The 70431-nt window shown below is 45.3% G+C and overlaps 2 protein-coding genes and 1 long non-coding RNA gene across 13 annotated transcripts in view; 2 read left to right on the plus strand and 1 right to left on the minus strand.

Annotated features, from left to right (window-relative positions):
- The window catches only part of LOC118023319, a 12312-nt gene extending 5556 nt beyond the window's left edge, over window positions 1-6756 (plus strand). The window contains exon 3 of the long non-coding RNA XR_004682769.1: window positions 6176-6756. This is a non-coding gene — a long non-coding RNA (uncharacterized LOC118023319). The remainder of the gene's footprint in view (window positions 1-6175) is intronic.
- Window positions 6757-11075: 4319 nt separating this feature from the next.
- On the plus strand, window positions 11076-30616 carry HNRNPF (heterogeneous nuclear ribonucleoprotein F). Of its 11 annotated transcripts, XM_035024420.1 has the most exons (6): window positions 11088-11159; window positions 11483-11547; window positions 22051-22207; window positions 23068-23205; window positions 25038-25103; window positions 28541-30616. In XM_035024420.1, the coding sequence occupies exon 6, from the start codon at window positions 28592-28594 to the stop codon at window positions 29834-29836; it is 1245 nt and encodes a 414-aa protein (XP_034880311.1). In that variant the 5' UTR covers window positions 11088-11159; window positions 11483-11547; window positions 22051-22207; window positions 23068-23205; window positions 25038-25103; window positions 28541-28591; the 3' UTR covers window positions 29837-30616. The 11 variants fall into 11 exon arrangements, with proteins under 11 accessions (XP_034880381.1, XP_034880373.1, XP_034880311.1 ...); XM_035024435.1 differs by lacking the exon at window positions 22051-22207; XM_035024430.1 differs by lacking the exons at window positions 11088-11159; window positions 11483-11547 and adding an exon at window positions 12154-12231.
- Window positions 30617-42354: 11738 nt separating this feature from the next.
- Window positions 42355-46586, minus strand: FXYD4 (FXYD domain containing ion transport regulator 4). The gene is made up of 8 exons (XM_035024494.1): window positions 46438-46586; window positions 44678-44737; window positions 44067-44099; window positions 43911-43934; window positions 43181-43255; window positions 43048-43084; window positions 42727-42764; window positions 42355-42542 (listed from the first exon to the last, which is right to left on the minus strand). Exons 2-8 carry the CDS (start codon window positions 44715-44717, stop codon window positions 42523-42525), a joined length of 267 nt encoding a protein of 88 aa, XP_034880385.1. The 5' UTR covers window positions 44718-44737; window positions 46438-46586; the 3' UTR covers window positions 42355-42522.
- Between the last annotated feature and the right edge of the window lie 23845 nt (window positions 46587-70431).

Genomic DNA, 70431 nt, shown 5'->3' on the forward strand with positions numbered 1-70431 from the left:
ATATCCCCCCCACCCCCAGTAAGTAAATAAATTATTATTTTTTTTAAGTCAGGGGCACCTGGCTGCCTCAGTCGGTAGAGCATGTGACTTTTGATCTTGGGGTCATAAGTTTGAGCCTCACATTGGGTGTAGAGATTGCTTTAAAAAATAAAAAAAATTATTAAAAAGTCAGGTCCTCTGTCCCACTAGCCACATTTCAAGTGCTCAACAGCCCTGTGTGGCCAAATGGACCCCTTATCACACAGTGCAGCTTTAGACTAAGAAAGGAGGAACTGAAATGCCACTATCTTCAACTGTCACTTTGAAAGGCCTTCTCTGGCTTTGTCTCTGCTCTAAGCCACCAGCTTTCTTCACTCTACCAGGAGGGCTAGAACATGTTACCTAAGTCTTGCCCCTTGGAAATACTCATACTAATGACTTCAGAATAAGGTTTGGCTTCCCTTTTTTTTTTTTTTTTAAAGATTTTATTTATTTGACAGAGGCACAGTGAGAGAGGGAACACAAGCAGGGGGAGTGGGAGAGGGAGAAGCAGGCTTCCCGCTGAGCAGGGAGCCCGATGCGGGGCTCGATCCCAGGACCCTGGGATCATGACCTGAGCAGAAGGCAGATGCTTAACGACTGAGCCACCCAGGCGCCCCAAGCTTCGGCTTCCTTTAGGGAGTTTCACTTGAATACAGAGGGCTGGGCAGCCTTCAAATTGTTAGCCATCTACTTTGACTCTGTGTAATATTCTCAAAGGGAGGCACAAGAGACTTCCTCTAACTCCAGTTGTCACCCCGTGAAAGTTTATTCCAAAATGGATTGTTTAACATTGAAATCACTGTGATCCAATGAATAATATTTGAAAGCAATTTTTATACAGTCTTACTTGTGAATAGCACAGAGATTTGACAGGGACAGAAAGAAGAGTGAAGGAGCTGTATGAGGCATCATCAAGGTTTGCTCTTGACTTTCCCTCTAGGGCTTAACTGCGATTTACTTTTATTTATAGTTCTTAGTACACTTTAGATTTCCTATCAGGTGCTCAATATATATTTTAGACAAAGATTAGAATTTTTTTATTTTTAAGTTTGTTTTTTGAGAGAGAGCGTGAGCGGAGCTGGGGTAGGGGGGGAGATGCAGAGAGAGAAAAGGGAGAGAATCTTAAGCAGGCTCTGTGCCCAGCATGGAGCTGGATGCAGGGCTCAATCTCATGACACTGAGATCATGACCTGAGCTGAATGGACACTTAACTGACTGAGCCACCCAAGCGCCCCTAGAGTTGTTTTTATAGTAATCATTGTATTTTATTAGTGTGATTTAATTTTTTCTATTCTCAAAGTCTTTTTAGTTAACTTTTGGCTCCTGAGAATTTGTATTCTTTTCTGAGAAGGCATAATATATAATAAGCCTGATAAGACACACATTATGCCTTCTCAGAAAAGAATGAAAATCCCTTGGCTTGGTGGTAAGCTCGCTAAATGCAAAGACGTAACAATTTAATTCTCTTTGTCTTCCATACCATTAAGCACAGGGCTCAAATAAGTTCTCAGTAAGTATTTGCTGATGGCCAGAAATGCTTTTTCTATAGGTGTTAATTTGTTTTTAAGTGGCATTATCCAGTTTTATTTAATAAGGGTTAAATGTCTTTGTTGCTCACCAGTAATCAAGGGCAGGCACCAAGTTTAGCTTAGTCACTGAGTATCCAGGACAGCTGGAATGGTCTCCTGCCTGAAGGAAGGACTCAAGTAGTAGTGAATAGATAAGTAAATGAAAGCTAGCTACTTTTTAAAGTGAACTGCTTTAAAATGAGTAGACGTGGCGCCTGGCTGGCTCAAGTCAGTAGAGCATGCGACTCTTGATCTTGGGGTTGGGAGTTCAAACCCCACATTGGGCAGAGAGATTATTAAAAAAAAAAAAACCACCAAAAAGACATCCACACAAACAAAAAAAGAAAACAAAAAATAAAGTTGTACCTTATGGGGCGCCTGGTTGACTCAGTCGGTATAGCATGTGACTCTTGATCTCTGGGTTGTAAATTTAAGCCCCACATTGGGTGTAGAGATTACTTAAAAATAAAATCTTTAAAAAAAAAAAAATAGAATGAGTAGGTAATTGTATTTCTTAATCCTTAAGAAGAACTCTCACATATTTTAAGCGTTAAAAAATACAGCAAAAGTTAGGTTTTTGACATCCTCTCAGATTTTATAAACATAAAGCCACATTTAAAGGGCACAGTTGCCTGAATACATTCAGCACCAGGAAGAGTCATGCTCACAGGAGCTCAGCCATAGAAATGGAGGTCTCCGTCAGTTGTGGTGAAGACGAATGAAAACCAACTTTTTGACTCTTAAGTCAGCCAACATCCTAATAGGAAATGAAGAGTTTATAGTTCACATTTTCAGGAAATGCCAAAATGCTTTTCATTACATTTATAGATTTCAGTAGATGTATTTATAGATTCAATATTCATGTCTGCATTGTAGATGGAGTCAGGTTACCCTCTCACTTAGGAGATAATAGGAAGGTCTTTACCAATATTAACTTGTTGGTTGTCAATTAGCAGGACTCAGACTGGCCAGGACAGAAGAGAGTCACTGTTAAGACCCCTTATTTCACTGTTAAGGAGATTCAGCCCAGGGAAGTTAAATGACTTTTCCAAAGTCACCCAAATAGTAAATCGTTGCACAGAAACCCAGAATGTTTGGGACCCATTCTAGTGATCTTGCTCTTATGCCAGACTGATTTTTGCTGTGTGTATATGTGTGCTTGTGTCCCTCACTTTGTACAGTAGGGTGGGACCATCAAAGTGACCATGCAAGCTGAAACAGTGCAAAGCAATCTTATTGTTCAATGGGGAAAAATTATTATAAATATTATTTCTGTGATCTTTAAAATTTTTGCCAAAACATTAAAAACCCTCTGACCATTATAAGTGTATTGGGAAATGAAAACAATACTAAAACTAATATTTATTTTGTATTCTGTAAGGAGAATTAAAGTGTTTTATTTGTAAAACCTTACCAAGAATAGTCTGAACAATGCTTACCTCTTATTTTCATTGTATAGCTTATGACAGAAAGAGCATCTTTTCAATTCTTCAGCCAATTGTCATACTCCTTTATAAATTTGGATCACCTTCCAACATTTTATCATTTGCACTTTCAATGTCAAGAAATACCTCCAAGAATCCCCAGCACAGTTATTTTGCCAGCATCACCTCTTCTAGGACATCTTTAACCTTTTCATCATAAAAACTTTTTTTTTTATTTTTTATTTATTTATTTGAGAGAGAGAATGAGATAGAGAGCATGAGAGGAGGGAGGTTCAGAGAGAGAAGCAGACTCCCCGCCGAGCAGGGAGCCCGATGCGGGACCCGATCCCGGGACTCCAGGATCATGACCTGAGCCGAAGGCAGTCGCTTAACCAACTGAGCCACCCAGGCACCCTCATCATAAACACTTTTATGTTAAATTCTCCTTCAACAAGTTCCTCTGGCTGCAGATCTGGAATCTCTTGAACAACAGCAATGTCAACATTCCCCCTGTCAGCTCTTTTGGCTATAATTCCACTTACACTCAGTTCCGATTTCACTCCCAGCATTATCACTTTTCATTTATTTGCTGCACTTTTGTCTTTGTTGGTCAATTCCCTCTTTTGATCATCCTTTTTTTTAAATGTCACATAGGTTTATTTTGGGAGACAAGAAGTGACCCAATCACATGCTTTTCTGTCCATATGTGAGCTAAGCAACAGACTCACAATGATCACTGACAGACTTTCAGAGAGCTTACATGCCTTGTCACTTACTGTGATACACATCTGTTATTTAGTGATTTGTGGCCTGAAGAGCTAGCAGTGAAGTTTATATTTTATGCATTTACAGTTGATTCACTGTTGTAACTAAAATTGGAACCATGTTGTTAGGGGACTGACATGTAACTAAACCATGGTGAGTGTAATTTGTGTATAAGGGAACCCTTCAAAGTGAGGTCTGGCTATGTCCAGGTACAATCTAGTAGAGAGTTTAGGAGGAACATAGACTTGAGGTTTTGATAGACTGGTTTAAATTCAGGATAACCACTGTCAACCTTTTAAAAGAAAAAGGTAAGCAATTCGGCCGGTAAAATCAAGTTTATTTGGGAATGGCAGAAGAATGGCAATTTGGGACAAGCACACTATGGCAAACCATAGGCAAGTACAGAGAACAATGGAGGAGAGCATCCTTTTATAGTGGAAAGAAGGAAGTTGGGAGGGGGTATATTGAACAAAAGTCCATTGGAGGAAAATGAGAGTTCATTGGCTGCAGGCAAAGCGGTGGTGGCCTTTCATTGGTTGTTGAGTTGAAAGGAAATCTTCCTTCCTGCTGGGTTTTGCAAGCTGTGTGAGCCCTCCCTTCATGGCTTCCTGAATAATTCTGAGTTAGGTTTCCTTAACATGTTTTCACATCTTAGACAAGTCCCTCACCTGTAAAACTAGGGTAAAACTATCCCATGTCTCAGGTTACTGTGAGAAGTAGTGATCCCATCAAGATCTTGTTTCACACAGCACTGGGCAGATGCCTGCCAGGCTTGGGAGCAGTAGTAGTAGCAGCAGAAATAGAACCGAAATTTTCCATCGACAATTCCAAAATTACTTTTACATTCTTATTGTATTTAAACAGGGAGATAAAATACTTTATGGAAGCATATCTATTCACCTTCTTGCAGTCTGAAACCTCTTAAGACTACTTAAGGTGTCCAGTTTTGAGGGGGTGGGGAAGGAAGTTACAATGTCTAGAGGAAGGTACCAGGGAGAAGGTGGAATTGGGGTGTTAGGTGAGGAAAGGGATGGGGTTTTGTGCAATGATTTGTGTTTCTCTGAGTCACATGTACATGGTATCTTTATTATTTGGTTTGCAAGAATCTCCAGAACATTAGCCAGTTTGTTAACAAGTACAAGAATAGGGGCGCCTGGGTGGCTTAGTCGGTTGAGCATCCGACTCTTGATTTTACCTCAGGTCATGATCTCAGGGTCCTGGGATCAAGCCCCTCGTTGGTGGGGTGGGGGGGAGCCTGCACTCAGTGGGGAGTCGGCTTGAGAATTTTCTCCCTCTCCCTCTGCCCCGCCTCCTGCTTGCACTCTCTAAAATAAATAAATCTTAAAAAACAAAAACAAGTGCAAGAATAAATACATTCCAGGGTCCCCTGGCTGGCTCAGTCAGTAGAGCATGGGACCCTTAATCTCAGAGTCATGAGTTCTAGCCCCATGTTGGGTGTAAGGATTACTTTAAAAAAAAGAGAAAGAGAATAAATACATTCCAGTAACAAATAACATATTATCTTTTTGATATCTGTAATTTTTTCTATACCACTGTTTTTTTTTTTAAAGATTATTTATTTATTTATATTTGACAGAGAGAGAGAACACAAGCAGGGGGAGTGGGAGAGGGAGGAGCAGGCCCCCTGCTGAGCAGGGAGCCCGATGCGGGGCTTGATCCCAGGACCCCAAGATCACGACCCGAGCCGAAGGCAGCCGCTTAACCAACTGAGCTACCCAGGCGCCCCTGTCACTGTTCTTTTCTAAGAGTGTATATATGGAAGTATATATATATAATGGTTGGTGAGTCATAGGCATTAAGGATAACAAGGTAAATGACTCATAGTCTTTATTAATATTTTATTCCTAGTGCCTATAAAATGGTCATTGAGGAAGCATAAGAACTTTCTCTCTGATGAGAGGATTGTTCCTCAGATTCTGGTGGTAGTCAATGAAATTAACATTGATATTAGGCAGTTAAGACCTGTAAAAGCAAAGAGAGACAACTTGTTTCAGGAGGGCACCCAGATGACCTACAAGTGAAATTGCTACAACGAAGCCCCTATGTTTGGAGTGTGATGCTTGCTCAGCACTTTGAGATGATCTCTGATGCTTACAACCTTGACAAAATATAGACTTTGGTTAAGAAAGGCCTGAGAGTTCTCCCTACTACCTTTTTTTTTTGTAACTGAAATGTGGCCTCAAGTGTTTTTGGGTCCATGCATTTTCCCATTGACATAGGAAAAAATACACAATGGCACCAAGGAACAAAGCCCACTGAATTTGGGAAACGTACCTCTTGATCAGTGATGCTTTTATTTTATTTATTTATTTATTTATTTATTTATTTATTTATTTATTTATTTATTTATTTATTTATTTATTTATTTTTGATCAGTGATGCTTTTAGAGACAGATCTTGACCAAAAGGGAGAAATGTGAAAATTAATAAAGGAAACCTGAACTAAAATTGGAATTGGGAAGACTTCTAGAGGAAGCTCTCATCCCCTACCACTAGTCATTTATCCCAAACAGAAAGGTGCCTTGCATATCCAACTGGACGGTGTCACTACTTTACTACCCTCCAAGGAGGAAGGAAAATGTTCTTCTGCCCAGCAACAAGCCCAACCAATGGAAAACGCTGCAGCTCAGCCAATGAAAAGCCATTGTCACCCTGAACTCTTACTTTCCTCCAATGAACTTTCATTCTTCCTTTGCCAATGACTTCCTTGCCCAACCCTCCTTTCTATAACAGCCTTCCATTTTGTAGAACTCCTTGGAGTATGTCTCTGCTTGATGAGATACTGCTTGATTCATGAATGACTTAATAAAGCCAATTTAATCTTCAGATTTACTTTTTGTTTTTTTAACAGGAGAAACCTTGAAGAAAGGACAAAGGGCAGGAATAATTGCAGTATGTGGTTATCCCAATATTCAGAAGAGGGGGAGCATGAAGGAAGCCTTGTTAACACTTTTAGGTACATCCTTGTAGAAATTTTTAATGTATGTAGATATATATTGCACATTTGATGTAAATACCAAAATACATCATTTTAGGAAAATGTACACAAGACCACTCTTTTCAAAAAAAAAAAAGATTTCTGCTAGGAGCGCCTGGGTGGCTCAGTTGGTTAAGCGTCTAACTCTTGATTTCGGCTCAGGTCATTATCTCAGGGTCGTGAGATTGAGCCCTGTGTCAGTGGCTCTGTACTGGGCATGCCACATGTCAGGAAAGCAGCAGAGTTAACTGCTTGTCAGATCAGGTGATTTATCTTTCCCAGTATATTAAGCAGGAGGGCACTAAGAACTCAGCCATGTCATTAAGTACCCATCTATTGTACTATAGCACAAGTAAAAATTTTGAGTGGCCTTCCATATCTATCAAGGTTCACAAAGAGAGGAACAGTACCAACAGGTAATGTGTATATATAATTTGTTACAGGGATTTGATACAATACTCCCCACTGAATTTCCAGGGATTAAATATTTCATCATTCAAAAACTGTATTACAGTACTTGCTTTTTAAAGAGTTGAAAAACACCTCATGGGGTGCCTGGGTGGCTCAGTCAGTTAAGTGTCTGCCTTTGGTTCAGGTCGTGATCCCAGGGTCCCTCAGTGGGGAGTCTGCTTCTCCCTCTGCCCCTGCCCCTGCTCATGCTCTCTCTCACACACTCTCTCTCAAATTTAAAAAAAAAAAAAAAATCTTTTTTTTTTTTAAAGATTTTATTTATTTGACAGAGAGAGAGAGAGAGCAAGAGCAGGAACACAAGCAAGGGGAGTGGGAGAGGGAGAAGCAGGCTTCCCGCGGAGCAGGGAGCCCGATGCGGGGCTTGATCCCAGGACCCTGGGATCATGACCTGAGCCGAAGGCAGACGCTTAACGACTGAGCAACCCAGACGCCCCCTCAAATTAAAAAAAATCTTAAAGAAAGAAAAAGAAAGAGTTGAAAAGCACCTCAGAGCACTGGTTTATCTGTAATATTTTGTCCCCAAACAATGAAATAGTCAATATATCAAAATGTCAACATTTCTTACATTTATAGTATCTGTAATTTTCTGCACATTTTAAATATTCCGGTTTTTTTTTAATGGAAGTTACTGAGAAAAAGAGGCAGAGAAGAGCTGCAAGCTGCCCTGCCTCTGGCACATCTTTTTTTCTTTCCACTCTTTATTGAGATATAATTGACATCTTATGGTCAATCTTGATGTACATCCTGATCCAAATGAAGTTTTCTGACTCTCCTGAGCCCCACAGAAATGAAGGTATCTAACTGTACATAGTTTTGTTTATAAGCATCTTTCATACATAGTTTATAATCAAGCTAAAAGCTCAGAGTGAAAACAGAGAGACCTTAGCTCACTAATGTCCAAGCCAAGGCTTTTTTCTTGCTTGCCCTGATGAGGAAATGGTCAAGGGATTGCCCAGTATCACCCAGTCCACCTGCAGTCTTCTGCTAGGCAAAAAAACCATTTAAGCAAGTAACTATTAAGCTCAGAGAGGTGCCATAATTCCTCTTTGACTTTTTAATACAAAGTGCGGTTTGAAATAACTGCAAAGTAATCCCTGAAGGAACTGAATCCAAGGGTCCAGCCTCCTGGAGTGATGACTTACTTCTTGAAGCATTCATGCTGCTTCAAAGGTGCATTTTTCTTTTATTGGGGCGCCTGGGTGGCTCAGATGGTTAAGCATCTGCCTTCGGCTCAGGTCATGATCCCAGGGTCCTGGGATTGAGCCCCGCGTCAGGCTCCCTGCTTAGCAGGGAGCCTGCTCCCCCTGCTCATGTTCTCTCTCTCTGTATCTCTGTGTCTTGAATGAATAAACAAAAAAACTTAAAAAAAAATGCATTTTTCTTTTATTGACATAAAATTGTCATATAACATATTCATGTCAGGTGTATCACATAATTCAATATTTGCATATACTACAAAGTGATCACAAGTCTAGTTACCATCTGATACCATACAACTGACCTCCTTCACAAAGGTGTATTTTTCTATATTGGTCAAGAAAATTCTCCAGATGAGGTTGTGACTGCTGAACCAGCCTTCATCCAATCTGGGTTATCTCATCCCTCATCTCTGCCTACTAGAACACCTGGCCTCAAGGAGAAACATTACATTTGGACAGGCTCTATGCTGCTGTTGGACAGTTCAGTTTGCTGTTTTACTTCATTCTTTACTTCTCTCAATGGGAAAGAAAGCCAGAAAAGGGGCTTGTTAGCCAACCTGGAAGATCTCTCTCTTTTGGGTTCAAGAGTGCAGCACTTAAGAATGAGTGCATACGATAGAACCAGAGTGTTTCAGTGTGCCAACATTTATACCTGCCATCTACAGGTGTTCGTGACTCTGTACCTCAGTTCCCTTCCACTAAGTGGTGATGGTAGTAACATCTACTGCTGGATCACTATGATGTTAAATGAAATTGAGTATTCAGAACCAGTACAAACCACAGTGAAGGTACAATACATGTAAACTATTGTTATCCTCATTGCTATCTGACAGATACTATGGCTTTGAATAAAAAAGCCTTCTCTGAGCCTTGGGGATCCTGCCTACCCATTGGCACTCTCCTGGGGAAGGGGGGAGCAAAGCTTAATGGGCAAAGTGTTCTTTCAAGGGATATTAACTGGAAAATTTTAATAGACTCCAGACAATAACAAACTTCTGTACCATTTGTTACGGATGAGTGGCTTCCACAGAAGAGCTCATGTTTGAAACTTAAAAATAGTCGTTGAAAGGTATTAAATTTGTGATAATCTATTTACATAAACAACGGGGAATAAAAAGGCAGGTCAGTCTCTGAGAGGATACATCTTGGGATGATCTTCACTTGTGAATTGTTTTTATTTTTTTAAGATTTTAAAAATTTATTTATTTGACAAAGAGAGACACAGCGAGAGAGGGAACACAAGCAGGGGGAGTGGGAGAGGGAGAAGCAGGCTTCCCGCTGAGCAGGGAACCCAAAGAGGGGCTCCATCCCAGGACTCCTGGATCATGACCTGAGCTAAAGGCAGCCGCTTAACAACTGAGCCACCCAGGTGCCCTGGCTAAGTCTCTCTTAATGGACTACATGAACGTATCTTCTTGGACCTGGCTTCGCAGTCCCTTAATTCTGAAGCACTATTTTTGGGGTATAATTTTAGTATTTGCCTCAGATTGGATGCTTGCATTTTATCTCCAGATCCAGACTTTTCTACAGTGTGACCTGTGATGGAGTCATTGTGGGCTTTCTTAAGAACACCTACCTGATTTTTATAGGACTCATTTTCTGTAATTTTGCTTAATTTTCTCCTTGTACATTTTCACCTCCCTTGAAAGCTCTTGCTTTTACTTTTCCCATTTTTCTTTTCTGGAATCAGCTTCTTCTGACAAGCTGCTCTTTCCTCTACTATTGTCATCCACTCATTCTCTGCCACTATTCCAAGCATTTCCTTAATATAACCAGTGATTTTGAAATAATATGCTCTGCTAAACCTGTGATGAATGCCTTCATCTCTTCCTCTGAAGAGAGTCTCCAAAAATTAAAATGGTAATAATTACTAACCCCATAACACATCAAGAAAATCTCCACTGGGTAGCCATTTCCACCCACCCTGTAGTCTCAGGTGTTCTGACTGAAAACCTTGCATTCTCCCTGGGTCTTTGGGTCACCTTCAGAGACTGGGGTCTTAGCCCAAGTGATAATCATGGTAGCCACCTCAGTAAACCTGTTAATCCTTCCCTAAATCCTGCAATCGGAGCCGCCTTTATCTGTCTCTTGTTTTCGGTTCCTATTTCTTCCTCGACAGGAAATAACTCTCATTTTCTTCTCACGCTGGTCTTCAATCCGGGAGTCCTTTGCGCTCACTGTTTTGGGAGGGCCTCTCCTAGTCAGGACATTCAGGAGCTCAATACTGCTGCTTATCATGGGCGCCTGGGTGGCTCAGTCGGTTAAGCGGCTGCCTTAGGCTTAGGTCATGATCCCAGAGTCCTGGAATCGAGCCCCGCATCGGGCTCCCTGCTCAGTGGGGAGCCTGCTTCTCCCTCTCCTCCCCGCTCAGTGTTCTCACTCGCTATCTCTGTCTCTCGCTCTCAAATAAATAAAATCTTAAAAAAAAAAAAAAAAAAAATACTGATCAGACACGCCCCTCCCTTCCTCCCGCCCAAGAAGGGCTCGCCCTGGTCCCGCCGCTCCAGTCTCAACACCGCCCGCTTCCACAGGCCCCAGCCCTGCCCCGCGCCCTGCCGGCCAATCCTTGGCTCCGCTCCATGCGCGTCACAACGGCGCCCTCGCGGCCCCGCCCCCGGACGCCCGCCGCGGAGGCCCCGCCCCGCCACGCTCTTTGCGTCCTTCCGGCTCCGTGGTGGAGGTAGCCCTTCGCCGCGTCTTCCTGGAGAAGAAGGTGGGGTTCCGCGGGTAGACCGGCGGGCGCTCACGCCGGCAGCCGGAAGTGGGGCGGGGGCGCGGGCTCCCGGGGCTGTTGCTCCTGGGTGCTGGGGTGCAGGGCCGAGCGGGAATCGGGCAAACCCAGAGCAGCGGGGCTGAGGTAAACGGCGCGTACGCCCGACGGGCGGGAGTTGTGCACTCGGGCCTGCCGCGCGCCAGACCCCGCCCCCCGGAGGCCCCGCCCAGGGCGTGCTGCCAGGGGTTTCCATGGTGATGGTAAACAAGCCTCAACTGCCTCAGCTACAACTGCCAAGTTCCCCGCGTTCCACCCTCCTCTAGGTGCTCAGAGGGACGATCGAGGTGCCGGATGTGAAGAGCGGGAGAGTGGAGGCTCGGAGCCCGAGGTGAGGGGCGGGACGGGCGGCGGGTCCGAGGCCGAGGGCCGCACAACTGGAACCGACCGAGAGCTGGGCCCTTGGGTGTGGGGACAGCGGGACTGAAATTTGGAGTCGGGGGAGGCTAGGTCTGAAATCAGGGGCCTCACACACGGGAACCGAATGGGGACTGGGCACGTAGGGGCTGCGGACGGCGGGGCTGAGAGTTGGGGTCGGGAGAGGTAGGATCTGAGGTCAAAGGCCGCTTACTGGGGTACAAACCGGGGACTGAGTTCACTGGGGTCGAGGGTGGCGGGGCTGAGATTTGGGGTCGGGGGAGGTGGGGTCAGAGGTCAACGGCCTTACACTCAGGGACTGGACCACGGGCTGAGATTTAGGGCTGGGGGAGGTGGGGCCCGCGGCGAGGAAGGGAGGAAAGGCCTGATGGGGACTCCAGGGGTAGCAGAGCTTGAGCGCCCCTGCCAGGAATAGCGTGAGGGCACCTGGCGACCGTGGGAGAGGGGCTTCATTTAAAAATGAAAGCAGTACTTTCACGTGGTTGAGTTGCACCAGACTGGTTGGGAACTGACTCCTCCCCCCTCCCACGTTCCCGCTCGCTGAGCCTCCACTCTCGGTCTTTGCGGCCTTTTCTTCCTCTCCGTGCGGCGTGCGGGTCCTGAGCGCCAGTCTGCGTTTTGTCTCCTGCTTTTAGAGGTATAGTGTCTGCATTTTGGGTAGAAACTGGTTCTGGTGATCTTTGCCTGGTGACTATACTTCTGCCGAGCGAGCTTAATCGGCCGTTTCTTTTTCCTTGTCTTTTATTTCTTTGTATCCTTGAACGTATTTTTTGCTGATTTTTGACTGCGCCTAAGAAACTTCTGGAGACTGCCGGCGCTCGCGCTGCGCCCTCTACCTTCAGCGTTCCCGCGTGGTTCACTGAAAGTGGCGCCGGGCGGCCTGGTGACGCCGAGCGAGTCTCGGGGACTCGACCGACCCTGGTCTTTTATAGACCTGGTTGGGAGGCCACAGGCCCCTCCCCGTTGGTTTGTACCTTTAAGGAGCTCTCAGGTTCTTGCCAGACAAATCCCCAGACCCGGGAGACCCCCCTCCCCAGCTCCTGCGGGACCTCCCCCCACACCCACCCCCGCCCCCGCCCGGCGTCCCTTGGGCCCCGGCCCGCCTGTCCGCTGGAAGCTCTTCGCAGTAGTTTATTTCCCCGAGGCCCTAGGACGAAGGAACGTGCTTCCTTCTCTAGTTCTCACAACTATCGGGGGGGGCCTCCGGGCTTCTATCTGCCACTGCCGGCCGCGTGCGTGGCGGGAGAGGAGTCCGCGAGCGGCTGCGCGCTAAGGGGGGGAACCGCCCGGTGGGGCCCCGGGGAGGGGGGCAGCGCCTCAGGTATCGGGAACCTGGTGGAGCTGGAAGAGTTTTGAAGACTTCAAATACCCTTTCAGTTCAAAACATTGTCGGAATTACCTATCTTAATGTAGTTCTATTACTTTTAGTCACGTTTTTAAAGGTTAACTATTTGTTTCTGAATTCCTAGTAAGAATGAAAATACCTCGGGTTCTCCGGTTAGACAAAAAATATGTCAGTGAAAAGTGATGTTTTCACTATTAATTTCTAGACACGATTCTGCATTTTAAAATAAGTGAGTAAATTTTTACTTTTAATGAATTTGGGGAACGATTGCTGATGTTACTAGTTACTAATGTTTAAGCAAGCCCATCTTCAGTCATCTCTTGTGCCCGTATGCATTTTGTAAATTGATTAGGCTTATTCTATATTACGGTCTCCTTTTTATTTTTTCTGTTTTAACATTCTTTTTGTGGTATTTGCTTTTTTGGGATTTTTTTTTTAATTGGCAAGTGACTGGTTTTCATTTAAGTTTATTGGTACAAAGGTCTCAGTAAACATAATTCAAGTAAAAATGTGAATTGATTTAAGCGAAAAGACTGATTTAGGTTAGTCCTCAGATACGGCCAAAACTGTGAAGGAAGAGTGTGGAGACATATGGTGCCCATCCAGGATAAGTGCCTCCAGGGGCTGCAAAAATGGTAACGGGTCTCCTGAATCTGAGCTTTGGCTCTCAGACTTTTTGTAGAAGCACATTACTGGGTCCAGGCACAGAGCTAAGAGTTTGATAGTATTTTTAAGTCACATGCTCATGACCAGTCTGTAAGGGGGTGGGGGGGTATTGGCATTATCCTTGTTGTACAGATGAGAAAATGGAGGCCCAGGGGGAAAATGAAGTCACTTGCCCAGGGAGGGAACAGGACTCAGGTCTGTCTGACAGGGACAGCCCTCCTCTGCCAGGGACCCTGCTCCCATCTTACTGGCCGGAATTGGAGTTCTTGTGGAAAACAAGAGGCAGGTAAGAGGGGGAGAATCCGGCTCATCTAAAGCCAAGTCTGGCTTATTTGACAGCAAATCCCAGACATAATAAGGTTTTTATCCATAAATATTTTAGCTTATATTCTACAGATTTTTTTGAAAAAATATAACTACAGTACCATTATCACACCTGAAGAAATAATTCCTTGAGATCATCAAATACCCTGTGTTCAAATGCACCTGCCCGTATAATCCAATAATATTTTTTTTTATAGCTGGCTTGAATTGGAATCCAAACAAGGTCCCACCTTATATTTGGTAGATAATCTCTCTCATATTCTGTTAATCAGAGCAGCGCTGTCCAGTGGAAATATAATGCAAGCCACATATGTAATTTCATATTTTTTAATAAAAAACATGTTCATTCTAATAATTTAGTTTAACATATTCAAAATATATCATGTAATTTTTAAATTACTTTTTTTTTTCAAATTAAGTTTTCAAAATCCAGTGTGTATATTTACAGCACATCTCGATTTGTACCAGCCACCTTTTAAGTGTGAACAAATAACTACCTTATTAGTGCAATCTAGAGGTTCTCTTTTCTTTATTGAATAAATCAGGTTGAGTGTCACATACTGAGTTCCTTCCTCAGGCTTTGGGTTTTACTGATTACATTCAGTGGTGGTGTCTCAATCTCTGACCTCTGCATTTCCTGTAAAATGGTAGTTACCTCTAAAGGCTGTTCTGGTTCTGCTGAGATTATCTTTTTGGAAAGAATACTTCATTGGAGGTGCTGTCTACTACTGCCGAAGCACTTGTGTTCCCCCTTTGTGATGTTAGCAGCCATTGATGGTCTTTCCCTAAATTCATTGTTTTGTTAATATTTCCAAATTAGTGACACTTTAAATATTCCTTCTCATTTATTAGTAGGAATACTACTAGAGAGAGGAAACTTTCTTTGTTAATCATTTGATTATTCTGTTGTACTTTATAAATGGTAGGTTAAGTTTTTGATTCATTCCTGATGTTTATCAATATCCAACATAATTTAGTGATCTCTAGCATGTGCCCAAGATGCTTTTTCTGGTATCATTATGAAGTCATGAGTTCTAACATACAGGATGTGTTTTAATCCACTGTGGCTTTTATTCTCTTTGGTGCACAAATTATCCAGTTTGTGGCCAGTGGGAGCCCTTCAGATTGGTGCCTGACTTTCTTGACACAACCACAGTGGTCTTTGACTCCTTCCTTAGTTTAAGGTCTAATACTTCATTAAGTGGGTCCACCAAAGTTTATTCAGCTGGACTTCTAGTGGTGGGCAATTGGGTTGTTTCTAGCCTTTTCCTATTAGACTATACCTCTAACCCATTTTCCTTTTTGGGTGGTTGGACTGTATTAAGGATATTAATATTTGGGGGAAAAATTGGAAATGTCTTTCCCGTTTTATCATTGGTATTTTTGCTTAACTTGGTGTTTTTTAGCTATGCATAAGAGGTTTGGAGGCTTTTGTTCTGGGTTTTTGTTTGTATTTATGTAATGAAATTTTTCAGTATTTTCTCATATTCTGGGTTTTGGGTCATGGTCAGGAAAGTTTTCCCTACTCCCAGTTTATAGGGGAATTCATCAGTTTCCTTTTTTTCCTTATATTGTGTAGGTATTTCTTAGCATTTCTCATAAAAGTTGAAAAATTCTTAGTTAACTCATTTGAGCTTCATTAGTATGTCTGTGACAGAGTGCAAGGATTGACTTTGAAATTATGAGCTACAATTGCATTCTTGGAATAAACCCAATTTGGTCATGATTATTGCTTTGTGTATTGCTGGATTTGGTTGGGTGATAATTTCTTTAGGATCTTTTCATCTGAGTTCATGGGCAAAATTAGCCTGTGAAACTCAATAAACTAATTCTAACACTCTTGGAAATGGAAAACCAATTCCAGGTTGATTGTAGACCAAAACATAAAAATGTAGATGAAAACAACAGAGCTCTTGAAGTTTAAAAAAATATCCATATGGCCTTGGCCTAAGAAAAAGATGTCTTTAAACACAGCACAAAAAGTGATAATCATTAAGGGGGAAAAAGACTAGAATGAAAAATCCTGAATTCCTGTTAGGTTTCCCTGACAGTATGGCTCTTTTACAAAAATTCTCACCTAGTGTGAATATTACAAATTCCTCACCCTCTTATAAGTCTATCTACATTGCAGAGATGATCCATTATTGGCATCTCCATAGGTTTTTGTTCTGCTTTACACAAAATTTGTTTAGAATTACGCTGTCCAATAGAATATTAATGACAAATTTGTTTCATATTTGAGATATAGTTCACATACCATATAGTTCACCCAGTTGAAAGGGTACAAATCAGGTTTTTAGTATATTCACAATGTTGTGAAAACCATCATTACTACTACCTAATTAAAGAACATTTTCTTACATTGAAATACCTTTAAGCATTCCTGGGATGAATTCCGTTTGGTCATCGTGTGTAACTTTTCTTACATGTTGAATTCAGTTTGTAGTATTTTGTTGAGGAATTTTGCACCTGTCCTCATAAAGGATATTAGTATGTAGTTATCTCTTCCTGTGATGTCTGTCTGGTTTTGGTATCAGATTGTATTAGTTTAACTAGGACTGCCATAACAAAATACTACAGACTGGGTTGTAACAGAAATTTGTCTTGCAGTTATAGAGGCCAGAAATCCTAGATCAAGGCATCAGTCAGCAGGGTTGGTTCGTTCCTTCTAAGGGCCACGAGGAAATGATATATTCCAGACCTCTCTCCTTCGTTTGTTAGATGGCTGTCTTCTGTGTTTTGCGTCATCTTGTCTGTGTCCAAATTTCCCCTTCTTGGAGGGATATCAGTCATAATGGAATATGGCTCATTCTGATGACCTCATTTTGTAAAAAGACTATCTCCAAATCTCACATTCTGAGGTGGCTGAGGTTAGGACTTAAGCATCTAAATTTTGGACACACATTTCAGCCCATAAAACAGGGTAATACTGGCCTTAGGAGAATGAGTTGGGATGTGTTTTAATATTTAATTTAGTACATTTGAAAATATTTTGATCGACTATTATCCAAAATAATACTTTAATGTGTAATCAATATTTTAACATTGAGATGTTACGTTCTTTTAATCTTTGCAATTTGGTGTTTTATACTTACAGCACATCTCAATTTGTACTTGTCACTTTCAAGTGTTCAGTAGGCACATGTGGTTAACGATCATATTTTTATCCTTTGTACCCAGTTTGTTCTTTCTCCAAAGCCATTTTTTTCTATACTTTAAATTTAGGAGTTTTAGCAACATATGCCTAGGTTGTGTCTTAAAAATATCTGTTGGGAACTACACGACCACGTATATCTTAAGCCAGGAAAATCTCCCTTTCATTCTTTATCTGTTCTCCTGCCTCCATTTGTGTCTTTTTCTCCTTCTGGAATTCCTGTTATTGACATGTTATTTCTTTTGTCTTGTGTTACATCCGTGTGCTCCAAATTTCATCTTTTTCCCTTTCTGTTTCTTTCTCTTTGTTTTGAGATCTTTTTTCCACTTGGTTTTTGAGGCCACTGTACTTTATTATTAATTTTATATTCAAAATTTTAGTACTAAAACAGTTTTATATTCTGAAATTGAGTATCTGAAAGTGCTCATTTTATTTTTCTGTTAAAAAAATTTAAGTGTTTTGTCCAGCACTTCTCGTTCCCTTAAAACTGTCTACTGTTCTAAGCTGTTGTCTGAATGCATGGTATTCTCTCCGGGTGCTTGAGCCACTCTCCTGTGCATTGTCGTGTTTCTTTCCTCTTGGATCTGTTCTCCACTCTCCCAGGGCAGTGTGCTGTGGTCCCCTGAGCGGCAAACACTGAGCACAAGATGCTACAGCAGTCTTCGCTCCTGTGGCAGCTGCATGGGACCTGACAAGGTGTCAGCTCTCCACAGAGCCCCAGGAGGAAGCTGTAGGCCCCTTGAGGGGCTGTGGGCATGTACTGTAACCATCTCTCTGGAGACCATGAGTGTAACCCACAAGGCCTCCTGAGGCCTTTGCCCGGCTCTAGGATCTAAATGGTCACCCACCCAGGGGCTGCTTACTCAGGGGAAAGAGCTACAGGAAGGTTGGTAGGGGAGGTGGTTGGGAGACTGCTTAGCAATTGTATTTTCTTTAACAACCCCCCCTCCTTAAATTTGTTAGCTATGCTGAATCATATTTCTTGTGGGGAGAGCACTACCAATTAATAGAGATGATGGAATTTTTCCTTCACTTGAAAACAGATTTTATCTTTAGCAATGGAAGTCAAATAGCAGTGTTTCTTTTTATGAAAACTTCATCTGATAATATATTTTTTTCCTCTGTGGAAAAAATTTTTCCTCTGTGGAAAACTTAGATTTTGATTCCTGAGTCACCTGCAGAATGCAATCAATAATACAGAGCAACAGTTGCTTGTTCTATGTTGGGTAAAAATTTGTCCCTCATGTCAATTTTAATATAAGCATTATAGATATAATTTACCTAACATCACATACTATTTTTGCTTTTTAGTTAACACAGCTTTTGAGAAATGAACATTGAGGGGAAGTGTATTATTACCCCATACTTAGCTACATACAGTATGTAAACTAAAAGCCCGATAATGAAAAGATAATGGAAAACAGCTTTCCTGTTGCATACAGATCATATATATCTCCTTTGATGGATAAAAATGTAGTAATAGCAATAAACATTTAGAATGTTAATAACATATTTAATGATCCATCTACAGCTTCTCCTTAATAGCTCTGAGGTAGCTTTCTGTACTGAACTTGGCTTGTACAAATTAGGGTCAGAGTTGTCACACTTCAGATGCCTCAGCCCTTTGAAATTTTGGCACAACTGTGTGAGGGTGTGCTTTCTTGAAGTAGTTGGTTCAGAACTACATCATATTCTCGAGTATTTGACAGCAAGAAATGTTTAAGAGCCACTGAATTGGGACTTTATAGAGTTGCTGGGTTAGGAGAGACATTTGAGGTTTCCAGTGGAACAGGAAAACTATCCATAACAAATTAGGGGTCTGGGCTCTGCTCATATACTGTCCCTAGACAGGGAATTGCTTTTTCTCCAGACCCATCTTGGCTCCTCAAGTGGAAAACAGACATAAGCAGCGGAAATAATATCTAAAATTCTCTTGTGAATTTAATAAGAACTGAGTATGAAGATTAAAAGGATTCGCCATGAGTTGCCAGGCTGGCTCAGTTGGCAGAGCATGCGACTCTTGATCCTCAGGGTTGTTAAGTTTGAGCCCCACATTGGGTGTAGAGGTTACTTAAAAAAAAATCTTTGGGGCCCCTGGGTGGCTCATTTGGTTAAGCGTCTGCCTTCGGCTCAGGTCATGATCCAGGGTCCTGGGAGCTCAGCAGGGCAGCCTGCTTCTCCCTCTCCTCCCTCTCCCTGCTGCCCCCCCGCCTGCCCTTGTGCTTTCTCTGTCAAATTAAAAAAAAAAAAAGGATTCACCACAAAGTAAAATACTTATAAAAAGCAACCAATACAAAAACAGACCTTGGCAAAGGGGTACTTTTAAAAATATAAAGAATTTGAACAAGCATTCAGGGAGGAATAAATAGGATAATGCACAAAGGAACAACAAGAACAAAAATAGGGTCTTCTAAAAATCTCCTTTTATACCTTATGTATTTATTGGGGAAAAAAGTTTCACATTCCCACCCCTACTCATGCTTAGGATCTGTTTAAATGTCACTTCCTCAGAGCCCCAGGGTAAATTAATCCCCATTGTCTAGTTTTGGGTCATTCAGAATTTGTCGTCATACATGTATTTCTTCGTTTTTTGTTTTTTTTTTTAAGATTTTATTATTTGTCAGAGAGAGCTTAAGCGGGGAGGAGGGGCAGAGGAAGAGGAGAAACCAGGCTCCCTGCTGAGCAGGGAGCCCTTTTTCTTCATTTTTTAAATTGATTTCCTAGTCCACTGCTCTGTGGATCTCGCACAGTGCCTGCATTTTTTAAGTGCACAATATTTCTGAGTTAATGAATGACTCTCCCAAGTTTGGTAAATTTTATCTACTGCACATCACTCAAATCTTCGCACAGTTGCTTCATTTCTACCACAATGTTTTTATTTCAGGGTACCATCAGTTTTTCCTAAAACTTCATCTCATTGCTTCCCATCTCCTCTCCATGCATCTGTTCCCACCATTTGTTTTCCAGCTAGCAGCTAGACTGTTCTGTTGAAAAGCAGAAACACAAATTATACCACATTTCATTTTGAAACAATTTAAATGACTTCACATTGGTCTTAGACTAAAGTACAAAATACCAAACCAGGCTTTCAAGGCTGTGGAGGATCTTCCTCTGCTTTCCTCTTTTCAACGGTCTAGGTCTAAGCACAACCTGCTCCTGGTGTCTTTGGTACAGGTTGTTCCTTCAGGCAGGAACCGTATCATGGCCGATCAATTATTAACCATGGCCTCCCCGGCGTCATCAACCACTTAAGCCAAGAAGGCATATGTAAAACTACTTAACTGCAACAAATACATTCAAATAAAATGAGAAAATGCATACTAATCATATAAATTACCAAGATTATATTTTGAAGAGGTTTTCAAGAAGAGAAATAAATGCTTATGAAGTAGTCAAGGTACCTCAGCTCTGTAGAGAATTCTTTCCAAAAACAAGCCAATTTTGTGGTTTAATTTTTCTTCAGAATACTGTTTAACTTCTCTTGAATTCATGAGTGTTTAGTGCCTGTGTATAACTTTCCATGGAATGGCTGGATTTTGATTCTTGTTACCCAGCTTCCACAATCAGGGACAGTTTTTCTTTACATTCCCCACCTAGTAATTTTTAAACAAATCCCAGCCAACACACTTGTTTCATCCACAGATATTTCCAGTGAATGAAACTCTAGAAAGTAATTCCTTTATTTTTAAACATAACTACAATTCTGTATCTAAACTAAGTAAATATACTTTAATATAAAAAACTTTAATATCAAATTTTTAGTCAGTGTTCAAATAATCTCAATGTTTATCACTTTGACTCAAAATCAAATATGCCCCATGTGTTGTGAATCCATGATAAATCTCTTACATTTCTTTTATTCAGTAAGTATTCACTTGGTCTTTTTCCTTGGAGCTATTTTGTAATGAAGGACTGAACTCCTTTGCTAGAGTCTGGCTTCGCATACTCTCACCAAAGTAGGTTCCTCTTCCCTATAAATCCTATTCATTTCATAGTTATTTCTAGTAAGTAGATTCATACAACTTTCTTTTCTTAAATAATTTCATTACTAAAAGTATTTAACATACAGAAAAATAGACAAAAGCATAAGGAGACTCCCATGTACCCATCGCCCAGTTTCCATAATTACTAAATCATCACCCGTTTGTTTCATCTGTAATCCCACTCTGTCCACTCAGAATCAGATTCTAGACATCAAATATATCTCTTAAGTATTGACTCCAAAAATAAAACCATAGCACCATAATTACAACTTAAACTCCTTAATATAAAATTTAGTCACTGCTCACATTACAATTGCTTTATTTTATTTTATTTTTTTTAAGATTTTACTTATTTGACAGAGGGCAAGCGAGCACTAGCACGGGGAGCGGCAGGGAGAGGGGAGAAGCAGGTTTCCCTCGGAGCAGGGAGCCTCACGCCGGGTCGATCCCACGACCCTGGGATCGTATCTGAGCCGAAGGCAGGCAGACGCTTAGCCAAGTGAGCTACCCAGGCCCCCCTGCAGTTGCTTTAATAATTATTTTCAAGATTGTTCTTTTGAACTCGGATACAGAGGTTCATGAAACGTAATTCTTTGTTGGATATTAAGAATTGCGAGTTTTGGGGCGAGTTTTAAAATTAATCTTTTAAATTGATGGAAAAAATTTACATGTCTATGGCCAAATATATAAAACAAGGTTATGTATATACAAAGAGGTTCTGCCTTTTGTCTATTAGTTTCCATTGTAAATTCTTCTGCTTCCAGAGGTTTTTTCAGATTTTTTTTTTTTTTTTAATTTCACGGTTTCTCCTTCCACATAAATCGTCCCAATCTACCCCTCCCCTGCGCTGGTACTCTGGACTTTTCCCCATCCTGGCACCTTCCTGAGAACTCACTCAGAACGGTCTTCCTCGTTGCTTTTCTTCCCTCCTTCCTCCCACTTCCTGCCTGGGCCGACCGCGCGGGCCACGGGCCGCACCTGCAGGGCGCGTTTCCATTGGTGACATCTTGGCGGGCCCATCGGTGGCACTTCCTCCTTTACACCCCGTGACCCACGTCCGGCCCGCCGCCCTCAGTCACGCGGCCTCAGCCTCCGGGACGCAGCCCCGCGCGCCGGCCTTCCGGACTCCGGACCCGTCGTGGTGAGCCGCCGCGAGCGGACGACCCCCACCCGCCCGCCCATCCACCCTCAGTCAGCCCCCAGTCCACCCCCCCACCTCCCGCGAGTCCCGGGAACTCGTCCCCTGTCCCCCACAACTTCCCCCCCCCCATCCCGCCCGCTCCGGGAACTCTTTCTTTCCCCTCGTTGCCCCAGGAACTCTTCTCCCCCCGCGTCCCTACGGCCCCAGGAAGTCCCCCCGACCCGACCCAGGAGCTCCGCCCCCCACAGGTCCCGGGAACTCTTCCCTGGCCGCCCCAGAAAGCCCCCCCTGACTCGGGAGCTCCGCCCCCTCCCCCGCGGCTCCGGGAAGCCGGGACGGAGAACTCGGCCCCACCTCACTCCCTCCTCGGCGACGTTGGCGACCTACCCCCCCCCGCTTCAGTACGCTACCCCCCACCCGGGCTCTCCCCTCCCACCACCCGGCCCGGGAAGCCTTTGCCCAGTGACCTCTTTCCCCCTCCCCCCTCCCGCTCTGCCCGGGAAGCCTCTCTCCCCCTCCTCCCTCCCTCCTCCCTCGGCTCGTCCCGCCCCCGCCCCGGAAGCTCCCGCTGACCCCGCCCAGGCCCCCCGAGAAGGGGCGCTCCGGTCTCCCTTTTTCCTGTGGGGCCTGGCAGACGGTAGGGTCTCTCGCATCCGCCAGGTAGAGGCCGAGTGAGCCTCCCCCCAGCACCTCGTCCCCGTTTCCCCGCCCGAGGAGCTCAGCGCCTGCGACCGCCGCTGTGCTTCCCGCCGAAATCGCTCAGACGCGCCCCTGGCGGCCCGCGCGGCTGCGAGCTTAAGAGCGCAGTTTCAACCCTCGTATGAGGCGTTTGCCCGCAGCCAGTTGAGTTTCATTTTCAGGTTAATAACAAAAGGAGACGCACCTGGACTTTCCCCGGAGCCTTCTGCGGTTTTAAGCGTCGGGTGGAATTAGGGGTCCTTTGGCTGTAAACCGCGCTTGTTTGATGAAAATAGAAATCAGTCCTGCTCCCCTCAGCGGTAAGTCTTGAGCAAAAAAGTCAACTGCGTGATCCTGGGGAAGCGTCTCTGCTCACTTCGATTTAAAAGTAGAACTTTGAGTAATTCGGACACCCAGGACAACCTGGCTCTCGAGTGCTACCAGCTGCATGTGAATATTTATTTACAAATAAGGGTGAAAATGCTTTAGGTCCTACTGCAGCACAAATAAGAGGGTGAAGCCAGAGTCCCACTTGAGTACCCCTCCCTGAACAGAGAGGATGGGAGTTTAAGCTGCCCTTGTACTCCGTAGATAAACCTTAATCAGTCATGGCACTCGGAGGCGCACTCTGTTTATCTTGATTGGATCTACCTGAATCCGAACTAAATCCCGTCTAACCAGTAGAGTGAAGGTGAGCCTCGCAGGAGTCCTAGGAGCCTGTTAGAAATGCAGAATCTTGCCCTATTCCATATCTATTGTTTTAGAAACTTTGCATTTTAACAACATCCATCCATGGGTGGTCTGTGCACACAACACAGTGCGCTCACCTGGGGGAGTTGTGCAAAAATCCTTGGTCACATCCTGTACAATTATAGTTAAATTAGAATCTCCACGTGCAGGACCTAAAAGCAGTATTTTTTCACACTCCAGCGATTGCAAGGTAGTGCTCCGGTGAGACCCGTGCTGTCAGTGCTTCAGCATGTGTTCGCGCGTGTACGCGTCCCGTTTCAGTCTAGTGAAAATTGGCCTGTGTGTTTGGCCGCCCCTGCGGGTGCTTGCCCGAGGAGGGTTCCGTAGATGTTGGCCTGCAGACCACACTGGAAGGAGCTAGGAGCTGGGGTAAACCATAGAAGGGAATCAAGTCATTAAGATGCCTGGGTCCTTCTACCTTTTAGATTCCAATGTTCTAGGGGCACAGGGGAAGGGTGGATGAAGCTTTTTGAAAGCCATCTTCCAGAGAATTTGAAGTTACTCTTAAATTGTAATACTTCACGTTTATACCGGGCTCCCCACCACCACCCAGATGGTATCTAATGTAGTAATACAGGAGGCTGGTAAAGGCAAATTTATCTTTAAGAAGACGCGCTCAACGAAATTAACTTGACTTTCCCAGTTACACTTTTCCAAAATTAAGAATGTGGTTTAGTTCTTCGACGTGTTCCGTGGATTTCACGTGTCCGTCTTTGGGGACAGTTTCATCGCTTAGCTGTGGGCGATGGTAGTGATGATGTTTTTCTTGTTGAAAAGCATATTTCAAAATTTCTTCCCTTTATTCTCAAAGAGCAAATACAAGTCATAAGAAATGCAGTTACCAAATAAAACTGGGAAGGAAAGACGTTGAGTATCTCCACCCTACCCCCCTCCGCGTCCCCCCCACCCCCATGGTTTCTTGTAAATCGTAAATCATGTTGAACAATAATAGCAATCAACTCCACGGAGCTCATCCCAGTAAAGATCATGCTGCCTGGGGTCTCACCTTCTGTCCCTTTTGTCCCTTCCCTACCCGGGATTGTTGTGGCCTTGCTCCACCCTCTCCCTGAAGAAGCCCCTCCCACCCGCGGTATTTAGATTTCCTCACAGAGCTTAGAGTTAGTTCTAAGTCTCCTCAAGGCTGGTGAGAGATTTCCCTGCTGTTAGCCTGTATTACCCTATGAAAAGGTAAACCTTTTAAATGCTGTGGGGTCAGTCCCGGGTGTGTGCTTTAGTTAATGGAAGTCTCAGGGCTATAAAGGGCCTCCAGTAGCCCCAGTCCTGCCTCTCCTGAGGAGGAGGAAGGGAGCTGGAGTCCATCCCAGTCACAGCACCACCACCCCTGGTTGCCCTGGTGACTGTTGGGGCACTGAGGCAAGACGGCCGTATCACTCTTTTTTAGGACAGTTCGTTACCTACCAGGAGTGTCTTCGACTGTGGGCTTCCCCCCCCCGGGTTGTTCTTTAAGGTGAGCTCTTTTAAGAAAAGTAATTTCTGTTTACATTTGATATATTTAAGCAGGACATTTCTTAACACGAAGTAAGATTTTTGTCATTAGCTTTAAATCTAATGTGGAGCACAAATCTACAGCACTCTAATACTGAATTTTAGTTAATGTGCTAAGTACTGTAAAACTCCACGAGGGATCCAGATGTTGAAGGTTCTGAGGGCAAAGTGAGGATATTGAGTTATATTTGCACCTAAAATTAGATTTTGTTTGTGTTCCATCAGAAGTTTAGAAGAATATGGAGTTAGCAAGTAGGACTCCTCGTGAGAAATGTAAGAGAACATTAATTCTGGAGTATAAATAAGCGATGAAAGTTTACATGTAGACATGTGTTTTAGAGAAGAATTCTCTTCACCTTGCCTTCAGAGAAGTCTTTTTGATTCTGGAACTTTATTTTCTGAACCAGAACATTTATAATCTGTACTGTACTATTAGAGGTGTTTTAAGTAATTTTTATATGAAATGTTGGTGTTCATTTATGCTTCCTGCATGTCTTTTTCAGCCTAGACTGACATATTGTAGAGGGAGGTGTTGACCTCGCATGGCCATCAGTTAATCTCTTGCTAATCTTGGGCCTGCTGTGCTGGGGGTGGGGCCACAGTGGAACAGACAGTCTGTCCCTGCTAGGCTCTCCCAAGCAGTTTTGAAGACACATTTTAAACAAATCAGAGCAAGAGTGCTATGGGAGCATAGAACCATAAGACTTAATTTGTAGAAGGGGAAGGTCTTGTGGGAAGGTCGTATGTTTGAGCTGAGACCTTAAGGATTAGTTGGATTTAGCCAGACAGAAGGTTGGGTGGAGTATATGTGGGGAGGTAATTACCATGTGTGGTCAAATCCCAGGGAGCAGAAAGCCTGGCACATTCCAGGCACAGAAATGAATAAAGGAGTGGGGGTTTTTTTGCTGCTGCTGGTTTTTTTTTTTTTGATGGGAGTGATGCAAGCTACATAAGTGTGTTGTAGGCCAAAGTTGCAAGGTCTAAGTACCCCCTTAGCTCTGTGGTTTGTGTTCCAGTGCCAGTGGGAAGCCACTGAGGATTTGGAACAGGAGAATGACAAAGTTGGTTTAGAACATTTGAGCTGCAGATTGGGTTGCAATAAGGGCTAGCCATTACACTTGGAGAAGTTTAAGAACCAGATAAGAATATCCTGGCATGGGCTGTTGGTACTGGAATTAGAAATGAGGAAGTAGAAAGGGATAGGAGGGCGATGCAGAAAGAAAAGGTTTTGACAATTGAAATCACAAAGGAATGAATTACTGAGCTCTTACTGTGCCATGGCAATGGCTAGGGACTGAGCAAAGAATTGTGAGAAACCTTTATATTACTTGTTGAAATCAAAGGAGTTCTTGAGAAGGATTTAGGAATGTTAGGGTGGTGAATGAAATCACTCCAGAGAGCTAATGAAGTCATTGGATTTGAGGGCTTGGGCAAAGTTGTCCAAGGATTACTTCACTTTCTAGAACCTCAGGATGACAGGTAAGGCTATTTATATCTGCAGCTGGGGTGCTGTAGAAGAGTTTCAGAGAAAATGCTGCTTTTATTTATGGGGTATAGGGGCTATGGGGTAGAGTTTTGTATACCAGTCTGGGCCTCAGGAAACCTGAGGCTGGGGACTTGAGTGTCCTGGGCCCAGGGCTAGTTGACCATGGAGATCACAATGAGGCTGCCTAGAAAGGGAATCACTGGAAGAAGCTGGGAGAACATATCTAAGGAATAGAAAACCAGGAGACGATGCGATGCATCATCAGGAGCCAGAGAGAAAGGATTTCCAGAGGGAGTGGTTAAATCCTGCTGTGGGAACAAGTAAAATGAAGATAAGAAAATTCTTTCTTGGCAAGGAGAGGTCTTGCCCTTTGGATGGTGAGGAGTAGAGGTGATAGTAGAGGCCTGCCTTCTGAGATTTTACTGAGGGGGTCAGCAAATCAGCAAGTAGCTGGAGGCAAAGTTGATGTCAGGAAAGGTATATTATGGCATTGGTTAGAAATGGGCATACTTAATTACTAAGGAGGTTGTCTTCAGTGAAAAGACTGAAGATAAATTTCTTTTGGCATCTGGGTGGGTCAGTTGATTGTCTGACTCGATCTCAGCTCAGGTCTTGACCCCCTTGGATCAGGAGGATTGTGAGTTCAAGCCCCGCATCGGGCTTATTCTTAGGCATGGAGCCCACTTAAAAAAATAATAATAAATTCTCTAGGTGAGTGGAGTTGGGACCAGAGCAGGATTGTGATCCTGCTAATGATATCAGCTAATAAGAGAAACAACTCCTTGTTTATAAATTTCTAGACTTCGTGGTAGTTACTTCATTTGGTCTCTATTCTTTGAACCAGATGAGATGATCAGTTGAAGGTAGGAGATTAGAATAGTTGAGGTTGCCATAGACAACTCAGGGCTTTGGAAGAGTGGAGGCGGGTGGATCTGTAGGCAGTGTTGAGGGCCCATTTTAGGGTTGGTGGCCCTGATTCTACAGTAGTCATTCTCAGCTGGGAGCATTTGGGAATATCTGGAGACCTTTGGGGTTGTCACACCTGGGGAGGGAGTGCTATTGGTGGCTAGTGGGCAGAGGCCACGGATGCTGCGTAATATCCTACAGCGCACAGGCCTGTTCCCCACAACAAAGAATTGTCTGGTCCAAAATACGAAACATTTTGCCTGGCTGTGTGCCCCTGAGCCACCCAGTATTAACCATAAAACATACTTAATCTTCCTGGGCTTTTTTTATTGGGCACATACAATAAAGGAGGAGGAACATGAATTCTATTTGTTGTAGGGGGATGGACTGAAGTCATTACAAAATTATCCTTTTGCATGTTGGTAGTTTATAAAGTGCTACATGGAGTGACTTCATCAAATACTTAAATTACTGAATTACTAAATTTATTAAAATTATGGTGAGTCAAAATGGTAGTTTGTCAATAATTTGGTTTTATCTGATACTAGTGCAGTTGAGCATTTCCTGTTACAAATTTGCTCTGCCTTTTTTCTAGTAACAAGAAAATGTCCTTTTACTTGAGCAATGTAATAATCTCATGTTTACCTCCAGTTCTGAAAAGTTCTCTCACTATTTCTAAATATTGGCTTATTTCATTCTTTTGTCTTCCCTTCTAACTTAAAATAATTTGACTGTTAGAATTGATAGGTCTTGGCTTGTTGACTGAAACTTCCAGATCGCTATTTATTTTTTTAAGACTCATAATTTGTTCTTTTTCAGTCTGTCTGTAATACATACATCTTTGGGGAGACCTGGGATTGAATCTCAGCTCAAATGTATTCGGTGTATTTCTTAACATATTTTACTCTTCTTTTTTCATCTGTAAAATCAGGAAAATAAGATTTACTGCATATTCTTGTATATAATAAGTGGAAAATTATGTAAAGTAGTTTTTGCTTTCTTTTCAGCCACAAAAAGCTGCACCCAAGCTTGTTTGACGTCTGTCCTCTCAAGTGTCCATGATGCTGGGCCCCGAGGGAGGTGAAGGCTTTGTGGTCAAGCTCCGTGGCCTGCCCTGGTCCTGCTCTGTTGAGGATGTGCAGAATTTCCTTTCTGACTGCACAATTCATGATGGGGCTGCAGGCGTTCATTTCATCTACACTAGAGAAGGCAGGCAGAGTGGTGAGGCTTTTGTTGAACTTGAATCAGAAGATGATGTAAAAATGGCCCTTAAAAAAGACAGGGAAAGCATGGGACACCGGTACATTGAGGTGTTCAAATCCCACAGAACCGAGATGGATTGGGTGTTGAAGCACAGCGGTCCAAACAGTGCTGACACCGCCAATGATGGCTTCGTGCGGCTTCGAGGACTCCCATTTGGATGCACCAAGGAAGAAATTGTTCAGTTCTTCTCAGGGTTGGAAATTGTGCCAAACGGGATCACATTGCCTGTGGACCCCGAGGGCAAGATTACAGGGGAAGCCTTTGTGCAGTTTGCCTCCCAGGAGTTAGCTGAGAAGGCCCTAGGGAAGCACAAGGAGAGAATAGGGCACAGGTATATTGAAGTGTTCAAGAGCAGTCAGGAAGAAGTTAGGTCATACTCAGATCCCCCTCTGAAATTCATGTCTGTACAGCGGCCGGGGCCCTATGACCGCCCCGGCACAGCCAGGAGGTACATTGGCATTGTCAAGCAAGCGGGCCTGGAGAGGATGAGGTCTGGTGCATATAGTGCAGGCTATGGGGGCTATGAGGAGTACAGCGGCCTCAGCGATGGCTACGGCTTCACCACTGATCTGTTCGGGAGAGACCTCAGTTACTGTCTCTCAGGCATGTATGACCACAGATACGGAGACGGCGAGTTCACTGTCCAGAGTACCACTGGGCACTGCGTCCACATGAGAGGGCTGCCATACAAGGCCACAGAGAACGACATTTACAACTTCTTCTCTCCACTCAACCCTGTGAGAGTCCATATTGAGATTGGTCCTGATGGAAGAGTGACAGGCGAAGCCGATGTCGAGTTTGCCACTCACGAAGAAGCTGTGGCAGCTATGTCCAAAGACCGGGCCAACATGCAACACAGATACATAGAACTTTTCCTGAATTCCACAACTGGGGCCAGCAATGGGGCATATAGCAGCCAGATGATGCAAGGCATGGGGGTGTCAGCCCAGTCCACTTACAGTGGCCTTGAGAGCCAGTCTGTGAGCGGCTGTTACGGGGCTGGCTATGGAGGCCAGAACAGCATGGGTGGATATGACTAGTTTTGTGGGAGCATTTGAGTTACTGCAATCATTTTCACAGGCAGCCAACAAGCAGTGAAAAGCAATTATTACTCTAGAGGAAGCTGTGGGACCCATTTTGCACCATGAGTTTGTGAAATCTGGATTAAAAAATTACCTCTTCAGTGTTTTCTCATGCAAACTTTATTCTAGCATGTGATATTGAGTAAACTAAAACTATTTTCAGCTTTTCTCAATTAACATTTTGGTAGTGTACTTCAGAGTGATGTTATCTGAGTTAAAGTAGTTTTAAGTACATTAAATGGATCTTTTACACCACATCACCGTGAATACATTGGGGAGACGTGCTTTTTTGGAAAACTCAAGGTGCTAGATCCCTGATTCAAAGAGGAACATTTCTCATGTTTGTTCATTCTAGTTTATTTTCATTTAAAATCTTTTAGGTTAAGTTTAAGCTTTTAAAAATAAGTTAGTTTTGAAAATTGAGACACATTACTAATACTGTAGGAATTGGTGAGGCCTTGACTTAAAACTTTCTTTGTACTGTGATTTCCTTTTGGGTGTATTTTGCTAAGTGAAACTTGTTAAATTTTTTTGTTAACTAAATTTTTTTCTTAAAATAAAGATTTTTTCACAATGACTGGCACCGACTATATACTCACCAAAAAGTAGCAGAATGGGTGGTTGAAGAGAATACTGCTGTATTTCAGTGTGAATTTCAAAATAATTTAGCACATGAAATCTGAGATTTCCTTTATATTCCTATACCAAGGCTAAATTAAAGTTTGATTTTTAAAAATGTTAAATATGAGTGGTGGAAATGGTGACTGGAAACACATCCCAGAGAGTATGAAAATAGAAGCACACAGGCCCAGTCTCACTTTGAGACTGGAGTGCTGTTATCAGCCATTTGTAATGTCCTGCTCTGTCCCTTATTTTATGCTGAGTCCTGTTCATTTCTCATAGCTAGAGATCCTTAATTTTGGGTGCCACGTGCATTGGCCGTTACTAGCCACAGCCACAATTCGTTTCAGTTTTTTTAAAATATAAAATATGCTGATGTGAACGTTTTTTACATACTAGCTCTAACACTCCTGGGTTAGCAGTTACAGGTTATTACAGAATACACATAATAAAGCTTGGGACAGACTTGTTTGCAAATTGGAAAGTGGAAAACACCTAGCAGTAGAGAACAATGTCCAAATTCCAGGCACCTCTGCACACAGCATAGTGTCATCACTTTTAACTTTGGTATACACTAAAACAGACTTTGAGATGTGAATGGAGTTTTTACTTCTTAACTGCTTATAAAGCTACTATTGGTGGTTTCCCCAACTTCCCCTTCCCCTGCCTTGTTTTTAATAACCATAGAATGTAGCCCAGATATCCTAAGTACACACCACTTCTAGGTCTTCCCTCTGGTATCACTTCAAAGGGACAATCCTCTGTTGGTTAGACCCCTGAAGATTTTGTTAAATAAGCATTTATGTAGACTACAGTGTTACCTAGCAACTCAGCCTCCTATGGCTTCACGGGCCCACCTTACCTGCCATCCTTAGCCACCAGTGTTCTGCAGACGCAGATGGCCTGAGATAGGGCAGCAGCAGTGCCCAGGAATGCCAGAAGCGCTTGGACAGGCTGAACTAGGAAGATGTGAAGACTAGGTTAAATACAAGAATTCTAGGGAGGCAGAGATCACACACCTGGTCTAAGCCATGTTCACAGGGTCTGTACCCATCCCACTGGTCCACGATGTTCCAAGTCAACAGTTCACCAGAGGGAAGCAAAGGCCTGGCTTGTGAAGAAGACCCAGAGAAGCCCAGGTAGAGCACCTGGGAGCTTATGAAACCTGTAATTGTAAGATCCCACGAAAGACCAAGATTTGGTAAGACAGGGAAGTTTTAGGGAGTACATTCGCCCCCTAAAAACCTCCCTTGCTGGGTTTAGAGTCCAGATAAGGAGTGGGCTCCAAGAACCTGGGATGGGATATGCAGAGGAATGTACTACACTATCTTGAAATTGCTGGGCTAGCGGCAGTGGCTCCCTCCTAGAAGTAAGACTGGAGGCCTCACCTGTGGTAGGAGATTTATAAGATGAGGTCTGCCTCGTCAAAGTCTGCTCCACGTACTGTTAATAGAAGGATGGGCAAACCACCCAGCAAATCCAGCCTACCTGTTTTTACATGGTCTGTGACCTAAGAATGAGAATGGTTTTTTACAGATGAATTGATCTAATGTCTGGGAACCCCAGTGGAAAATAACTCCTCAAATGAATTCCATTCTTAGCAGACTTGAGCACTATAAAACATTGTACTTAAAAATTTTGAGTTACATCAGTAAAAAATACTGAAAATTTCAAATATGCGTCGGCCTACAAAACCTAAAATATTTGCTATCTAGCCGTTCAAGAAAACTTTGCTGATTTTTATGTTACAGAAAACTAGGGTCAGGACTTAGCATGACACAACGGAGATGCCCCACTATGGAATGGAGATAGTGAACTACAGGAGGGAGGGATGCTGGATATTGAGAAAGGGGTCATCAGACTCAGGTGGGCATGGTGGGATTTAGCATAAGAGGTGGGAAAAACCAGCTAAAAATGTTCTGTCAAGGCGCGCCTGGCGGGCTCAATCAGAAGAGCATATATCCCTTGATCTTGGGGTCGTGAGTTTGAGCCTCATGTTGGGTGTAGTGATTACTTAAACTTAAAATTAAGTTCCTGTTGAAGGGCACAAGGTTGCTTCTAATTTTTTTTTTTTTTAAAGATTTTATTTATTCATGACAGGCAGAGGGAGAAGCAGGCTCCCAAGGAGCAGGGAGCCTGATGCAGGACTCGATCCCGGGACTCTGGGATCATGACCTGAGCTGAAGGCAGACGCTTAACCATCTGAGCCACCCAGGTGCCCAAGATGCTTCTAATTTGATAAAGGAATGTCCTAGTGACATGCTCCGGCATTTTAAGTTTAGTGGAAATTCTCAGCTGTGGTTGGCAGTACAAGAAAATCGGGATAAAAGGATAACAGAAAAGCAGAGACTGGATGGTGGCAGACAGTAAAGCCCAAAAGGCAGTATAAGGGCTTCGCCTGGCCAGATCTGTGGTGAAGGCTAATAGACCTCTGTCTGCCCAGGGGCCACACATAGGCACAGCTACAAGGTCTCAGCTTTCTCCTCCCAGCTATTACTCTGTATGAGCAGAAAGCTAATTGAAAATCAAGATCTCTGGTAGTGTGGGAACATGAGAAGGCCAGGTGACAAATGGATTCCCAGGTGAAGTTCATTTCACTGTAGGTCAAATAGGTTTGCAGACCCCTCAGGTTATCTCCCTGAGTGAATTAGTATAAAGGGGCACTAGGCAGTTGACAGAACACACACACTAGATCCTTGGCTTGTGAAGTAAGAGCTATAATGGTAGAAAAGGCCAAGTCCCTTGGCCTCTCAAATGGTGTTACCCATTCAAGACCATGAATAAGGAGAAGTGCCATGTCTGAGGTTTGGGCCATGCTCATAGACTAAAAAGGCAAGCAAATGCCCTTTTAATTTGCTTGTCTGGTTCATCAGCTGAATTCTGGTAGAGGATAGCAGAAGACCAGGACCTTAACCAAGTAATTGCCTCCACACAGCTCAGCACTTAATGTGGTGCCCTTGCCAGTTACAAATCAATAAGTCTCCAGCACTTGAGAAGCTCCTGACCTAGTGAATACATTCTCTTCAATCAGCATCAAGGAGGAGATTTAAAAATATTTTACCTTCTCATAACATGGATGTTAGAACACATTCCCTGTCTTTCTCCAGGGCTCTGGTAACTCCTGCTGTGTTACAGTAGTCTAAAGAGACACTGATCACCTTGCCATGATCACTGTGTTGATGACCTCCTCATTGGGTTCGTTGGGGAGAAAGCAGCGAGTACTCTGGATGCCTTAGGAGGACATGTGTGTGCTAGAGGGAGGAAGAATTCAGGGCTCTGCTACATCAGGGAAGTCTTTAGGGTCTAATAATCTTGGGTAAGGATGGGCCAACTAGGGTCCTAGGGCCAAATCTGGCCTGCTGCCTGTTTTTTGTAAACGTTTTCTTGGTACACAGCCATGCCCATTCGTTTTGTCTGGTGGCTACTCTTGTGCTACATTGGCAGAGAGATGGGTAGTTTCATCAGAGACCGTGTGGCCACAAAGCCTAACCTTATCCTCATGTATGTACAATCTGAGTCTTTACAGGAAATGTTGACCAGTCTTTGGCCTTGGGCAGAACTGGGACATTTCCTCCAAAGTAAATGTCAAGATACTGCATCACTAAGAGGCAGGTTTTTATAGTAAGACATTTTGGATTTTGGAGAAAGCTTATTTTACACATGAAAATACTGCTCCTACCTAATTTTTAGGTGACCAGAAGGCTGCAGGGGTTCTGCAAGCTGCCCTGCCATCTGCTGCAAAGGACAGAGTAGGCCCCATTGTGGAGGTATCTGTGATCACAAATGGGTTTTGTGTGGTGTCTCTGACAAGTCTCAGTGAACAGTCACAGCTTAGACCCTGAGTATTATGAATCAAGGCCACGTCTCCTGCATCACAGGGCTATTTACTATTCAAAAAGCAGCTCCTGAAGCTACGAGCTCACTCTTCACTAATACCACCCATGCTCTGGAATGTTGGCAGATGCATCAAGTCATAAGGCATCTCAGTTTTGTTTTTAGTTTTTGTGTAAAATTTCTTGCATATATTTCATGAGGTTTGTTTCCAGATATTATATTTTACACGGTGTTTTTGATGTGATTTGCTGAGACTTTGTTGCTGGGACTTCTTAGGATTAAAAAAAAAAGAAAGAAAGAAAGAAAGAAAAAGAAAGAAAGAAAGAAAGAGAGAGAGAGGGAGGGAGGGAGGAAGGAAGGAAGGAAGAAAAGAAAGAAAAAAGAAAGAAAGAGAAAGAAAGAAAGGAAAGAAAGAAAGGAAGGAAGGAAGGAAGGAAGGAAAGAAAAAGAAAGAAAGAAAAAAGAAAAGAAAGAAAGAAAGAAAGGAAAGAAAGAAAGAAAGAAAGGAAAGAAAAGAAAGAAAGAAAGAAAGAAAAGAAAGAAAGAAAGAAAGAAAGAAAGAAAGAAAGAAAGAAAGAGAAAAAGAAAGAAATACTATGGATTTTTTTTTTTAAAGTAAACTCTGCACCCAGTGTGGTATTTGAACTCACAGCCCCAAGATCAAGAATTGCATGCTTTAGGGCACCTGGGTGGCTCAGTCCATTAAGCGTCTGCCTTCGCTCAGGTCATGATCCCAGGGTCCTGGGATTGAGCCCCGCATCGGGCTCCCTGCTTGGTGGGGAGCCTGCTTCTCCCTCTGCCTCTGCTGCTCCCCCTGTTAGTGCTCTCTCTCTCTCTAATAAATAAATAATCTTAAAAAAAAAAAATTGCATGCTTTACCAACTGAGCCAGCCAGGTGCCTCAAGAAATACTATAATAGGGGCGCCTGGGTGGCTTAGTCGTTGAGCGTCTGCCTTCGGCTCAAGTCATGATCCCAGGGTCCTTGGGATCGATCCCCGCTTCGGGCTCCCTGCTCGGCAGGAAGCCTGCTTCTCCCTCTCCCACTCCCCCTGCTTGTGTTCCTGCTTTTGCTACCTCTCTCTGTCAAATAAAGAAAATCTTTTTTTTTTTTTAAAGATTTTATTCATTTGACAGAAACACAGCGAGAGAGAGGGGACACAAGCAGGGGGAGTGGGAGAGGGAGAAGCAGGCTTCCCGCCGAGCAGGGAGCTCGATGCTGGGCTCGATCCCAGGACCCTGGGATCATGACCTGAGCCGAAGGCAGACGCTTAACGACTGAGCCACCCAGGCGCCCAAGAAATAAAATCTTAAAAAAAAAGAAATACTAAAATAGATTTTTTTTTAAAGAATGATTTTAGAGAGAGAGCACGGGGGTGGGAGGCAGAAGGAGAGGGTGAAAGAATCTCAAGCAGACTCCCCGCTGAGCGCGGAGCCTGACACAGGGCTGAAGCTCAACAGAGTCCTGAAATACTATGGGTTTTTTTAATTATTTTTTTTTTATTTATTCATTTGAGACAGCATGAGCAGGGGGAGAGGCAGAGGGAGAGGGAGAAGCAGACTCCCTGCTGAGCCAGGAGCCCGATGTGGGGCTCTATCCCAGGACCCCGGGATCATGACCTGAGCCAAAGGCAGATGCTTAACCATCTGAGCCATCCAGGCGTCCTAATACTATGGATTTTTATATTGATCATGGCCTTGCTAAATTCACTTATCTATGCTAATTTAATGTAGATTTTCTACATAAAAAACATGCTGTTTGCAAATAATGATAATTTTTCTTTCTAATCTTTATATACTTTATTCTTGCCTTGTCACCTGCTCTTAGATCTAAGTTTGTTTTTTATCATTAGAACTATGATGCTGGGGCGCCTGGGTGGCTCAGTTGGTTAAGCGACTGCCTTCGGCTCAGGTCATGATCCTGGAGTCCCAGGATCGAGTCCCGCGTCGGGCTCCCTGCTCAGCAGGGGGTCTGTTTCTCTCTCTGACCCTCCTCTCTCATGCTCTCTCTCTCTCTCTCTCAATAAAATAAAATAAAATAAAAAATCTTTAAAAAAGAACTGTGATGCTGAAAAAAGAATGTGACGCTGAACAAAGTTGGGGCCAGAGGACCTCCTTGTCTTATTATCAATTTCAGAGAGAAAGCTTTCGCTATTTCTCCCTTAAAATACTGATTGTTAGGGCATCTGGCTGGCTCAGTTGATGGAGCATGCGGCTCTTGATCTCGGGCTTATGAGTTCGAGCCCCATGTTGAGTCTAGAGATTATAAATAAACTTAAAAAAAGAAAACACTTCCATAGTTCTAAAATTTCCACTTGATTATTTTTTTTACGTATTGCAAAAACTTTAATTTTTCCACAGTTCTGGAGGTGAGAAGTCAAAATCAAGGTGTTAGCAAGGCCATGCTCCCTCTGAAGTTCCAAGGAAGAATCCTTCTATGCCTCTTTCTAGCTTCCATGGTTCCCAGCAAACGGTGTTCCTTGGCTTGCAGCTGCATCATTCCCATCTCTGTCTCTGTTGTCACATGGCCTTCTACCTGTGTCCAAATTTTCTTCTTCTTACAAGGACACCAGTCATTGAATTAGGACCCAACCTAATCCAGTATGACCCCATCTTAAAATGATTATATCTGCAGAAGCCCTGTTTCCAAATAAGGTCATAGTCCCAGGTACTGTGGGTTAAAACTTGAACATACCTTTTTGAAGTAGACAGCTTAACCCACAGTGCATACATTGAGTTTTTTTCTGAGAATCTCCACATATCTCATTCCTTGAACATATTAGTCATAGTTGAAAGTATTGGTCTGATCATTCCAATGTCTGCATCTTCTTTCTCTGTGTTTATGTTGTCTGGTGTCAGTTTGTCTTTTATGCCTGGATATTTTTGATAGGGTACAGATATTGTGTACATTTATCAGAGGCATAGGATAACTGTAAGACCCATGTGCTATTATCATCTATGAGGGGATGGTGGCAGGAATGCAGCAAGATTTTTAAAAATTACCCTGAGAACACAAGAAGCTCAAAATGGCCAAGATGTACTCAATGGAAACCATAAAATGGCAATTCGAGAAGAGCCAAAACTGTGAACCAAACTCAGAAAATTCTGTAGGCACCAATTCGAATGTTGGGGTGGGAGACCGTAACAAATCAATAAAAAACGAACAGTATGAGAATTAGGACTGAATACAAAGAAGCAGCCGCAAACAGTGATACAGTGATGAGAAGGACAAATGATGGTGCAGTTGTAAGTGGCCAGGAGGCCTCCTAACAAGGGCCTAAAGGAAGGGAATTGGTAATGCAGGGATGCTGGGAACTGGGACAATGGCCCCGGAGGGAAGGAAGTGTAGTGCCTTAAGGCTGAGGCTGGAGCCTATGCTGTGTTCAGACCGCATCCAGGAGCAGGGCAAGTGTAGAAGAGGAGGGTGGGTGAAGATGGCATGTTGTAAGGCCTGTGGTCAGAAGTAGGGCCTATAGGCCATGTTAAGGGGCTTTTTCCTTAAGATAAATAGGGTATCTTTGGTTCATTGTGAGCAGAGTTGATCTGATCTTGCCTTAAGAATATTCCTCTGATGGCTGGGTTGAGACTTGAGTAATAAATCCCTCTACAGAGCCAGGCATAGGACCGAACCAGTGATCCACCCAGATGGCTCTAGTCATATTCCCTTGTGTTAGCTGTTGGCCCTTACTTCTTATAGCGCATTTTACAGAAAAATTGAGGATAAGGGGCGCCTGGCTGGCTCAGTCAGTAGAGCATGTGACTCTTGATCTCAGGGTTACAAGTTTGAGCCCCACATTGGGTGTAGAGATTACTTAAAAATAAAACCTAAAAAAAAAAAAGGGTAAGGTGCTGCTACCTTCTGGGAAACAAAAATATTATAATGTTTAAGCCACAAGTCTTAGAACAAAACTTACAACTTTTTCTTAAGCTAGTAGGCCCTTATTTTAAAAGCGCTCAGAGGACTACTAAGCAATACAAAATAACGAACTATTGATTCATGTAACAACAACCATATATATAAATAAATGTTATTTATATATAACAGTTATAGAGTATTACATCAAACTTTTACATTGATTATTTCTGGGTGCTGGGTTAAAAACTGATTTAGCTAAGTGAGATATCTCTGTAATGTTCAACTTTTCTGTAATAAGCATGAAAGATGTTTGCAATCAGAAAAAAGTAAGATAGGGGCACCTGGATGGCTCAGTTGGCTAAGTGTCCGACTCTTTGTTTCGGCTCAACCCATGATCTCATGGGTTGTGGGATCAAGCCCTGAGGTGGGCTCCACTTTCAGCAGGGAGTCTCCTTGAAGGTTCTTTCCCTCTGCCCCTCCCTCTTGCACCCACTTGCTCTCTTTCTCTCCCTAAAATAAATAAATTAATTAATTAAAAAAAAGAAAAGAAAATTATTTAAATTTAAAAATGGGGAAGGGGTGCCTGACTGGCTTACTGGGTAGAGCATAAAACTTTTTTTTTTTTTTTAAGTTTATATAAGTGATCTCAATACCCAACCTGGGGCTCAAACTCATGACTCCAAGATCAAGAGTCTCACGCTCTTCCAGCTGAGCCAAGCAGGCAGCTGGAGCATGCAACTCTTGATCTCCAGGTCGTGAGTTCAAGCACCACGTTGGGCATAGAGCTTACATAAAAAATAAATATACACACACACACCTACATACATATACACATACATAAATGGGAAGGGATATAGATAGTCTCCAAGCAGGCACAGTTACTGGGTTATTTCTCAGATAGTGATAAATACCAGAAAGGCAAGGTAGCCCAGTCCTTCAGAAACAGCTTAGGAGCAAGATGACCTGCAAGAACCTCTGAGAACCTTGGTCTCCTCCTATGCGCAGATGGAATAATACAAAGTTCCCATCCTATAAGCTGCTGGGAAAATTGAGTTAACAGGAAGTGTTTTTAATAGTGACCTTCACATATTAAGTGTTCAATTGAGTAGAAATTACCCTTTGCTCTCAGATTCTTTCCTGGGCAACCCTTTCTCTGGGAGGCGGCAACAAAAGGAGGGAATTGTGAGTAAAGCCACGCTCCTCCAAGGAGAAATAGGCCCAGGGAAGGGGACTCTTCCACACAGGGAAGCCTGGGCAGAGACTCCTCTCATCCTATGGCTACCTTTCCCTCTCCTTACCAAGGGGGTGGTGGTTGAAATGGGGAGTAGGAAGGGGAGGTGGGGGCAGGACTTGTTTTTCTTGGGAATCAGCAGCCCAACTCCAGGGCCCAGCTGCCAAACTCACAGGCTAACATGGACTCCGACCTGCATGGTGCCCTCTACCTCCCATCACATTCCCTGACTTCTTCTACCCATGATTAATCCAGACCCCGGATGTCCTCCAAGAGCCCCTTGCCCCAGCCTTGGACAGGCAGCATCAGCCTAAACTACTAGGTACTAGCCTGTAATTGGACAAAGTCAGGCTCACTGATGCTGGGCAATGAGGGAGTCCCACATGTTGGGGGCGTAGGGGTCATGGGGTCCTTCACCCCAGAGTGGTTGCTTATAGGACTTGAGTGAACTGTGCAGGTTGTTCAGACGAAATTGGAAAAAAGCTGTGTTTCGTAGGCTGAAGGTACAGCAGGACTGGGACTGGGTCCACCGCGAGGTGGAGCCAGGGAACTAAAACGTTAAGATGGATGTGGAATGTTGTGTCCAGAAACCCTCTAACCAGAACGGGCGCCCAGGTCGGAATCGCTGAATCTTGGGTCGAAGTGGCTTAGGTCCCACTGAGCCTGCCTGGCTCAGTGGGTAGAGCATGCCATTCTTGATCTCCCGCTGAGTTCGAGCTCCACGGTGGGTTTTTGAGATTGCTTAAATAAACCAACTTAAAAAAAAAAAAAAGCAGTTTCGGTCACTCAGAAGGTGGCATTCTGACAAATGTCACTTCGTGTCTGCCACTCCAGCCCCAGGGACAAACGGCCAGACTTTGCTTTCCTAAGTGGAGCTCATTTTTTTTTTTTTAAAGATTTTATTTATTTGAGAGAGAGAGAATGAGAGAGAGCAAGCACATGAGAGGGGGGAGGGTCAGAGGGAGAAGCAGACTCCCCGCCGAGCAGGGAGCCCGATGCGGGACTCGATCCCGGGACTCCAGGATCATGACCTGAGCCGAAGGCAGTTGCCCAACGAACTGAGCCACCCAGGCGCCCCAGTGGAGCTCATTTTTACTTCTCAGATGCAATCCATTTGCACCAGCGTCCTCCTGTGTCCAAGGAGGAGAGGCACATGCAGCCTAGTCTCCAGGCCGGAAAAGCGAGTTTGGAAGCTGCCTTCAGGCGGCTCTGACTCGGTGGAGGGTGCTTCTGGGCTCCGCGCCCAGTGGTCTCCTGCCTTCCTCCTGCTCCCGCCTCCCATGGGGCCTCGGGGGGCCCCCAATTCCCAGCTCAGGAGGGGGCAGGGGTTCTCCCTGCAGTGGCCGCATCTGTCTCTACTTTGATTTCCTCGCTGATGTTCCACTCATGCTGATTTTTCTCTGGTCCTCAAAAGGCCGATTGCAAGCGCTATTCTCTCTACCAGGAAAGGTGTCTGTGCAGCGGGCTCCTATAATCATTCACCTTTGAGGATTCAGCTCAGATGTCACCTCTTAACCCGATCACATCACCCATGGCTGCCCATGCACGCCCGCTGCGGAAATACACTGGTTTCTTCTTCACAGGATGCATCGGCTCAGAATCCTGGGGCTTTAAGGGCCTTATAGGATCGGTCCCAGTGGGTGATAAGCGTGGCGCAGCCACCAACCTCCACGGCTCCCTGCCACCCTGTCATCCACTTAGACAGGGGCCGCACTTTCAGCCAGGTGTCTCAAGGCTCACTCAGGTTCCTGGACTTCTTGCTGCAGCTCTGGTCCCGCCTTGGACCCCCCCCCCCCCGCCACCTCCTCATGTGTCCTGTTTCAAGGGCCCTAAGCAGACCTATGAATCTCATTTTGAGACCTCAGGGCCTGGGATGGGCTGCCAACCCGTGGGAGGAAGGGTTCACCTTTCAGACTCCCCTGCTCTGGCCTCCTAACCCAAGTCTACAAGTCTGGGGCCTGAAGTCTAGGACACATGATTTCCACAGGATGCGGCCCCACCCTGAGAAGAGGGGGAGGGTCTGGAGCAGTGCACCATTAGATGCACCAACATGGCTGTCCCGTCACCGCAGATCTGGTGCACCCCAGACTGTGCATCACTGTCTGGCAGGGACAGGGGAGATCTCTGCTACTTCAGCCTGCTGCCACACCAGGGTCGATGCAGGGAACAGGAGCTGGACTGAAGGCACCTTACTTAGTTCCTTCTGTCTTGGACTATAGAGGATGGCATAATGGATAAGGCTGCAGGACAGACAGGCTGACGAGGTGGGAGAGGCAATTCCCCAGCCTTACCCTGTACATGTAGGGATCTTTCAAGTGAGGTGTTCCAGGAGTGGACTTTGGGTATATTGGGGAACCTAGATGTGTATGGATGGTCTTTGGTTCTAAGATGCAGGCTTCTTGGGATGTGGCTCATAGGATATTATCTAGGGTAGGCAGAGTCCATGGGTTTGTCTGAGGGTTATATAGGGTTTTACTGGGATGGGTCAATGAAGGAATTGCTTCATTTCCTGAGCTGTGTGAATGATAGAGAGCATTCACTGAGTGAGGTGGCCTCTTAGTGGAGGGTGAGGCCCTGGGGATCATTCGAGGTTAGAGAATGTCATGGGTACCTGGCTCACTGGGACTTCTAGGGTCTCTACACAAGGTGTGGAAATTGTAAGGTCCTTTGATATAACATTGAGGTATCTTGCATGGGGTATGGATGAGGCAAGGGGGCAGAAGACCAATTATCAGGTTTTCAAAGTGGGGAGCATGCTGGGAATAGCCCTCAGGACAGACATGTGGCCACAAGAAGCATTAGCAATCCACAGGACCCCCTCGCCACCAGCCACTGAGGGGCCTGAGCATTCCCGAGCAAGACGTCGGAGTCCCTGCCCAGCCTGCCCATCCCTGATCAGACCTACAGAAAGACTCATTCACAAGACACTGGAGGGAGGGATAAGACAGTTTAATTTAGAAATAAGCTTTGGACAGCCTCCTGATCAGAAGGGAGCTTAAGGGCCCACCCTGGGGGAGAAAGGCCATCATGGAGGGTAAGGCCCCCAGGTGGGGAGAGAACAGCATGGGAGCTGGTACCAAGAATGCCACGAAGCTGGTCCTGTGCTCAGCAGGTACTGGCAGAGCCTGAAGAGAGAATGGGAGTCAGGTCCTCACAGACATGGTCACTACAAAGGCAACCCCCTCAGCCTCCAGAAACCCCAAGGGTGGGCTGGCTTACGACAGCATTACGCAAGGCCTTTAATAATGCTCAAATACTATGGCCACCCTGCCTGAGGGCCTGGAAGCCCCTCAAAGAAGCCCATCTTACCTGGAGTGATGAGTGGAATGGCCTTCTCAGGTAAGGGGCTAAGAAAGGAACACATCAAGTTAGCATCCCCAGACCTTCTGTTCTGTATCCCCCAGGAGGACGCCTGGTGCTCCCTCCCCAGGGGGCACACTTGCTTGCTATTCTTCCCCTGTCACTTTAAACAATACCAAGGGTTATAGCTTTCTATTATCAGTGAATAACAAACCCCACTGCAAGCCCAGGGAGCAGCCAAGGGGCTGTCCTCTTGCTCTAAATTGCAGGACTTTACCCCCAAATAGGTGTGCTCTGCTCCCGGGGCATACAGTGGGGGCCCTGTCTCACCTGTGCTTCTGACTGTACTTGCACTTGCACTTTCCACCTGTGGGAGGAAGAGCTGGTCAGTGCAAAGAACCTGGGGCACCTGGGCCACCCCACCGCCTCCCCCCGGGCCCGGCCTGCGAGCCCCACCACTCACTCAGGGCTATCAGGATTCCAGCGATGCACAGGAGCCCTCCAAAAATCATCCCGCCCAGCTGCAGGCTTTCCCAGTCTGGGGGAGCAGAGAGTAAGCGGGCACCAGCCTGGCTCCGCCCCACTCACTCACTCAAAAGGTATTTATGATCACCTGCTTGTGCAGATGCACTTACAGTTCAGGCAACAAGAAAGACAAGCGGTATAATAGCTGGTGGGAACAGCACTAGGAAGAAAAAATAAGCAGAAGAGCACAGAAAAAGAAGGGAGTTGGAAGGCTTTTTGATCAAGGAAGGCTTTTCTGAAAGGTGGCATTTGCGCTGAGGCTGGGGGGAGAGGGGGGGGTGTAGGGACACTGGAGGACAGTGCCAGGCAGAGGAAGAGAAAAGCTGCTGGGGACTGTCGAGCAACAAGGAGCGGGTGCTGGGGAAGGCAAGTGAGAGAGTGGAAGGAAGATTAGGTGAGATACCTGGGGGCCCAACGGCCTCCAGCCCCTTCCCCAGAAATCTTCCTAAATATCCTGTGGGTATCTTCCCTCCTTGCTGGAATGAAGTTCTCCCAAGACCATGTTGCATATTGGCCTCTTGCTCTTTTCATAGACCATGCCGACTCTGTAATCCCCAGTCCCAGCCCCATCCTGCCCCTCTTTTCTCATTAGCCCTCACCAAGCTCTAGCAAAGCGGTCCAGGATAGGCAAAGGTAGGGGGTGGAGGATGAGGGAGATCAGCTCTTACCATAGTAGAAGGGACTGTCTTTATCTGCAGGAAGTGGGGGGGAAAAAATAAGAACCAGAACCAGGAGGCAGGATGTGGGGTCTTAGAGGGAAGATGTGGGGTCTTAGAGGGAAAATGTGGGGCAGCAGGAGCAGGGCAGTCTGGGGCCTCACTCACCAACCAGGTCATTGGCTTCCAAGGCAGGCAGGCCTGGGTGGGAAAAGCAGAGGGATCGGGTATCAACGGGTATTAATTCATGACACTGGTCTCATAATGAATCAGGAGGTATGTCCTCAGCCCAGACCAGCCTCCTGGGTGGGCAGGTTGGCGGGGGGACCCTCACACCTTCCCCAGCCCCAAATAGCCCTGGGATTTTGTCTCTCACCCCATAGCCTTTGCCACTCCCCCTCAGCCCTTCCTGCCATTTCTCAGGCTTCCTGCTAGTCTTTCTTGCATTCGAAATGGAATGGTGTGTTGGTATCTTTTTACCCTCTTCTGAGAAGCTTCCTACACAGATCCTGGCTAATGCCCTGACAGGGAATAGGGAATGCTTCTCTCTTTATGCCAACAGATGGTTACTGTTTTCGAACGTTCAATTATTTAGGACAACTTTTGCAATATCCACTTCCTCCCTGTACTATTATCTCCTTAGTGTCACTCTTTAAATTGACAGTTTAAATGAATATACATTTGTTCAACATCAGGCCCCCTTTGGGAGATGCTGCCCTGGTTTTCGCTGCCTTGGGGGGAGGGTGAGTGGCAGCAGGTTCACTTCTGGGAGGACTCACCTGCCAGTGTGAGGAGAAGGGCCCGGGTCACTCTCTTCATGATACAGCTGCAGAGCAGGGCTGCAGGGGAAGGGGGCGGGCTGGGGTCAGACAGCCAGGACCTGCCCAAGGTTCACAGTGCCTGGGGCAAAGAGCCAGGGCACAAATCCCAAGGGTGCACTTGGTTTATGAGGTGGTCTTGGGAAAGTTACTGATTTCTGTTTCCTCATCTAGAGATGATAATAGCAAATGCCTACTGGAGTTACATGGATTGAGTTAATACTAGTTAAGTACTTCGAACAATGCTCACACCTAGTAAGTGATTTGTTGAAGTCTTTGTTCAAGTCTTTAATCAGAAGCCTGACCATTGGTCAGAGGAGCACGGCTACTGTTCTAACTCAGGCTTTGGTTCCTTAACCCCACTCAAAAGGCTAAGAGGCACCCTGAGCTATTGTTCCCAAAGGTCTGGGCCTCGGGCGATATCAGGATGAATTCCAAGATAGTCTCTGCAAAGGGCGAGCACACCCAGGGCTGAGCAGCTGAGGAGGGGAAAGGTGGTAGTGAAAGTATGTGAGGGCCTCCCACCCCAGCCTCAACCAGGGATCCTGCTCCAAGGCAGCCCCAAATCCCACAGCAGGAAACTGCCTGGTGGGCGGAAGGAACATTGCTCCTTTCTTTCTCCTCAGGGTGGGAACTATCCAGGTCCCTAAGAACTAGTTCCTATAGGGTGGCTGTTTCCTTGAGATAAGACCCCTGCCAGCTTTCTGCATGTTGTTAGCTGCAGGCAAGCTTAGAGACTATCAGCTCTTGCAAACTGAAGTCCCGTACCACCCCCCCCCCCGTTATTATCTGCTGGGCCCAGCTGGCTGGAACTCTAATCCCCTCAAAACCACCTAACAGCTGTGTGACTCAGTGGGTTACTTCACCTCTCAGTGCTTCAGTGTCCTGTAAAACGAGGACAATTAATATCAATGGCATAAGGTTATGATTGAATTAAATGAATTACTACATGTGAAGCCTAAGAATAATGCCTAGCACATAGTAAGTAATGAAATGTGTTACAATAAATAAATACAGGGGCTCCTGGGTGGCTCAGTCGTTGAGCGTCTGCCTTCGGCTCAGGTCATGATCTCAGGGTCCTGGGATTGAGCCCCGCGTCGGGCTCCCTGCTTGGCGGGAAGCCTGCTTCTCCCTCTCCCACTTCCCTGCTTGTGTTCCCTCTCTCGCTGTGTCTCTGTCTGTCAAATAAATAAATAAAATCTTAAAAAAAAAAAATACATAGCCCTCTCTACTTGCTAAATGGGATGCTGCCTGATTCATGAATCGCTTAATAAAGCCAAGTTGATAGATAGATAGATAGATAGATACATACATACATACATACATACATACATGGGTCCTTTTGCCCTAGACGGGAGGGACTAGTAATGTGCAGCTTCTGAATGTGGGAGTTGGTCGGCTTTTAGCAGTCTTGGAAGCTGGCCCTCCTTTGCACTCATCCCCTCTCACAACCCTGGGATTCCTGAGTCATGAGGGTTGCAACTCCAAAGGTGGGCTCCTGTTTCCTAGCCGCCCCCCCCCCCACCATCCCACTGCCTATATGATAGTGGTCACAGAGCAAACGGCCTCCAATCCTCAAAACCCTCAAACATGCACCCTGTTACTGAGAATACCTGGGCACCCACCACCCCTTCCTCAGACTGGTACCCCCTCCACCCTTCACCCTTCTTCCCCCATCCTTCCCCTTAGCAGCCCTGAAGTCCTAGCGGACACTTGCTCACCTGAGAGACGGATGCAGATCTAGAGAGGCTGCTGGGGCTGTGTTCAGCCCAGGTGGGTTCTGGCTCTTTAAACCCAGCAGCTCCGCCCAGGGCAACAATACCTGCAGGCAGGAGGGAACTGGTCGGATTCCTTGAGATTCCAGTAGCTCCTTCTCCTCCCCTTCCCCCCCCCACTCCCCCATGAGCTCTTGAGACAGCTTGCCCTGCCACACCCAGTGCAGAGCTGAGCTCCTGGGGGCCCTGGGGCCATCAGAGGCTAAGGTGGTGGTGGGAGAGGGATGGGGTGGGCCTCAGACCTTTTTCTTGAGGAGAAGGTGCTTTCAGCTTCTTTAGCTCACCTAGATCCTAAAGGGGGAGTCCAGAGGGTTGCTGAAAGGGGGACAGGATGTTTCTGGGTTCTTGTGCCAGTGGTGAGGGTGGGGTGTCCTGGGGACAGCTGAGTCGACTAGGAGTCAGGGACTGACCTTGAGGCTCCATTTGCTCAGTGGTCCCATTGCTTTTCCCTGGACTGGGTGTTTATTGAGGGGGATGGCTGGGACTGATGGCTTCCTTCAGGATTCCCCACCCTCTGACCAGGCCTGACACCCACTTGGCCCAAGGAAACTGATGGCTAGGATGAGAAACCACCCTGGCCCAGACCCTGGTTTCCTGCCTGCTCCAGAGTGTGGGGGAGGGGTGGTCCAGAAGGAGGACTGCCAGCCCCAGGCTGAATAGTGGGTTGCTTCCCTCTGCAGACCGCCATATCTGCCTCACAGGCTTCTGGCCAAACCCCCCTTTCGTGCCTCACTCCACCACAATGCTTTTGGTCTGTGTCCTTGGTTCTGGATGAGCCCAGGCCTCTCCATTCTGTTGTCCCTCCCCAGTTCCTCTCTTTGTTGCTTTTACCACTAGATGGTGATCAGCTGAAGGCAGGACTGTTGCCTCCCTTATTCCCAATGGCCAGTTACAGACACCAATAAATCTACTGTGATTGGATTGTTGAGTCAATGAGGACAAGAAGCCACTGGAGGCTCCCAGTGCTGGGGATCAGGGGGCAAAACAAAGCCTTGAAAGGCAGGGTGGGGAGGAAGGGGGAGTAGGAAAGGGGAGGACATTCCTAGTATAAACACGTTACACCTTCTCATGAAAACCTTCCATGGTGCTCCCTGCCTTCAAGATTCAGTTTCTGTGGAGTTCAAGTCCAGGGGCTCTGGGGCCAGGAAGAGCTAGAGTTTAAGCCTAACCTGCCATTTACTCCCTGGGTAAGCTCAGGGAGCTCCTTCATCATTCTGAGCCTCAGTTTCCTCTCCTCTAAAATGGAATAATGACAGGACTGACATTTGAGGTTTGGGGTGTAGGTTCTGCAGGGGGTTTGGGGCTGCTCCATGATCAGCCCTCAATATGTATTTGTGGACTGAATGTCTCCTAGGCCTGGTGCGAGGAAAGTTCATTAACCTCCAGATTCAGAAGAACCATTAATTGCACATACTTTGAAATCAAATCCAGGCTCTGTTAGTTACTTGCTATGTGCATTTGAGCAACTAATTTACTCTCTTCCTGCCTATTTATTCATCCATAAAGTAGGAACCATGACCGAGCCTACTCTGAATGCTTGTGGTGACGATGACATCTGATCATGCTGCTCAGTTCACTGTAACTGTAGCTGGGAATGGCCCTGATATGCACACACAGAGATCTGCAGCATAAGAGAAAGGGGGTCGTCAGTAGCGAGCCCCCCTCCCCACGGAGAAACCACATTCCAGAGAGGAGAAAGGTCTTGCTCAAGGCCACATTTTGCCTTGGTAGTGGAAGGGGGTCTCAGCCCAAGTGATCAGACCCTTCAGCTGAGTTCTTCTGCCCTGTCAGGCTACAGTGAGGAAGAAGCAGCCCTAAAGCAGCCATTCGTAAAAAAGTGACCTTTTAGGTCCCAAGGACCCTCTTTGCTTTGGGAGGTCTCCAGGAAGTAGGAAAAGGACCTCAGATCCCCTTCTCCAAAAGCATCTTTGCTCTGCCCTGCAGCTTCTTCCCTTGTCAGGGATCCTCCACTCCCATCCCCATCCCCATGAGACAGTGTCATCTTTAACAGGTAGAAAGAAAACTTCACCTGAGCCTGGTGGTATTGACACTGGTCCAAGGTAGGGGGATAGGTTGAGCCTGGTGCAAAACCAGCGAGAGGGAGCCCAGCTACCTGTGTGTGATTTCTGCAAGCACAATGGTAAGTCACCACCTCATCTCTTCTTCTTGCCCAAACTGGTGGTAGGTGTAGGTCGCACGATGGCTGGAAGAGTGCATCTATCCCCTCTGAGGGGCCTCAAAGGCTGGCCATTCACTCAGTGGCAGGCAGCAATGCCTTCTACACTGGAAGTGGTGCGAAGTCAGTTCCCAGGTTAGTGAATTTATCTTCTTAGATATTAAAACCAGTACTTACACATGGTCATGAAACTGGGTGTCGAAACCTTTAGATGTTTGGTATATTAAGAAGTGTTAAAAAAAAAAAAAAGAAGTGTTTACTAACCTGTCCTTTCATTTGTTAGGGGCGTTTAGGATGAACAACTGCTCTCTCAAAGTATAATTCCTGAGAGGTTGGACTGGTGGTGAAGGCTGTTTTCAGGAAATCACTTTCAAGGAGGGCTGGCTGCTTGCCCTGCTTCTTGGACATGCATTCCTCGTCAGAATCTCTGGAGCCATCCATTTGGGTCTGATTTCTTTTTCTTTTTCTTTTTTCTTTCTCTCTCTCTTCCTTCCTTCCTTCCCTTCCTTCTTTCTCTCTCTCTTTTTTTTTAAAGATCTTATTTATTTTAGAGAGAACATGAGCAGGATGAGGAGCAGAGGGAGAAGCAGACTCCCCGCTGAGCAGGGAGCCCGATGCAAAGGTGGGCTTGATCCTGGGACTCCAGGATCATGACTTGAGCCGAAGGCAGACACTTAAGCGACTGAGCCACCCAGGCGCCCCATAGGTCTGATTTCTTATCTTCCAAATGGGAGATCTGGGTAAAAGGCACTGAGGCTTACAGGGAAATCAAAACTTGGGGTGATGGAAGGCTGGGAAGAGTGGGTGATGGAGAGCCAGACTTAGTTGGGTGGGTGCAGATGACAGCCCAGAGGTATTAAAAGCTGAGAGTGAGAAAACTGAAAGATCCAGTCTGAACTCTTTCTTCCCCTTCTGGAGTCAGTGTTGCAAAGGATACAAAGGACCTTGTGTGGAAGGAGGGAAGTCTGCTGCCAAGAGTGGCCGCCTGAAAATCAGCCCTGATGCCCAAGATCCTGCCTCTGCTCATGTCAGTCACTGCCACACCTCCTCACACTCCCAAACTGTGCTTTTCCCTTCCGCAAGCACCAATTATTGCTCTGTGAAAAACAGAGACTCATCCTCAAAGTCATTAACTTCCCTGAGGAAAGGTAATAAAACAGGAATTGTCTAAGATTGACCAGAGGTAAAATAAAAGGGAAGTGGCTAGTATCTTGCCTGGCACATAGTGGGAGCATAATGTGTTTTTTCCCTACCTTCCAAGAGGGACTGAATATCAGCATCAGTAGAAGGCTGAGATTGTCTGTTTTGAGGGGGTCTGGTAGAGGAGGGAAAAGACCCCCCATTCCTGAGGGGAGAGGTGATCTCTGGTCTCAGGTTTCTCCCAGTTGTCTCCAATGTTTCATCCCTATGAGAAATACATATTGAATTCCCACCTGGACCCACTTCCTATGCTCCATCTCCCTCAGTCCCTCAGGAGTCCGCCTACTCTTCTTCCCCTCTCTGCATTTTCAGCAGGTCCCCCTCTGTGTGTTCAGAGAGCTGGGCTCCTACTGGTCTGGGGCACACAGATCTGGGGCTCACTCCCTTTGATGATGGGGGGCAGGGGTGGGAGAGAAAGACTGTGAGAGGAGGGTAGCGGGTGTTAGGGTGCAAGGGCGGCCATCTGAACGGTAGCGGCGGTCTCTTGTGCGTTAGGAAGGCAGGAGGAGGGGGCCCTTCGCTGCGGATTCTAAGTGCCTTCTGAGGAAGAGGGGATACGGAAACGATGAGGGGGCGGCTGTCTCACGAAGGGGGAAAGATGGGTCTCAGTGGCAGCCACTCCCTTCAGGAGTGTGTAGTAAAAGCCTGACTCCCTTTGGCCGACTCCCGCCTCCAGAAATCACTACTCCGCTTCTATGACGCCCCTTCCAAGAGGCCATCCACCACCACCCTCCCCCTTCGCGCAAAGGACCGAGAAACAGTCAATCAGAATAGAACCATGGTGGCCTCCAGCCAATCAGCACTAAGAGATGGCTGTTGAGGCGGGTTCGCGGGTGAAGCCGCCTGTGGGGCGAAGGCCCAGGCAGCGTGGGCGGGGCTTTTCTGTCATCCCTCCTCACGCGGATTGGCTGCTCGGGTTCAACCGCGCGTTTGTCAAGCAGCCGCCCTATTACGCATGCGCAGCGGCTCAATCTCCTCTTTGCCCTGTAAAGGTCGTGACTCCTTAAATCTTGCCGGAGTTTTTGTCCATCAGTTCGTACGTTGGTGCCCCGGTGATTGTCATGGTCTTCGGGAAGTTGTGGTCTTTGGTAACTGGGACGCTAGAGTCTGAAGGGTAGCTGAAGTGAAGGGACCGCACAGCTGCCGAGCCCAGAGCAGGCCAGGGAGGAGGAAGCCAAGAGCAGGGCGGCCTGGGGAACCGGCCAGGAGGAGGCGAGCTGCATGGAGTGAGGCCAGAAAGCCGGCAGGGGACCTTGGACTTGGGGAGGGCTTCAAACAAGGGCGAGATATGAGGCTGAAGACCTGTGCAGAAGGAGAGAGGCGGAAACTGTTCACTGAACTTAGGTCAGGCGACGTCACTTCTCATTGACTCTTTGTTGTTTCTGTTTTACCTCAGTAATGCTTTCCTCCTACCCACAGGTCCCTTAGCATACTTGCCCAACTACTATGCGTGTCTCAGAAACCAGATTTCTCAGCTCTCGACCTTGTAATCGAAGTATCTCGTGGACACGCCTCCTCGTCACTTCCTGGGGGTACTTGACAGTCAACAACTTCCAAAAAAATCATTCCCAGGTGCCTGGCTGGCTCAGTCAGTAGGACTCTTGATCTTGGGGTTGTGAGTTCGAGCCCCACGTAGGGTGTAGAGATCACTTAAGGGGCACCTGGGTGGCTAAGTTGGTTAAGTGTCTGCCTTCAGCTCAGGTCATGATCCCAGAGCCCCCTGTCCCTCCCCGCTGCTTTCTCTCTCAAATAAATAAATAAAATCCAAAACCAAAACAAAACACCCCAACTTCCCGTTGTCACACACAACATATTTCAGAGTTCCCTATCTTAGGTCACCCCTTCACACAGGCCACCACTAAGCACATAAGGAGATTCTCTATTGATGTGTCTGCTCCTCAGGCTGTGACCCCTTTAAGGGCACTAGTACCTCTCTTTCTTGTGACAGCAGCTTCATCCACAAGAGCAGCTTAAGTGAGTGCTTGCTACCTGGCAGGCTGTTTTCCAGCACTTTCCATGTGTTAACTCATCCTAACAACAACCTATCTGGAGAGGATTCATCTCCTGATTTCAGGATGAGGAAATGAGGTGAATGGTTAAGTGAAGCTCTAGACTACACAGCTGGAAGTGGCTATCTAGCCCCAGAGCTGGCTCTTAACCACCACTCTCCACATTAAACTGCACGTGATTTATTTTTAATATGATTTTAAAACAGTTCTGTTGAGAAATGATTTACCTACCAAGCAATTACCCCATTTAAAGTGTACAATTCAGGGCGCCTGGGTGGCTTAGTCGGTTGAGCGATAGCTCTTGGTTTCAGCTCGGGTCATGATCTCATGGGTCATGGGATGGAGCCCCGCATTGGACCCATGCTCAGTGGGGAGTCTGCTTGAGATTGTTTCTCTTCCTCTCCCTTTGGCGCCCCCGCCCCCCATGCGTGCTCTCTCTTTCTCTCAAATAAATAAAATACATCTTTATTTTTATAAAAATATTTATTTATTTGACAGGGAGAGAGAGAGAGCACAAGCAGGGGGAGAGGCAGGCAGAGGGAGAGGGAGAAGCAGGCTCCCTGTTGAGCAGAGAGCCTGACATGGGGCTCGATCGCAGGACCCTGGGATCATGACCTAAGCTGAAGGCAGACACTTAACCGCCTGAGCCACTCAGGTGCCCCTAAAATACATCTTTAAAAATTAAAAACTATATATATATTTCTCTTTGGGGTGTGTGTGTGTGATTTTTATGCAGATAATAATATTTAGATATTAAAAAACTTTTTAAAAGTAATTTCGGTGCCCAATGAGCAGCTTGAACTCACAACCCTGAGATCAAGAATTGCATTCTCTACCAACTGAACCAGCCAGGCACCCCAATTTCATTTTTATTTTTTTTAAGTAAACTCTATGCCCAATGTGGGGCTCGAACTCACAACCCCAAGATCAAGAGTCACATACTCTACAGGCTGAGCCAGCTGGGCACCCCTAGATATTTTGAGTCAGTAAGTGTACTTTTTATTTTCACTAGGGCGCCAATTGTCAAAAAGGTGGTATCACTATACATGTATATGTGTGCCATGCTTTTTAAAATAAGTTATAGAGGTTCCTGACTGTCTCAATTGGTAGATCATGAAACTCTTGCTCTTGGGGGTCATGAGTTTGAGCTGCACCTTGGGGGTAGAGTTTACTTACTTAAAAAAAAAATTACAATTTGATTTTACAACTTTTCAAAGTATTTTCATTCTAATATAATTAACTTGATATCTATTTAATAATTCAACACACCTTTCCCCCCCCCTTTTTTTTAAGGATTTTATTTATTTATTTGTCAGATAGCGCGCATAAGCAGGGTGAATGGCAGGCAGAGAGAGAAGCAGTCTCCCTGCTGAGCAGGGAGCCTGATGTGGGACTCCATCCCAGGACCCTGGGATCATGACCTGAGCCACCCAGGTGTCCCTCAACACACATTTTGAATCTCACCCCAGTTCTAGGAACTGGGGGCTCTGAACCAGGCCATGCAAAGCTCCTGCCTCCAGTGGCTGACATCACGGTGAGGGCAATGAGTTGGAAAAAGAAATAGATGGTACAATATTTCAAGTACTGATTGACAGGTGCAGTGAAGACACATAAAGCAGCTGAGATGTAGAGGGTGATGGCGGAGAGAGATAGCTTTCTTAGACTGGGAGGTCAGAATTGTTCGGTGATAGAAACAGGGATTTTTTGGGTGTTTTTTTTACGATTTTATTTATTTATTCATTTGTCAGAGAGAGAGTGAACGCAAGCAGGGGGAGTTGCAGGCAGAGGCAGAGGAAGAAGCAGGCTCGCTGCTAAGCAAGGGGCCTGATGCGGGACTCGATCCCAGGACCCCGGGATCATGACCTGAGCCGAAGGCAGACGCTTAACCAATTGAGCCACCTAGGCATCCCAAAATATAGGTTTAAAACATTTGTATGCCACAGTCAAATTTCCCTTTGCCATTTTTTTTGTCTGGTTAAATTGAGCCAATGAAGTCAAACAGATACCGAGATTTTAGGTTAGAGCATAATTTACAAAAAGGGTTTTTTACCTAGAGCCAGTGGCTCTCATTCCAAGAAATGCCTCTCCATCAAATCTGTTTCTTTGTTAAAACAAGACAGCAGGCCCCCAAATGGAGTCACGTATGCTAAGTCCCAGTCACCAGACTTAGACTTAATTAAATTACAGTTTTGACTCTTTCCAAAATGGAATCTCAAACCAGTCAATCAGGAACTACCTGATCAGCACTAAAGGGGTAATCAGCCTGATAGACCCCTGCCATCTCCTAAAGGAAAGTGACCTTGCCATAGCCAATCCACTTTTTGCTAGTATAACGTCTTTGTTCCTGCTCCCTTCTGCCTAGAAAAGTCTTTCATTTTGTACAGTGCCTCAGAGCTCCCTTCTGTCTGCTAGAAGGGATGTTGCCAGATTCATTAATCATTGAATAAAGCCAATAAATAAGATCTTTAAAATTTACTCAGCTGAATTTTGTTTTTTTAACAATCTATATCTTTATATAAGTTTGTTATAATAAGTGTCTTATAAGGAAAATTACTTAGTTATTGGCAGTAATGGAATAAAAGAATGTTTTTACTGGCACTGTTAAAGTTGAAAGATCAAAAACCGTCGTTCAAGGGGCGCCTGGGTGGCTCAGTCAGTTAAGGGTCTGCCTTCAGCTCAGGTAGTGTTCCCCAGGTCCTGGGATTGAGCGCCTCATTAGGCTCCCTCCTCAGCAGGGAGTCTGCTTCTCTCTCTCCCTCAGCAGCTCCCCTTCTTTGAGCTCTCTCTGTCAAATAAATAAATAAAATCTTTAAAAAGAATGAAAAAGTAAAAATGGTGGTTCAAGAGACCAAAGACACTATGACTGGAAAGGGTCTGCATTGAAGCTGGTTTTATTTCTGTGTTAGCACAGAATGTTGATTATGAATGTCAGTAGTTTCTAGAAGCTTGTCAAGTTAAAGAATGCATTGAATTTGTGGCCGCTTGAAATCTGAATTCAAATACAATCAAAGCTGGACAAAGTCTTTGTTGTCTCCACTGCATTAGCTAATTTAAAAACCCTGCAACATTTTGCTGTCATTTGTTATGCAGTTTTACCAGTACACAAAGGGAGTTAGTGTTATGTTCTACTCTAATCAGACTACAAAAGAGAATAACAAGTTCCTCCAAGCAATGTTTACCAAACTAAAAAGAACTATTGAGAAACTGAAGGTTAGTAAACAATGGGAAATAAATCATAGTATAAAAATTGAGTGGCAATTTTAACTTTTTTCCTGTAATGTAAAATAAAAATGCCTTGTAGGTTGATGTGTAAAGTCTTGAGAGAGCTATTACTTACCTTCAGGTTCTTAATAAACTAGTAAGATATTAATATATTAACTTCTAATGATCAACATTGGGATTTTCCACGGTGAGGGCTGTAGCCCTTCCTTCCACCACACGCCCTTGGAGAACCAGTTTTGCTGCTAGAGGTGGGTGGAGTTTGCTATATTCTACCCTTTCATCCATGGTGACTGAGACCTTCTAGGCTTCTAGGTCTGGGCACGGTGGGGTACACAGGTCTTAGTTCTGTTTCTAAAGGGGTAGACCTGTCTTCAAAAACAATATTGCTTCTGAAAACTGAAATTGTGTGAACCTGGTGCCCAGCGGCAATGCCCCATATATATGCCCCAGAAGACCCCCATGGGCAGATCCTGGAAGTGGAAGCTGAAGCCACGCAATGCTGGAAGTTCTCTCTAGGAAGAGAATGCAAAATTATGAACATAATGTTTGTGTGAAAGTTTATATATATATATATACACACACATATATAATATATATACCATATATAATATATATTTATAAATAATAAATATATAATATATAATAAAAATAAATATGTAATATATATTTAAGATTTTATTTTTAAGTAATCTATATACCCATGGTGGGGCTCAAACCTACAACCCCGAGATGGAGGTGGCATGCTCTACTGACTGAGCCAGCCAGGTGTCCCTGAAGGTTTATATTTGTTTAGAATGACAAAGCAAAGCAATTGCAAATTTTAAAAAGCTGATGACAAAATTTTTAATATAACGCATTTTAAAATTAATTGCCTATCAAGTTATTAATTTTACTGGTAACATTGCATAATCATAGCCACTACTTCATATGATAGTGATTTTGAATTTTTTTTAAAAAAGATTTTATTTATATATTTGACAGAGACAGAGAGAGCACAAGCAGGGGGAGCTGCAGGCAGAGGGAGAAGCAGACTCCCCGCTGAGCAGGGAGCCGGACTCAGGGCTTGATCCCAGGTTCCCGGGATCATGACCTGAGCTAAAGGCAGATGCTTAACCAACTAAGCCACCCAGGCGCCCCCCTGATTTTGACTATTTTAAATTAGAATCTGTAAAATTAGAATAATTTCTATGAGAAAGAATGGAAGTCTACCTTCTAGAGTGATTAACCCACTTTTTTAAAGATTTTTATTTTTTTTATTATTTGAGAGCGAGAAAGAGGGACCATGCACGAGCAGGGGGAGGGGCAGAAGGAGAGGGAGAGGGAGAAGCAGACTGCCTGTTTAGCAAGGAGCCGGACAGGGGTCCAGATCCTAGGACCCTGAGATCATGACCTGAAGGGAAGGCAGATCCTTAACCGAGTGAGCCACGCAGGCGCCCCTAGCGTGATTAACCCACTCTTCTAAAAACATTTTTACTGATAATTTAGAAAACTTACTTTTGGCTTTACAATTTATCATTGTTAATGTCTTGTAAAAGTTTTGGGTGCTGTCAAATTTGGGAAAACCTCTATGGAGTGTTTTTTATTCACGAGCAGTCAGCGTGCAGGACATTTCACATTTTCCTGTGCATTGACCACTCTTCACCATACACTGCTGCCACCAACCTCCAGAGGCCTTGAAGGGGCCCTGGGAGTGTGTGTGGGGGGGGGGGGCAGGCAGGGGCAGGCGAAGAGGGCCTTGGAGAGGGAGGATGAGGTCTGTGTGGAGCCTGGATAGTGTGTGTAGGAGGTCTGGCTGGTGTGTGTGGGGGGAGAGTGGAGGGATGAGGGGGTGGGGTGAGGGAGTAGGGTGTGTGTGTGTGGGGAGAGTCCAGTCAAGGGGAGGAGACGGGAGTGTGGGGGCATAGAGTAGGAGAGGCCTGGAAGCAGGGTCGTGGCCAGAGCTCGGGGGATCAGACTTGGGGTGGGGGTGGGACCTGGGTGAAGGCCACTGGGGGGTATGTGGGGAAGGGGCCTGGAAGGGGGGTAGGGACACTGAAGGGCATTGGAGAGGGGATTCAGGTGTGGAAGGAGGCCCAAGTGTGGGTGGAGTTGGGTGTGGGAGGAGGTCAGGCCTGGGGTGGGGAGTTGTGTGCCAGCGTGCCCTGGCCTTGGGGCGGGGGCCCGGATGTGGGCTGGCAGACATGAAGGTGGATCCCAGAGCGAGTGCAGTGGCTAGGATTGGGGGGACAGAACTTTGAGGTTAGCTAGCTGTGGGAGGTGTGGGGGAGGGGGTCTGGATGTGGGCGGGGATCTGAGCCAGTGGGGCTGGTGGTGGAGGGTCCTCTGGCTATAGGCAGAGCCCAGCTTGGGTGAGGTAGGGGGGTGGGGCCCCAAGCTTAAGCTTCAGTAGCTTTAGTAGCTCAGAAATGTTCCCATCAGGACTGGTTTTGGTGGAAGAAAACCCAGAAACAGTGTTAATATCCATTGCCTGGAGAAAGAAAATTATGGTACTTCGTGGGTTAGAACTTTACTCGGCAGGGAAGAGAGTGATTTTGTCATGGATTAGGGTAAATACCAGTGTATCACATGAAAAAAAGCTGTAGAGGAATGTTGTTTATATATAGTTCAAGACTGTATAGTAGTAAAACTATGAGTAAAAGTACTGGACCAGATAATAATTTAAAAAGTAAGTGCACGATTCGGACTGGGGTTGCCTCTGAAAAGCGAGCGACGGAGGCCACGTGTGTACAGGGAGGCTTCGCCTGTCCCAGTAATAATAAATCTGTTAAACTGGGCCGGGTACCACCTGTTTCACTGTTGTGCTTTATGTTGCGCAAGAAAATCAAGCAGAGCCCGGGTGAAGCATCGTTAGCACCTGGCAGAAGGCTGTGGGGGAGCAAAGGGACTGCTAATTTGAAGAAGGCCTTCCAGGTTTTCCTGGGAATGGTACAGCTGGTTTCTGAAATGGGAATAGGGGGATTATTCTGAGGACCAGCAGCTGTTGTACGGACAGCCTGGAATTGAGGAGGCATGGAGGGAATGTTCTGAGGATTAGCAGCCGTAGGCTGGGCAGGCCAGACCTTATGGAGAGGGACGAAGAGGAAGAGGTAGGGGCTAAGTGGTGTGGAGGGATGAGGAGGCACAGCTGAGGGGACAGAACATTTGGAAGCCCCAGTAGCCAAGTCTCCCATCTCAAGTCCTTTAGGGTCTCTCACAACATTTAAATTTGACACTCAGAACGGAGTCCCTGTTCCCTTTTTACTGACAAGACACTGAAGTTTGGAGGGATGAAGTGAATTTCCCAAAGCCAGTCTGACTCCGAAGTTCCTTGTCTAAACACTGTTCAGTACCACACTTTGCAACATTAACTCATGGACTCCTCCCCACAGCACGATGACGTTGACCCTATCAGTATTCTATTTTATAGTCCCTGCCTGTATTCTGTGTTATAGTCGGGGAGGTGGAGGCACAGAGAGCCAGATGGTAAGGGGTGAGACCAGAATTAGAATCCAGGTCAGGTCCCATAATCTAGGCCTCAGGGCCAGCGACAGTGGTGGTGTTTGCTGAAGAAAACTGAGTGGGGGGGCGCTTGGGTGGCTCAGTCGTTAAGCGCCTGCCTTCGGCTCAGGTCATGATCCCAGGGTCCTGGGATTGAGCCTCACATCGGGCTCCCTACTCGGCGGGAAGCCTGCTTCTCCCTCTCTCACTCCCCCTGCTTGTGTTCCCTCTCTCACTCTTTGTCAAATAAATAAATAAAATCTTAAAAAAAAAAAGAAAACTGAGTGGGGCCAGGGGTGACACATGGTGGGGAGCGTGAGAGGAGAATGCAGGAGAATAGTGGACTGAACAGATGAGTTCCCATTTCCTACCTTCTCCGACCTAACGCACCCTGAATTCTCCCCGAGCCCAGAGCTGAGGGCCCGCCTGGAGCCAGTCCTGTGAACTGAGCAGACTGCCTGGGTCAGATGAGGAGGTGGGTCAGAACAGGCCCTGTCGTTTGTCAGCCAGCAGGGGTCTTCACTGAAACCCAGGAAAGACGAAGGGGCCTTCCAAATTAGCTGTTTATCAGCCTCAGTGGGACAGCCAGTGGGGAGAAAGCCCATGGTCATTTTGTTTTCTCCTAGGCAGGTGCTGCAGGCGTGTTTATGTATATGAAAATATACATCACGTATATGAAAGGGAGCAGGCAAAGAGCCAGGAGAAGAGCAGGGGTGAAGGTTTGGGAAGCTGGGCAGCTGGACTGACTGCAACAGGGCAGCACTCTCGTCTGTCCTGGGGAATGCCCTGAAGTAAGCTAACTTGGTTGTTGTTTTTCAGTTTTCTTTTTAAATTTTTATTTATTTATTTGTCAGAGAGAGAGAGAGAGCACAAATAGTGGGAGCAGGAGAAGGAGGGAGAGAAAGTTTCCTGCAAAGCAAGGAGCCCAATTCGGGACTTGATCCCAGGACTCTGGGATCATGACCTGAGCTGAAGGCAGATGCTTAACCGACTGAGCCACTCAGCATCCCTAAATAAGCTAATTTGTGCCAGAGAATCCCAGAAAGGACTAAGAATGAGATTGCCCAGGACCTTTGGAAAGTGGGTGTTCAGATGTGCTGGAGGACTGCCTGAAAGGGGCGAGGGTTTTCCCCGTTGCAGGATCCTCTTGCCTGGCCATTCTGTGTCTGTGGCTCTGAATTCCTCAGTGTCATTTTCTGAGTCTGATTGGGACCCTCTTTCCCTTCCTCCCTCTCTCTTTCTTTCATCCTTCTGGGTCTCTGAGTTGTTTGCATCCTTATTTCTGTATCTTTGCTCTATCCAGGTGTCTCTCAAACTTCCCTGCGTTTGCTTGTCTGACATTTCTGTGACTCCAGGTGTCTCTGTTTATAGTACCCTTCAGGCCAGGCCCAGCAACTCGCCCCTCGGGCTGCAGCCCTAACCAGGCATGAAGCCAGTGGTTAGCTCATCATTTTACCCACCTGGGGCCCTTTCTGGGGCTTGACCTCTGAGGCAGGCAAATAAGGGTGTGGGATCCCAGGGCAGTTTTCATTTGTGGGAGACAGGGCCGAGTCCCCCTTCAGTAGCCACAAGGTGGCAGTAGAGGACCGTTGCTGCGTTAATCCTTCCCCTCCTGTGTTCTCGCTGCTGAGACACTCCCAGGTTAGGGGGGAGTAGATTTGGGGTGTGTTTGTCCAAATCTGAAGTTTTCTTTAAAAATCAGGACTAGCCCAACAATTCTCATGACATTTCAAAGGTTTACAGAGTACTGTGCCAGATGTTCCTGTTGGTCCCCAATTTCCTTTCCTCTAACCTGCAGGTAATAGAATACCCTACCTAGGGGAGGTAATGTGAAATGAGCCCTGTACAAACTTAGTGCTCAGTGCCTTTTGAGAACCATGACAGTCACGTGCTGCTATCCATGATCCGTGTTCACCACTAGCTGGTGCAACCCCCTGGGGTCAGTGTTCCCACTGGCACCCTATGGCAGGACCATCCTTGGCTTGACGTGGCTGGAGTTTTGGTGGGAAAAACTTGTCTTCATAGTGTCCACGTGCCTTGACAAATAACTAAGCATTAAGTATCTGAATATGTATTTTTTTGAAGCACTGAATACATTGTATGTATCAAGAAATGTCCTCGTATTTATTTTTAAGATTTATTCATTTGAGAGAGAGAGAAGGGAGAACGAGCGGGGGAGGGGCAGAGGGAAAAGCAGGCTTCCCGCTGAGCGGGGAGCCTGATGTGGGGCTCAATCCCAGGACCCTGGGATCATGACCTGAATCAAAGGCAGATGCTTAACTGACTGAGTCACCCAGGTGCCCATAGGGTCCTTTTATTTTTTTTTTATTTTTTATTTTTATTTTTTTTTTAAGATTTTATTTATTTATTTGAGACAGAGAATGAGAGCATGAGAGGGTCAGAGGGAGAAGCAGACTCCCTGCCGAGCAGGGAGCCCGATGCGGGACTCGATCCAGGGACTCCAGGATCATGACCTGAGCCGAAGGCAGTCGCTTAACCAACTGAGCCACCCAGGCGCCCCCCATAGGGTCCTTTTAAACAGTATATTTATCTAACCACTATATAGATGGAAATGCCTATTTTTACCTTTCTACAAAGATAAATGTGTGCATTTTTGCATGTTTTACCATTTCTCCACCTGGAATCAATTTTAGCACTATTCTTCATTTTTTTTTCCGATTTTTTTCTTCATTTTTTCAATATTTCTGTATCTTTGCTCTATCCAGGTGTCTCTCAAACTTCCCTGCATTTGCTTGTCTTGTAGCCACTCTATTTGTCTAACCATTCTACATATTTATATACAATTTTCACTAAACCAGTCTACAGTCCTCTGTAGGAATAGTTGTATAATACCTTTCTTGCGTGGTTGGCACATCAGATTCCCCGTGTTTTATAAAATGTTTTATATACTACGTGCTTCCTATCGCTGACATGTGTGCACCCTGCCAGTGCTCTTCCTGGGGACCTTTTCTAAGCAGACTGCTGCTTTCCGTCATTCTGAACAGCCAGCCTCTGGTGGGACGTGATGGCTACTCTGATCCAGAGTTTGTGGCCGGAGAGTCCAAGCCTGGGTTTTCTCATCAGTAAAATGGGCCTAAGAGTTAGGATTCTGATCATTATTCAACACCCAGGGGTTAGTAGATAGATGTGTCTGTCCCCACAAAATTCATCTGCTGAAATCTAATTCCCTTTTTTTTTTTTTAAAGGTTTTATTTATTTATTTGAGAGAGAGAATGAGAGACAGAGAGCACGAGAGGGAAGAGGGCAGAGGGAGAAGCAGACCCCCTGCTGAGCAGGGAGCCCGATGTGGGACTTGATCCCGGGACTCCAGGATCATGACCTGAGCCGAAGGCAGTCGCTTACCCAACTGAGCCACCCAGGCGCCCTGAAATCTAATTCCCAATGTGATTGTATTTGGAGAGGTGGAGCCTTTTGGAGGTGATTAGGTCATGAGGGTAGGGCCCTCATGATTGGGATTAGTACCTTTTTAGAAGAGACTCCATAGTGCTGTGGAGGCGGCCAGGATGCACTGCAGCGAATGGTCGTGAAACTGTTTGAGTGACCTTTCATGCATGCCCAGTGGTCCTGGTGGTGGCACGAGGCAGAAGCCATGGTGGATGGGGCGGCTGCATCAGGCAGAAAAAAAAAAAAGAGAGAGACAGACTCTGGAGAGTTCCCTCGCCCTTTCCATTGTGTGAGGACACAGTGAAAAGAGCTGTGAACTAGGAAGTGCGCTCTCACTAGACACCAAATCTTCCAGTGCCTCGAACTTGGACTTCCCAGCCTACAAAACTGTGAGTAATACATTTCTGTTGTTTATAAGCTACCCAGTCTGTGATATTTTTGTTATAGTAGCCTGAACAGACTAAGTGTCCATTTTGGCAGACCCTAGACTAAGAGTCCTTCTGTTCATGACCTTGTGACTTTTAAAAATAATGACTTAAAAAAACTTGTTATTGAGGCGCCTGGCAGGCTCAGTCAGAAGAGCATGTGACTTTTGATCTTGGGGTTGTGAGGTCGAGCCCCACGTTGGGTGCAGAGATTACTTAAAAATAAATTTTTTTTTAACACTTGTTATTGAAATGTAATATACACATAGAAGTGTGCAACTAAGGGTGGAGCTTGATGAATCTTTACAAAGTGAGCTCGCCTGGGCATCCAGCCCAGCAGCTCGAGAACCAACATTACCAGGCCCCGGAAGTCCTCTCCCACTCGGTCCAAGTAACAACTCCTCAAACTTCTAACCCATAGATTGTTTTTCTGGCCTTTCAACTTCGTATAAATGGAATCAAACAGGCTGTGCTATTTTAGGCATTTATGAGCTTTTCCCATGCACTCAAGGCCTTTTTATTCTCATTACTTTATGGCATCGCCATGGTGTATATTCTTCAGTTTATCAGTTTTGCTGATAATGAACATGTAGGCAGCAAATTTGGGTTTGGGCTATTAAAAATAGTGCTGTTAGGTGAACCTCTATCCACCTTTTTCTTGGGTCTATTCCTGACAAACGCCAGTCATGGGGACCCCAGGATTTGCACAGATTCTGCCAAACAGGTTCCAAGTGGTTAGATGGGGCGGCTGCATCAGGCAGAAAAAAAAAAAGAGACTCTGGAGAGCTCCCTCGCCCTTTCCATTGTGTGAGGACACAGTGAAAAGAGCTGTCTGTGAACTAGGAAGTGAGCTCTCACTAGACACCAAATCTTCCAGGGCCTCGAACTTGGACTTCCCAGCCTACAAAACTGTAATACACTCACTCTCTTCATTTCACCCTCCCCCTGGAGAGCTCGGTCTGCTCCCTTGCACCCCCACTGGCTTGGCATTTTGCAGTGTTTTTGTGTTAATCATTTTGGTAGGTGTGCTTTTTTTTTTTTTTAAGATTTATTTATTTATTTTAGAGAGAAATTGAGAGAGAGCATGCTAGTGGGGGGAGGGCAGAGGGAGAGAATCTCAAGCAGACTCTCTGCTGAGCGACAACCTGTGAGATCATGACCTGAGTTGAAATCATGAGACAGTCACTTAACTGACTGAGCCACCCAGGCACCCCTTGGTAGGTGTGCTTTTATTTTTTATTTTTATTTTTTTAAAAGACTTTATTTACTTGAGAGAGAGAAAGAAAGCACAAGCAGGGGGAGGGGCAGAGGGAGAGGGAGAAGCAGATTCCTCGCTGAGCGGGTAGTCTGACAGGGGGCTTGATCCCAGGACTCCAGATCATGACCTGAGCTGAACGCAGACGTTTAACCCGCTTAACCGACTGAGCCACCCAGGTGCCCCAGTAGGTGTACTTTTCATCTGCATTTGCCTGATGACTAATGAAATGGAGCTGCTCCTCATATGCTTCTTGGTCATTTGCATCACCTCTTGGGCACTATGGGTGTTCTGTCTCTTCTGATAGATGATCTGTCTTTCCCTTTCATTTGTAGCAATTCTTTAGATACATTCTGGAAGTAGGTATGTTGCCTTCCCACTCTCTTAATGATATTTTCTGCTGAAGAGAAATTGTTAAGTTGGAAATTAAAAATGCCTATTTTAAGGTCATGAAGGTGTTTTCCTTTGTTTTTCTTTTAAAGCTTTTATTTTTTTTACCTTCACATTTAGATCAACACTCCATCTGGAAATGATTATATGGTGTCAGGTAGGAGTCAAGGTATATATATTTTTTTCCAATGTGGAAATCCAGTTGGCCCAGTACCATTTGTTGAAAGGTATATCTATACATATTTTTCTCTTTACCCAATTTAGGATGCTCCTTTCTATTTCTTTTTTTTTTTTTTAAGATTTTATTTATTCATTCAAGACACACAGAGAGAGAGAGAGAGAGAGCACGAGCAGGGGGAGAGGCAGAGGGAGAAGCAGGCTCCCCACTGAGCCAGGAGCCGGACGTGGGGCTCAATCCCAGGACTCTGGGATCATGACCCGAGCCAAAGGCAGATGCTTAACCATCTGAGCCACCCAGGCGCCCCCCCCCTTTCTATTTCTGTTATGCAAGGTGTTTTATTGTTTTGTTTTTGTTTTTGTTTTTAAAGATTTTATTTATTTATTTGACAGAGAAAGACACAGCAAGAGAGGGAACACAAACAGGGAGTGGGAGAGGGAGAAGCAGACTCCCTGCCGAGCAGGGAGCCCGATGCGGGACTCGATCCAGGCACTCCAGGATCATGACCTGAGCTGAAGGCAGTCGCTTAACCAACTGAGCCACCCAGGCGCCCTGCAAGGTGTTTTATGTACCATAAATGGATGTTGTAATTTTGTAAAAATGCTTTTTTCTCCTGCATCTGTCTATTGCAGTGAGTTGCATATTGATTTCCTGGTCTTTGTCCAGCTTTGGAGTCAGCTCTGCCCATGCAGAAAACAGGTCAGAAGGGTCTGAGATTTACTGCTCCCCAGGTGCAGCCCTCAACCCAATGACTGGGATGATGTGGTGGAAGGACACCCCCTCCTGTGGGATAACTTGAAGTGGGTGCTTTCCACAGTCTCCCAGAGTTCTCCAACAGGACTGAGTTCCAGTTGTTTGCAGTGGTCACTTACTTTACAGTGCACCTTCTTCTGGTCCATCCTGCTCCTGCCTAGCTTCTCTACTGTCTTTTTGGGATCAAGTCCCAAATGGCTTATATGAATCCTTGTTTCAGGGTCAGCTTCTGGGGGACTGGAAATCAAGACACAGTCTAATACAAATGATCACCCTCTTCAATATTCTAATACTGCTAGAACCTTAGAATATTTAAACTCTGTTAACTCCTCATACCTTCTGCATTATTGCTGTCATGCATTTTAGTTTCATGTGTGTGTATATATGTGTTTTTTCTTTTTCATTTTTTTAAAGATTTTATTTATTTATTTGACAGAGAGAGACACAGCGAGAGAGGGAACACAAGCAGGGGGAGTGGGAGAGGGAGAAGCAGGCTCCCCGCAGAGCAGGGAGCCCGATGCGGGACTTGATCCCAGGACCCTGGGATCACGACCCGAGCCGAAGGCAGTCGCTCAACCAACTGAGCCACCCAGGCGCCCACCCCTCTTTTTCATTTTTAAAAACAGCTTTATTGAATATAATTCACATACCATACAATTCACCCATTTAAAGTGTACAACTGAAGGTTTTTAGTATATCCACAGATATGTGTAACCATCACCACAATTGCATTTTAGACTTTCTTTACCTCAAAAAGAAACCCCATACTATGTCTGCTATACATCAATTAAAAAAAAAAAAAGAGATAACATTAAAAAAACACAACCCAGTCCATAGCTTTTAGCTGTAACCTTCCTGATCCCTTGTCCTCTCAGCTCTAAACAACCACTGTGTCTTTTCTGTGTCTTTCTATTTCCCTCTTCTGGACTTTCTTTTTTTTTTTTTTTTTAAAGATTTTATTTATTTATTTGAGAGAGAGAATGAGAGAGAGAGAGCAGGAGAGGGGGGAGGGTCAGAGGGAGAAGCAGACTCCCTGCCGAGCAGGGAGCCCGATGCGGGACTCGATCCCAGGACTCCAGGATCATGACCTGAGCCGAAGGCAGTCGCTTAACCAACTGAGCCACCCAGGCGCCCTCTCTTCTGGACTTTCATATGAATAGAATCATATACTTTGTGGCCTTTTGTGAGAGACTTCTTACATGTAACCATATTTTCAAGATACATCTGTGTTGTAGCATATATCAACACTTCATTCCTTTTTTATGGCCAAATAATATTCCATTGTGTGGGTATATCTTATTTTGTTTTCCATTCATCCATTGATAGACATTTGGGTTTTTCCACCTTTCAAAAATTAGGAATAATGGTGCTATAAACATTTGTGTACAAGTTTTAGTGTAGAAATATGTTTTCAATTCTTTTGGGCATGTACCTGTAAGTATAATGTCTGGGTCATACGGTAACTCTGTCGTTTGAGGAACTCAGACTGTTTTACAAAGTGTCTGCAGTATTGTACATTCTGACAGGGTATAATGTTCCAATTTCTTCACATCTCCATCAACACTTATTGTGAGCTGACTTTTTTGATTCTAGACATCCCAGTGGGTGTGAAGTGTTATCATTGTGGTATTGATGTGCATTTCTCTGATGACTAACATGTCAAGCATTTTCATGTGTTTTTCGTTTGTATATCTTCCTTGGAAAAATGTCTATTCAGATTCTTTGCTCATTTATAAACTGGGTTATTTGTCCTTTTTGATGCTTTTGCTGCTATTATGCATTTTCTTAAGTTAATTTTTGGATTGTTCACTGCAAGTATGTAGAAATATGATAAACTTTTGTATATTCATTTTTTATCCTGTAGCCTTGCTGAACTCACTTATTAGTTCTAGTAGTTGCGTGTGTGTTGTTGTGGTTTTTTTTTTTTTTTTTTTTTTAGTGGATTCTTTAGGATTTCCTGTAAACAAGATCTATGAATAGAGACAGTTTCTACTTCTTCCTTTACAATCTGGATGCCATTTATTTATTTATTCATTCTCTTATTATGTTCAATTAGCCAACATATAGTACATCATTAGTTCTTGATGTGGATGCCTTTTGATTCTTTTTCTTGCTTAATTGCCCTGGCTATCACCTCCAGTACAATTTTGAGGAGAAGTGGCAAGAGCATACATTCTTGTCTTACTCCTGATCTTAGGAGAAAAGCAATTTGAAACAGATGGGTGATTCCCCACCACCTGTTCTGGCTTGCGTTTGTTACTGTTTGCTTGCTTGTTTTGCGACTTCACTTGTCTAAAATGTTTTAGTGACATCTATTTCCCCTACAACACAGAGCCTCTGATGACACTCCTCAGAGGGTTAAGTCTTAGGCAAGTGCACATTCACCTTGGGGTGATCATGTTTTTAGCAGGGCTCTTTTTTTTTTTTTAAAGATTTTTTATTTATTTATTTGAGAGAAAGGATGAGAGGAGAGAGAGAGCACATGAGAGGGGGGAGGGTCAGAGGGAGAAGCAGACTCCCTGCTGAGCAGGGAGCCTGATAGCAGGGCTCTTTTGACTGTCTCTTTCCTTGATCTCTCTGTTAAGCTGTCTGCCTCATTTGGTATTACATCAATATGTTAGGCTCCACTAATTACTGGCTAATTGCTGTATTATTTTCTACAGTGCCCTGGGGCATAAATTGTTCATTGGTCTGATCCAATTAAATTCAGGCAAGGGTAGTTTCAGTTTTTGAGTAGGTGGGCTATTAGCTGTCTTTTTCCCTGGTTGTCTCTAGTGAATTAGCTGGCCTATGGTTTAGTTTGTTGCTCTTAATTAAGAGGAATGATTGTTTTGAAGAGTGTCCTTAGATTTGAACTTTTCTACATTCCATCTTAAATAAAGTCAATTCCTTTGGGGAGAGCTTCAGAGCTCTCTTTTCTAAAGGACTGCCTCTCCCCTAGGCGATATCTGTGATCCTATTTAGGGAGCTGGGTGGATGTGGTAGACTCTGGTCTTCTCAGCTTGCTTTCCCTGGTGTAGAACCTCTGTCCTACCAATAAGCTGGGGCAGAAGCGATCAGGACTTCGATATTCTTGGCCTGCTGCACCTGGAGTGGAGCCTCTATCCTCTAGGTTGAGAACAGGAGCCCCTGACCTCTTGGCCTCACTCACCAGTAGTTTAGCCCCCTCAACTTAGAGTTGGAGATGAGCAGTGCTGGTGGCCTGCTTCTCCTGGTGAAAAACAGTAACCCTTTGTGTAAGAAAAACACTCCTGGGGCACCTGGCTGGCTCATTCAGTAGAGCTTGTGACTCTTGATCTCAGAGTTGTGAGTTCGAACCCCAGTGGAGATTACTCAAAAATAAAATCTTAAGAAAAAGAAAAACACTCCTATGTTTCTCTTTTATTCTCATACTGCTATAACACTCACAACACTTCTGACACCAGATGTGTGTGTTCTGCACCCATCATGCAATTCTGCAACACCAGCTGGGTGTCCTACAATTCAATTCAGTTCTGACACAACCCGGAGTGAGTGTCAGATGCTACAGTCTAAGGGTTCACTCCCACAAAACTGCTCCATTTCAGAGCCAACTGAAAGTTCCAGATTGTCATCTCTACTTATTATTGTCTGGCTATAAATTGGGGTTCCTATGACCCCCTCCTAGGGGCTGATAATTTGCTAGAGTGGCTCACAGAACTCAGGGGAATACTTATTTATGTTTGCCAGTTTATTATAGAGGGTATAATAAAAGATATGAATGAATAGTCAGATGAAGGGATACATAGGATGAGGTCTAGAAAAGTCCGGAGAGCAGGAGCTTCTGCCCTTGTGGAGTTGGAGTGTGTCACCCTCCTAACATATAGGTGTGTTCACCAACCCAGCAGCTCTCTGAATCCCATTTTTTGGGAATTTTATGGAGGCTTCATTACATACATGGAGGCATGATCTATCATTAACTCAGTCTTCAGTCCCTCTGGAGGATGGGGGATGGGGTTGAAAATTTCAAATTTCTAATCATGGCTTGGTCTTTCTGGTGACTAGCTCCCATCCTTAAGCTACCCAGGAGCCTACCAAGAGTTGCCTCATTAGAATTAAGACACTCCTATCACCCAGGAGGTTGCCCTATACCTAAGGGATTTAGGAGCTCAGTGTCAGGAGCTGGGGGCAAAGATCAATATGCATATGATTTTTTATTTTACACCCTTGGTTGGGGGCAGAGGGAAGAGGGATCCTGGTCTTCTTGGCTACATCTGCCCAGAGTAGCGATTTTGTCAAACTGAGCTGGGGAGAGGAGAGGAGGGAAGGAGCAGGATGTGGTTCAAATCCCAGACTCTCACTGTTCTTACTGGGTTTTAGTAGATTTTCTTGAATAAATGTTTCTTCATTTATTGAATACCCTTAGGACACTTTCCAGAGACTTTAAATGGTGTAGTTTTTTTTTTTCCCATATTTTATTTATTTGTCAGAGAGACAGAACACAAGCAGGGGGAGAGACAGGCAGAGGGAGAAGCAGGCTCCCTGCCGAGCAAGGAGCCCGATGTGGGACTCGATCCCAGGACCCTGGGATCATGACCTGAGCTGAAGGCAGCCGCTTAACTGACTGAGCCACCCAGGTGTCCCTAAATGGTGTAGTTTTTATTTTTTTTTTATTTTTAATTTTTTTTTAAAAGATTTTATTTATTTATTTGAGACAGAGAGAATGAGAGACAGAGCATGAGAGGGAGGAGGGTCAGAGGGAGAAGCAGACTCCCTGCCGAGCAGGGAGCCCGATGCGGGACTCGATCCCGGGACTCCAGGATCATGACCTGAGCCGAAGGCAGTCGCTCAACCAACTGAGCCACCCAGGCGCCCTCCCTAAATGGTGTAGTTTTTAAAAAATAATTTTTACCGGCTTTGCTTGTTTCCCTAGGGAGTGGGTCTGTGGAGCTCCTCACGCAGCCATCCTGGAAGTGGAATTCTGTGAGTGGTGTTTCTTCACAGAGACCCTCAGGGAAAGGCCCTCGGCTTGGTTCTGCCCTTGGGCACCCCCCCCCAACATTGGTAAGGAGGAGCTGTTTTCCTATATCACATGTCTTTATTTAGCACTTATGGATGTGTGTCCCCATTTTGTTCCACAGTTTTTACCAAAAGTCCCAGTCCTTCCCACTCTCCTCAAGCACGGATGGAATCTTGGATGTGCAGCCGACGAGGGCAGCAGCTTGGTAGGCCAGGAGGCTACACGTGGCTCACTGGTGCTGCACGGATTCCCCACCGAGTCTGCTAACAACCCACCTTTCGAAGCTTACTGTACGTCGCACTTTTCACTGCCTTGTCCTTTTCTTTGGGAAGAGTCCTTCCTTCCTTCCTTCCTTCCTTCCTTCCTTCCTTCCTTCCTTCCTGGGGAAGGGGTCCCAGGGCAGGTTAGAAAGGCCACAGACCGTCTTGGAGCCCAAGGGCAGCCCCTGCGGAGGGAGGGCCACAGGGGTAAG

This window comes from Mirounga leonina, unplaced genomic scaffold (assembly GCF_011800145.1).
Source record: "Mirounga leonina isolate KUSES-001 unplaced genomic scaffold, KU_Mleo_1.0 Mir_114, whole genome shotgun sequence".
In the NCBI taxonomy this organism is placed as follows: domain Eukaryota; kingdom Metazoa; phylum Chordata; class Mammalia; order Carnivora; family Phocidae; genus Mirounga; species Mirounga leonina.

What these genes read in the sequence shown, in the direction of transcription:
- FXYD4 (XM_035024494.1), bottom strand. Translation starts at nt 44,717, where the DNA reads ATGAAGAGAGTGACCCGGGCCCTTCTCCTCACACTGGCAG. An exon ending in GGAAGCCAATGACCTGGTTG is followed by an intron (nt 43,935 to 44,066) that starts GTGAGTGAGGCC and finishes CACTTCCTGCAG; the next exon opens with ATAAAGACAGTCCCTTCTAC. An exon ending in CATTCCACTCATCACTCCAG is followed by an intron (nt 42,543 to 42,726) that starts GTAAGATGGGCT and finishes TTCTCTCTTCAG; the next exon opens with GCTCTGCCAGTACCTGCTGA.
- HNRNPF (XM_035024490.1), top strand. Translation starts at nt 28,592, where the DNA reads ATGATGCTGGGCCCCGAGGGAGGTGAAGGCTTTGTGGTCAAGCTCCGT.